The sequence below is a fragment of the Miscanthus floridulus genome, chromosome 17, assembly GCF_019320115.1.
Source record: "Miscanthus floridulus cultivar M001 chromosome 17, ASM1932011v1, whole genome shotgun sequence".
Lineage (NCBI taxonomy): Eukaryota > Viridiplantae > Streptophyta > Magnoliopsida > Poales > Poaceae > Miscanthus > Miscanthus floridulus.
In genome coordinates, this window is record NC_089596.1 from 19,563,506 (window position 1) to 19,635,594 (window position 72,089).

A 72,089-nucleotide genomic window follows, 5' to 3' on the forward strand; every position below is an offset into this window, starting at 1 on the left:
TAATAGAAGAAAAATCAATAGAATATTTGATTCATTATAGAAGAATAGACGATGAAACAAAGTATTGCACGTGATAAAGATGACGTAGACATTTTTTAATTAATAAGGGATGATATAGATTTAGTGATGAATGATGTAGACACTTTTGAAAGCCCTAGTTTGGTTTTGGATAATTGATGAAATCCTAGGACTAACCTTTGATCTAAGTGTGTGAATTAGATAAGGTAGTCCAATCCAAGTGGTGGAGCTAGATGATGGTCATGGCGAAGGTGATGGCCACAAAAGAGATGATCAAATACTCCAATTTTAAAAAGAAGAAAGAGAAAAACAAAAAACCTATAGAGATCAAAGCAAAGGTATAAATAAACATTTTATTTTGGTGATCAAGACACTATATACAGTTTGATAACATTTAGGATCGATAGCCGTACTATCAAGAGGGAAATCTTTGGCTAAGCGGTTATCGAGTGCCACTAGGTGACATGATTCTTGCATATACATTTAGGAAACTAGTATGCTAACCTTGACCCTTGTAAAATGCTTTGAAAAATGCTAACACACGAGCACACAAGTTCTACACTTTGTGGTTAGCAAATTGAAAACAAGGGTGAAGAGTTTGAGGAGATAGACAAAGAAAAGGAGATGTAAGTCAGTGACCGGACTCTGACGCTACGCGTCCGGTCAGTGCCAGGGCTATGGCCGAGAGGGCCAAGCTATGATCGGACCCTGCGTGTTATCGCGGTCGGACCCGGGGTGGAGCGTCCGGTCATCACGCGCACAGAGGGCGAGGCTCGGCCTCGCGATCGGACCCTGGAAGGAGTCAGAGACCAGACGCGCAGGGGGCGCGTCAGGTCGATGATGACGTAGGCTAACGTAGGCACGTTGAGCACGCGAAAGAGAAGACCAAACTCACTGGCGCATCCGGTCACCTAGGACCTGACGCGTTCGGTCGGGAATTCATGCTCTGGACCCTTACTGGACTTGATCTAACACTAGGGCGCTCTAGGTCAGATCAGGCAGAGAGGTGCGTCCTATCGTTGACTGGCTCACGCGCGCAGAGGCGGTAACGGTCCGAATTTGAATGGAGACGACGTGGCAGGCGCGAAGTGGCTCGGGGGTGCGATCGACTTAGCCGACCGGACACAGGGCAGTGTCCGGTCAGTGCGTTCGGTGCCCCTTCGACAGCCCAATAGCTCTTTGAGCCAAGGGGTCTATAAATAGATTATGGCCGACTTGGGGCTGTCTCTCTTGGCACTTTGACATACTTGACATCCTTGTGAGCCTAAGCAAACACCTCCCACTCATCTTCATCATTGATTCATCATCATAGTGAGATTATGAGTGATTCCAAGTGCATTTGCTTGAGTGATTGCATCTAGTGGCACTTGGGAATCGTTGTGGCTGCGGATTTCTTGTTTTCTCTTGGTGGTTGCTGCCACCTAGACTATTTGGAGCAATGGAGGAGCATCAGCTCGAGTTGGTGATTGTTCATGGCCGTCTCCTGGTGATTGTGAGGGGTCTTGTGCCTTCCCCGGTGGAGTGCCAAAAGCAACTCTAGTAAATTGCTCGTGTCATTGAGTTATCTCACTTGTGGGTAGGTTCTTGCGGTGTCATTTGTTGGCTAAGTGTGTGGTACCTATTAGCCGACGAATCACCAAGTGTTGGTCGACACAACGGGGACTAGCATACCGACAAGCACATGAACCTCAGGAGAAAAATTGTGGTGTCATCTTGTGATTGGATTTCTTCCGGTGATTGGTTGGCACTAATATTGTGATTGGTTCATTCCTCGATATGGCGGTATAATCACCTTACTCATTCCTTTACATTCTTTGTAAACTAGTTGTGTAGTAAGCTCTTTAGTGTAGCTAGTTTTGAGAGCTTGCTTGCTAGTTTAGTTTCATCTAGTGGAGCTCTTTAGTGTAGCCTTGTTGAGAGCTCTTAATGAGTAGTGACTTAGCTTTTGTTGTGTGTCTAGTGATTATAGCAACTAGAATTGGTTGGATAGGTGGCTTGCAACCCTTTAGAGCTAGAGCAAGTTTGCATTTAGTCATTTAGTTTACTAATAAATTGCTCTTGTGGATTTATAGAGATTTTTATAGGCTACTCACCCCCTCAAACCATATTAAGACCTTTCAACCTTTCACGAATAGATAGAACATCTCGTGGGTCACTTTATTGAGAAATGACGTGGACACCTTACATGAAGATAAAAATCATTTAGGGATGATATGGACTTAGTGGAGAATGATGTGGACAGCTTACGTGATGAGATAGAACATCTAGTGGGTCACTTAGTGGGAAATAATGTTGACACCTTGCATGAAGAAAAAAATCATCTAATAGGGTTTAGCTTCATAAGAGTATATAGATATAGATCGTGACCCTTTCATAAAAAAATAGTCAATAAATAAAATTGCATCTATAAGAAAGTTTTGATTTCTTAGTGTTATACAAATTCACAAGGGCTATGCTAGAGCTCGGATGTCCAAACAGACCCGCGCGTCCGGACACCCACGCATGCTGTTGCGCCTACCCGTGTGGAGCTACGCCTGATGCGCCCTACGCCTCCTCTTCCTTTTCTTGGGGAACAGTGCCTCCTCTCCTCCAGCTGTTGCCGCGCCCCCACGCCTCCTGCTCGCCCAACTACATACGAGAGAGGGAACACAGCGCGCATACCCTAATGCGAGTGAGAGGGAACACATCGCGCGTACCCCCATGTGAGGGAGAGAGAGCACAACACGCATGCCCTAATGTGAGAGACTCCAACTGCATGCGAGAGAGAGAGGGATCACAACGTGCATACCCAATACGAGAGAGAACACAGCGTGCGTGCCCCAATGCGAGAGAGGGGGAGCGAGCACAACACACATGCATATGTGTTGAGTCGGCTACATGTTCAACAGTGGGGGACCTTGCCTGGTGGTGCAGGGGCGCCTGGTGCAGCGCGTGCTTGCTCACAAGTCGGAGCATGTGGGGAGCAACACCTATTGCAACACTCAAAACAAGGTGAAAACAACTGAAATATACGTTTGCAACATATGTGTATAACTACTGCAACATATGCAACATTTAGATTGAAAGCATCTAGGCCCCTAGTTGGGTTTCGGTGATTAATGACAATACGTGATTACTGTGACTAACGTGTGTTTTGCAGAAACAATTGAGTTAGGTCATGGTAACAGAGATCGAATGGGCAATCATGGTTGTCATGCCCCTACGATAGAAATTGCTTTGGTTTTCAAAGGATGGACGACAAGGTTAAGGATGGACTAGTTCTAAGTGTCGATTGGAGTTAGAGAGACACTTAGAGTAGTTTAGGACTTGTTTTTCCTTGGTCGTACTATTAAGGGGGTATGAACGGGTAGCTTGACCTAGGTGAGACTAGGTGAGTTAGGTGTGGTGCACACTTGTTAAAACTAGCACTAGGTAGCTTTCATAACAGCCCTTTGACTCCAATGGAGCAAACTTCATTCATATATGGTTGAGAGTTGGAAGTGAAGGGAGTGTCAAATACTGACCGGAGCTTGGCTCGGTTGTGACCCGGACCGCTGGGCCAAGAGTCCGATCAGTTCATTTGACCAAGGTCAAAGCATCTGTAAGTGACCGGACGCTGCGAGGTCATGTCACCGGATGCTGAGGCCAGCGTCCGGTCGACTCCCAGTAGGTTCCAAAGAGAGAAAATCATGACCGGACACGTTCGGTCAGTGCTAACCTGACGCTGGTCAGCGTCCGGTCACACTGTAACACTAGAGTTTAGAGTATACTGACCGAGGCGTCCGGTCAACATGACCGGAGCATCTAGTCACCCCGCAGAGGCACTTAACGGTTCATTTTTTAGCCGGTGTTATAAATATAACCTCCACTCGTGTGTGGGGGTACTTTTGCTCATTCCAACAGCCGAGAAACACCTTAGAGAGTGCTAAGAAGAGCAAGGTCCTAGTGAGGTGATTGAGATTTGAGAATCCAAAAGAGAGCTCTCATTAGTGAAGATCAAGAGTAGCAAAGTGTGCATCCACCTTCTCATTAGGCTTGTCGTGGTCAAGTGAGAGTTCGTGCTTGTTACTCTTGGTGATCGCCATCACCTAGACGGCTTGGGTGGTGATTGGGAGTGTGGTGATCACCCGACGGAGCTTGTGGGTGACCCAACTCACGTTGTGAGCGGTTGTGGGTGATTCACCACGACGGAGTTGTGAAGAATCAACCTGTAGAGAGCACTTGATCCTTGCAAGGATCAAGGGGGAGCTACACCCTTGCGCGGGTGCTCCAATGAGGACTCTCTGATACCTCGGCAAAATATCGTCGCGTTCCTTCCTCTCTATTTACTTTGAGCATTTACTTTGAGCATTTACTTTGTGCAATTCAATTCATGTCTTTACATTCATAGAATTGTCATGCTAGAGTAGGATTGGAACTTAGGTTGTAAGTCTTTTGTGTGGTAGAACAATTAGAAACACTTTCTAGGCACAATGGGTTAATTGGGCTAATAATAGAATTTAATTATTGCAAAGAAATTTAGAATTAGCCTAATTTACCCCCCTCTTGGGCATCTTGATCCTTTCAATTGGTATTAGAGCCTCATGCTCACATATTTAGGCTTAACTGCCTAGAGCAAGATGTCTCACGAGGATGGACCTCCTCCTATCTTTGAGGGAGATGACTTTCCTTATTGGGAAATTCACATGGAGGCGTATCTAGAGGCTCTAGATGTTGGTATACTTAGAGCCGCCTCACAAGGCTTCCCAAAACCTCAGGATGCTACTAACCTACAAGGCGATGAGGTGAATTATGAGAAGTGGAATGCAAAGGCTCGAAACATCATCTTTAGAGGCCTTTGCAAAGATGTGTTCAATCGGGTGAGGAACTACAAAGACGCCCATGCACTATGGTCAGATTTATGCGCTCCATGAGGGAACTAAGAGTGAGCGTGAGGAATGCTATCATCTTGTCATAAAAAAGCTCAACTCTTTTGAAATGCTTCCTAAGGAATGTGCTAATGAAATGTATTCACATTTGAATGTTCTTATAGAGGAAGTCAATGGGCTTGGACTCACTCAAATGCAACCATCCGATGTTGTAAGAAAGATCTTGAGTGTCCTCCCCATTGACAAATATGAGCATATTGTGACCGTGCTACATCAAGGTGATCTTTCCACCGCTACACCGACACAAATCTTGGGGAAGATCAATACTCATGAGATGTACATGCACATCACGCCACAAGATGGCTCATCCTCTACCAAGAAGAAAGATAAGGACTTAGCATTCAAAGCTAGTCAAGAGAAGGGCAAAGCAAGACTTGAGTATGAAAGCTCAAGTGATGATGAAGTTGATGATGAAAGTCTTGCTCTCATGGTGAAGAAGACTGCTAAGATGCTAAAGAAGCTCAACAAGAGTGGCATCAAGTTTGATGGCAAGAAGAAGTTCTTCACTAGCTCTAGAAGGAAGCCAATCTCCGAGATAGATTGCTACAATTGTGAAGAACTTGGTCATCTAGCTCACCAATGCACAAAGCCCAAGAAAGACAAGTTCAAGAACAAATACAAGGGCAAGAAAGATGACTCAAGCAATGAAGATGAAGATGAGAAGAAAAAGAACAAGCCATACAAGAAGAGAGATGGCAAGAGAAAGGATTTCCATAAGAAGAAGAAGAGTGGAAAGGCTTACATCGTCGGTGATTGGCTCACAAACATTGATTCATCTAGTGGATCATCCGATGATGATAGTTACAACGAGAAGGTAGTCACCATTGCTATTGACTCATCATCTTCACCGCCACCACCGCCATCATCCTCTACACACATATGCCTTATGGCCAAAGGTGAATGAAAGGTATCACATGATGATGATAGTAGTGGTGATGATCATGCTCAATATGATGATAGTGATAGTGATAGCGATAATGATGAATATGAGTCACCTACTTATGATGATCTTGCTAAATTGCTAAAGAAATATACTAAGATCATTATAAAGACTAGAGCTAAAAATGAAAAGCTTGAGATTAAGAATGATTCTCTTTTAGCTAAATATGAGATAGCCGAAAAGGCTAATGTTGAGCTTAGAGAAGCAAATGATGCTATGTCATCCAAACTCAAGGAGCTCAAATCTTCTAAGAAAGAGCTTAAATATAAACATGATAAACTTGAGTGGGTGTACAAAGAGCTCATCACTAGCCATAACAAGCTAAAAGATGAATATACTACTCTCAAGATTAATCATGACAATCTTGTTATTGCTCAAGAATTTTTACCAAATGAGCCACATGATGCTACTAACGATGTTGTTAAGATTGATATAGCTACATCATGTGATGATTTAATTGATGAGAGCATTGAGCAAGGATCTAGTGGCAAAGGCAAGCAAGTGGTTGAGTGCAATGACTATGATGAGTATGTCAAGCTTAGCATGACAATGAAAAGCTAAAGGAGTTTGAAGAGTTTAAAATCAAACAACACCTATTATGCTAGAAACTCTTGATCATGATGGTGACTTAATTCTTGAGAATGAGAAGCTAAAAGAAGAAAACAAGAAACTTAAGGAAGAGAGAAACAATGTTGCACTCAAGGAAGATAAAGTAGTGATGCACTCAAGGAAGAGAACAAGAAGCTCAAGTTAGAAAAAGAGGCATCTCAAGATTGGATTGAGCAAGTTCACTAGAGGCAAGTATCTTCAAAGTGAGCTTCTAATGAACACCATCATAAGACGGATAGAAATGTCATTAGGTATATGGCAAACAAAGAGAAGAAGGCTCAAGCTCAACAACAACAATCAAAGCCAAAGCCAAAGCCAAAGAGATGCTTTGAGTGTGGACAAGAAGGCCACTTTGCTCATGAGTGCAAAACTCCACCACCACAACCCTTGCCCAAGCATGCTAAACCCTTTGCCTTCAATGCTCACTACATGCTTAGAAAGGATTCTAGTGGAAATGTGAAAGTGATATTCTTAGGACCTCCAAATAAGAATAGACCTAAGAAAATTTGGGTTGCAAAGTCACTTGTTGAGAAGGTGAAGGGTCCTTAACAAATTTGAGTTCCTAAAGCTTGATCTCTTATGTGTAGGTCAACTACAAGACCGATGGAAGTCATTGGGTTATTGATAGTGGTTGTACACAACATATGACCGGTGATCCTCGTATGTTCACCTCACTAGATGAAGAAGTAGATGGGCAAGAAAGAATCACATTTGGAGACAACTCAAAGGGCAAGGTCAAATGATTGGGCAAAGTAGCAATATCAAATGATCATTTCATCTCCAATGTGTTATATGTTGCTTCATTGAGTTTTAACTTGCTATCCGTTGGACAATTGTATGATCTTGGCTTCCAATGCTTGTTTACCGAGAATGTGGTTGTTGTATCCAAGAAGGATGATGATCATGTGATATTCAAGGAATTTAGATACAACAACCTATATCTAGTGGACTTCACCTCCAAAGATGCAAACTTGAAGACATGCCTATTCACCAAAACAACACTTGGGTGGCTATGGCAAAGAAGACTTGCGCATGTTGGGATGAGCTCACTCAAGAAGCTTATGAAGAATGATTTGGTGAGAGGGTTGAAGGATGTGAAGTTTGAAAAGGATAAGCTTTGTAGTGCATATCAAGCCTAGTGAGGTGATTTGTGTGTGGGGGTACTTTTGCTCATTCCAAAGAAGATGAAGAATCAACTCGTAGAGAGCACTTGATCCTTGCGAGGATCAAGGGGGAGCTACACCCTTGTGTGGGTGCTCCAACGAGGACTAGTGGGGAGTGGCGACTCTCTGATACCTTGGCAAAACATCGCCGTGTTCCTTCCTCTCTATTTACTTTGAGCATTTACTTTGAGCATGTACTTTGTGCAATTCAATTCATGTCTTTACATTCATAGAATTGTCATGCTAGAGTAGGATTAGAACTTAGGTTGCAAGTCTTTTGTGTGGTAGAACAATTAGAAACACTTTCTAGGCACAAGGGGTTAATTGGGCTAACCATATGATTTAATTATTCCAAAGAAATTTAGAATTAGCCCAATTCACCCCCCTCTTGGGCATCTTGATCCTTTCACAGATAAAAACAGTTGCAACATACGTCTGAAATAGGTGAACTTTGGAATATACACTTGCAACATACGTGTATAGCCACTACAACATACGTAACATCCTGATGAGAAACATGCAACATCTAGATGAAACATCTAAAACATTTGAAAAACACAATTGCAATATACGTGTATAGCTATTGCAACATATGCAACATCCAGATAAAACATATGAAACATACACCTAAAACACATACGCAGCGTGCGAAGCTCGATGCCCACGGTCACTCATCACGAGAGCAGCAAATAGCGCATATAGATCCGGGCCCGTGCTCCTCTCACAAACTCCTAGGGCTAGTCGTTCTCTCTCTGGTCACTGCACACTCTCTGGTCACACCGCGCATGCATGGGCCCATACACCACGTGCATCCCACGCCGAGCGAGTGGGCACAAGCACTGACCAGCAGAAAAGGACAGGTGCGGTCCCCATCTAACTGCAACTCCAAGCATTACCAAATTCACAATGGACATTTTTGCATTACTCTGACAGACTTTCCTTATTTCCACATGAATTTATATTTTGATGTAACACCTCCCCAAGAAAATTGTTTTTTATTGGAAAGAGAGCAATTTGCGTCCAATTTTCACACATTTTGCATAGTTGTTGGCTGAAGCTACATCGAATCACAATGAGTTTGTTTTGGCTTTCCAATAAACATATACATCAAGCACAAATCTGACTATAAATTTCTAGTATAATATCTACACCCTTCATTCCAAATTATAAGACATTTTGGACGTTTAAGGTACATAGATTATATTATATATAGACAACATATACTCCCTCTGAAGAGACCGTGATGCCTAAGAGGGGGGGGGGTGAATTAGGCAACTTAAAAATTCTAACTCTAAACTATGGCCTCTTTTTCTAACCCTAGCAAAACCTATGCAATTGATAAACTATCTAGATGTGCAACTATGGTTTTACTAGTGTATTGGTATCTCTACCGTAAACATAGTAAAGTAATCAATGTAAATGCGGAAGCTAAAGAGCAAGGTAGAGATATGCAAACTCCCATCGACGACTCTGGTATTTTTACCGAGGTATCGAGAAGCGCGTAAGCTTCCCCTAGTCCTCGTTGGAGCCCCTCGCAAGGAATCCCTCGCAAGGGCCAAGCTCCTGGTCGGGTAACTCTATGGATAGCCTCGGGCCTTCCCCATGCGCAAGTGGGTCTTCGACGTGCCTTTCGACAAGCCTCTCCCGGATGCTCCCCGCTATCTTCACTATCAAGCTTCCGGCCGAAACGCCACAGGCCTTGTTCCCTCCGGTACATGGTGGCGTCCACACCACAAATGTGGTTGGTGTGATCTCGCAAGACTTCAAGCCCCTCTGATGTACAACAATGGTGCTCGCAAGCACCGAGTGGTAAGAGGTATGCAAACCTTACTAAACACTAGGCCTAAACCTAGAGCAAGCGCATAAGCGGTGGTCTAATCAACCTAAGCACTTCGCAAAGCACCTACGCTAATCACCTGATGAATCACTAAGCACTATGCAAGTGGAGATCACTAAAATGGTGTATCAACACCCTTGGTATGTTTCCTCAGCTCCACACAACTCAAATGGCCGGTTGGGGGTTGTATTTATAAGCCCCACTGAGAAAGTAGCCGTTTGGTCAATTCCCACGAAACTGCTACTAACCGGACGCTGAATCATCCTGACCGGACATGTCGGTCGTCCCGACCGTTGAGCCAGCAATATACTGATCGGACGCTGGAAGCGGATGGTCGCCTACCACCGGACGCATCCGGTCATAGATTTGCCGCTCTGGAACCTTACTATACTCGATCGGACGCTGCTGTCCTATGTTCGGTCGGTTGCCGCCAGCGCCGGTCCAGTGTCTAGTCGCGTGTCTGCCGAGTCCTCTACCCAGCGTCCGGTCACCTCAGTGAGCTTTTTCTTCGTGATCTTACGTACGGCTTGGTTCCAATCTTCGTGCTTAGACTTTGCTTGATATCTTGGGTCTTCTCTTGTGCTTCTAAGGTCTTTCTTAAGGTGTTGATCATCGGATCACCACGTCACCTTCATCCAAGTCATGTCTTGCACCCTATTGAACTACAAAATAAACACTTGCAAATTTATTAGTCCAATTTGGTTGTGTTGGTTATCAAACACCAAAATCCAAAGTAAATAGGCCAAGGGTCCATTTTCCTTACAATCCCCCTTTTAGTGATTGATGACAACACGACCAAAACAAGCAAATGATAAGAATTTGGAGATTAAAAACTACCTACTTGCTAGGATGCAATGCACAGGGCAAGGTTATATGATACTAATTGACAGATACCAATTAAAACTTTACTTAAAAGCTTGTCTTGTCCTTACAAATGTCCCCATGTGATACTATGGATTAAAGCCTAGCTTTCTAAAAAATTCTCCCATTACTTAGACTAATCCATAATTCACTTTTCTCCATTTCTCGGACCATTACTACTTGTAACTTATTAATGCTTGCTTTTGGTCCTCTAAATTCTCCCCCTTTGGAATCAAACACCGAAAAGGAAGACATTAGTAGCACAAGAGAGGGTCAAACTTTGTGAGCCTTTATGTGTGTGGAGTGGAATAGGTCACAAATTTGACTCTCACATTTATATAGACTAAGCTCCCCCTAAATATATGCATACATATGGTAGAAGACAAAGCATATGCATAATTGGCAAATTATTGCTCAAGGGAATTTAATCTATATAATGCATGGAGAAAACATATAAATATCAAAATGAAATCAACATGATGATATCGGTTTAGAAATACCACATGTGGAACCCAATTTGATTTCTACCACTTGCAATAGGTGGTGGATATTTGAAGTATGATGCTTTCCTCCGGGGACTCCATTTTCCTTGCAATAAGACTATTACACATAAGATAAGCTTGAAAAGGTGTTAGTCTCAAAGCATCTAACTTGTAGATTAAGCTCCCCCTAAATTTGTGCACACAAGTGTTGAATACTTGTAAAATTTGTGCACATTGATTTAAGTATCAAAATACCACTTGAAAGATGATATTCGAGAGAGATTATCTACAATTTAGATTTTGGCACATATTAGATAACTAATTGTAAAACAAGCTATGTGTCGTGCTCCTAAATAATTTTAAACCATGTAGGTTTGCTCCAAGGGTTGATAATGAAACTGAGCAAGCCTACCATATGATATACCTATTGAATGCATGACAAAAGATTTAAGCATGTAAATGCAAACATAGGCATGAAAGATAACTAGATGCTTTAAGAGTATATCAATTGAAAAACAATACCAATTGAAATGAATACTAATTGAAAGAAATGACATCTAGTTACCTAACATGGGAAGAGAAATTTGGGTCCATAGTATTCACTAACCTACTTGGCAATTACTTTATCTATCATAATGCACCCCGTGAAATGCACTCAAACTTTGCCAAGTCTCCAAATTCCCCGTAGTCCGACAGACTTCTCACTTCCCTTTCGGGATCCAAACCTTCTTGGTGCTCTTCATGTTTGAAATGATTTTCTTTGGCACCCAAAAGCGTTTGACCCCATTGTTGGTTTGTTCACCTTGATGGCCACCACCTTATCATTTTTCTTCTTCTTCAAGAGATAAGGTGTGGAGGCCTTCTTGTCCACCTTGTTGGTGTAGGTGTTAGAGAGCTTGCTTGTTTGCTTTTTCTCCTTCTTTGCTCCTCCCCCATTCTTCACTTGCACTCATAGGACTTGTGGCCTTCCTTATGGCACACGTAGCAAACCATGGTTTGTCCTTCATTAAGCTTCTTCACTCCTTGACGGTGTTATCTTAATGAAGTTGGGTTTGCTTCGCCTTGCTTTTCACTTGAGTCAAGTCCTTGGTGAGGCGAGCTACTTCTTGCTTGAGTTGCTCATTCCCCTTTGCAACCACTTGTGTGCATGTATTTACAACAACTTTCTCAACACAAACTTGGTTGCACAAAGGTGAGTCTAAACACAAATCATTACAAGAAGTAGAGGCATCCTTTTAGACATGTTAAAGATAAACTTTTCTTTTTAGATGCCTTGGTGGGGGTTGTGCTAACGGCTTCAAGATTAGCAACTTTATTAGTTAGCTCATCATAATGTTTGCACATGGTTTCCATTTTAGCAAGCAAACTATTATATGCTTCTTGTGAGCTAGCTAACTTTTCTTTTAATTTTTTATTTTTCTTTAAGAGTTGCTCATCATTGATTGTGCATGCATTTGTTGTTGCACTAGTCTCAAATATCTCGATTTTAGTAGATAGTTCAACATTGAGATTAACAAAGTTCTCATTGTTCAAGCAAGGTTTTGTATGCGTTTTGTGAACTATCTAGCTTTTCTTTTAAACTTTTGAGCTTCTTTTGTTGACTAGTGCAAGTTTTAGCATAATTAAAATTTTCTTGCACAAGTTCATGATAAGAAGGCATATCATCATCACTATCACTCTCACTAGAGGAAGAGTTTTCGTTACCTCGTGCCATAAGGCACACACGAGAAGAGCTTGATGATGAGTGTTTGTGGCCTCGCCTCTTGTGATGGGGTTCTTCTTCACTTGAAGATCATCCATGATCTTATTGATGTGAGGGCTTGGTTCTTGCATGCCTTCTTCTTTATCTTGGGTGGGGCTTGTTTGGACAAACTTCCACAAAGTTGTAACACCCCGGTGTTACATTGTAATGTTTTGCTAAAACATCGCAGGAGCATCATGTATATGTGCATATGTGTGTAAATTGGAGTATAAATCAATATTGACATTTGAAACGTTTATCCGAAACGGGAAATAAATGTTAAGTTTCATGTCTTTATATTGTTTAGTATTCTAAACGGATTTTTATTAAATAAAAATGATGTAGATCGTGTATGTGAACTTTAATAAAATTTGTAGTACGAACTCAGTAGTCGACAATGAAACAGGTAGCTCGGAATTGGAATTCGACGCGAAACCGTTCGAAGTTTAAGTCATTTCGCGTAAGCTATAAATGGGTCGACGAAGCCACTTTGGTAATTTGTAGAAAACCCGTGCACGTCATCTGCTTCGGACAAGCCATCACTGACCATGGTCACCACTGTGCCTTGGTTGCCTGCCACCGCACGCAAGCACACTGCGCACGAGTCCTATCAGCTCTGCACTCGCGTGGGTCGACCGCGCGGACAGTCGCCTGGGCACGTCTCACTGTCTTCCGTTGTCATGTGCACGCGTACCTTGTGTTAATGACCGTGGATGTGCCAACGCCTCTGTCTCCGTTGAAGCCATGGCCAACGGTACCTCTTGCTTTCAATTCGACGTGACCGTAGAGCGTTAATGAAATTCGTCGCGTTCGTGGCTCCGCGAGACAGCCAGCAGCTTGATTGACACCACCTTGCCCATTGTAGCACCTCATTGTGCTTCAATTTTGGAAGCACAGCTCCGCCTGCTCCATAAGAACGAGGTGAACTGCGCCGTCGTCCATCCACTGAACCAGAGCATACCAGTTCAATTCACTGCACTGCTAGCTTCTCCTCCAGCTGCTCATCGCACTGCCCACTTCTTTCAAGGCTCCACCGCCGTTTTACGTCTTCTTCGTGGCCGGCGGAAGATCGCCCGAGCAGAGCAAGCTTACAGCAGCCGGCGATGCGTTACTGTTCATCTTAGCTTGCTGAATCATCATGACATCACCCCTACGTCACACGTGTTTGTGGCCGCTTTTCATGAAGGAAAATAAAGCCGTAATACGTTGAAATACGCCTCAGGGCCAGTTTCCCACGCTTGCAGCCGCGCTGGGCCGGCCTGCCTGCCGCTGCGCTGGCTGGGCCGCGTGCTTGCGCCCGCGGCCTGCTTGCGTCCGGCCTGGCCCGCTGCCGAGCTGCTGCCGCGCGTCGCTGGGCCGTGCTGGCCGCTGGGCCACGCCCGATGCTGCCGCCCGCTGCCGCTGCCGCTGGCTAGGCCACGCCACGCCGCGCGCGCCCGCTGCCGCTGCCGCTGGCTGGGCCACGCCGCGCGCGCCGCTATCGCTGCCGCGCTGGGCCACGCTACCGCGCGCCTGCGCTGGGCCGTGCCGTGCTCGCTGCTGGGTTGCGCGCCGCGCTGGGCCGCGCGCTTGCACGCCCGTCGCTGCCGCGCGCCTGCGCCCTGCCGCGCTGGCCCACTGCCGCTGCCGCGCTCGCCCGCCCTGCTGCGTTGGGCCGCGCCCGCTGCTGCGCGCTGCTGGGCTGTGGAACGCCGTGTTCCCTTCCTAGTAGAATCGGAGCTCTTCCGTGGTCAAGTATGGTGCCGTCCGGTGGAGAAATGCTCGCCGAGATGATCACGTAAGCAAGGTCAACTAGTACGGATGGTTATTTATTCACACGTCTCAATATCGTCGTAGTAGTCTGTCAATTACCGTACCCAAACGTAGTATATATATAAATATAAACGATAATCGATTGTTATGTATGTACACTCCCATTCTTCTGTTAATTTGCGAAAATATTATGTGAATTACTTACCTGTCGCAGTAAAAGACGAGAACAAAATGACCATTAAAAATATCATTGTTTAGAGATATAGATAATTTTATAGTTTCTTAATTTTATTTGTTTATAAAATGAGAAATTTATAGTGTATTAAAAACGAGTATAGAGAGTAGATGGAATTGCTTCCGGGTCCTCGGCCTCTCATGGGTTTCCAAAGCGACTTAGGCCGGGCCTCCCTCTCATTCCATGCGGCAAGTGTCGTGATGAGACGAAGATTGTGATGGAGTACCGAGTGAAGAAGGAGGGTCCCAACAAGGATCGTATCTTCTACAAGTGTTCGGATCGTAATGTGAGTTATTTTATCGTATTTAATGATTATGGTTAGTTTATACCTATTTTCATGATGGTTGTGATTAAAGTTCTAATTTTTTGTTTTAATTTCAGTGGGATGACAGTGGACTATGTTCAGGCTTCTACTGGGAGGAAGAGTATGTTGAACTCGTACAAAAATATCTTGCACAACAGGCAGATACGGCGGCTAATGAGGCAGTGATCCAGCCGAAGAAGCCCAAAGATGTTGCACAATCGGAGGATCTATCTGTTTTAGTTGAGATTGGTCGCGAAATTCTTGTGCTCCTGAAATGTATTTTAGCTTTAGTTCTTTTAGTGGTAGTTGGGATTGTCTACATTGTAGCGATGCTTTCATAAATTTGTACCTTTTGTAGTGGCATGTATGTTGTATAAATAATTAATTATGATTTAGGTTTTAATATGGTATTTATGTCATGTAATGCAGATGAGCCGGCATTGGATGTACAATGCTGATCGCCGCTCCCAAGAGTTCATTGACGGCGTGCATTCTTTGTTACGTGCGGCCGAGGCAAACAAACGCGACGGTTTCATGTGCTGTCCATGTGCCATATGTAAGAATACGGTGGAATATCCTTGCTCAAGGACTCTTTATTCACACTTGTTCAAGTCGGGTTTTATGCCAAACTATATTTGTTGGACGAAGCACAGAGAAATCGGCGTTATAATGGAAGAAGGTGAAGAAGAACAATGGAACGACAATGATATTATTCCCGATGGTGCGTGCTTCAATGATACTGTAATGGGAGAAGCTGAAGAAGAGGTAGCCGCAGAAGATAAGCCGGCTGATGATCTTTGTCAGGTCATTCGTGACGCACAAAGAGAATGTGAAAGTGAAAAGGAGAAGATCAAGTTCGAGCGGATGCTAGAAGATCATAAGAAATTGTTGTACCCAACTTGTGATGCAGGGCAGAAAAAGTTGGGAACCACACTATAATTGCTGCAATAGAAGACAAAGAATGGTGTATCTGACAAGGGATTTGGAGAGTTACTAAAAATCCAAAAGAAGATGCTTCCGAAGGACAATGAATTGCCCGCCACTACATACGAAGCAAAACAAGTTGTCTATCCTATGGGGCTAGAAATCGAGAAGATACATGCATGTCCTAATGACTGCATCCTGTACCGTGGCAAAGAGTATGAGAAATTGTATGCATGCCCGGTATGCCATGCATCGCGGTATAAGATCAAGCGAGATGACCCTGGTGATGTTGAGGGCGAACGTCCGCGGAAGAAAATCCCTGCCAAGGTTATGTGATATGCTCCTATAATACCACGCTTGAAACGTCTATTCAGAAACAAAGAACATGCAAAATTGTTGCAATGGCACAAAGAAGACCGTAAGGTAGACAATATGTTGAGACACCCTGCTAATGGGTCCCAGTGGAGAGCAATCGATAGAGAATTCCCGGAGTTTGCAAATGACGCAAGAAACTTAAGATTTGCTTTAAGTATAGATGGTATCAATCCTTTTGGAGAGCAGAACAGTAGTCATAGCACTTGGCCTGTTACTCTAAGTATCTACAACCTTCCTCCTTGGTTATGCATGAAGCGGAAGTTTATTATGATGCCTGTGCTCATCCAAGGCCCGAAGCAATCTGGCAATGACATCGATGTGTACCTGAGACCACTTATTGATGAACTTCTCATTTTGTGGAATAAAGAAGGTGTACGTATGTGGGATGAGTACAAATAGGAACACTTTGATCTGCGAGCATTGTTGTTCGTAATAATCAATGATTGACCTGCTCTAACTAATCTTTCAGGACAGTCAAACAAGGGATATAATGCATGCACGCACTACTTCGGTGATATTAGAGGTGTATTCTTGAAAAAATGTCGAAAGGTCATGTACCTTGGCCATCGTCGATTTCTTCCTGCAAATCACCCCGTAAGAAAGAAAGGCAAGCATTTTAAAGGGAAGGCAGACCACCTGACCAAGCCTCGCAACCGAACCAGTGAGGATGTACTCGATATGATCAATGATGTGAAAGTCGTCTTTGGAAAAGGACATGGCAGCCAACCTATTCCGAACGACGCTAACGGTCACGCACCCATATGAAAGAAAAAGTCCATATTTTGGGACCTACCCTATTGGCAAGTCCTAGAAGTCCGCAGCTCGATTGACGTGATGCACCTGATGAAGAATCTTTGTGTGAACCTGCTAGGCTTCATGGGTGTGTATGAAAAGCCTAAGGACACATTTGAAGCACGACAGGACCTGCGTTGTTTGAGAGAAAGAGACAATCTGCATCCAGAGAAGACAGATGATGGACGCCATTACTTACGTCCTGCCAGCTACACTCTAAGCAAAGAGGAGAAGGAAATCATGTTTGAATGCTTAAACAACATCAATGTACCATCTGGATTCTCCTCGAATATAAAGGGTATTATAAATGTGCTAGAGAAGAAATTTTGTAACTTAAAGTCCCATGACTGTCATGTTCTCATAACACAATTACTTCCAGTTGCATTAAGAGGAATTCTACCTTCAAATGTACGTCTAGCCACCGTGAAGTTATGTGCATTCCTCAATGCAATTTCTCAGAAGGCAATTGATCCAACTGATCTAGCTAAACTACAGAATAATGTGATTCAATATCTCGTCAGCTTTGAGTTGGTGTTCCCTCCTTCCTTCTTTGATATCATGGCACACCTCCTAGTTCACCTAGTCAAGAAGATTTTCATTCTCGGTCCTGTGTTCCTACACAACATGTTCCCCTTAGAGAGATTCATGGGAGTCCTAAAGAAATATGTTCACAACCATGCTCGCCCAGAAGGCAGCATCGCTAAGGGCTATAGAACAGAAGAGGTCATTGAGTTCTGTGTTGACTTTATTCTCGACCTTGACTCGATTGGTGTTCCTGAATCGAGACATGAGGGGAGACTAAGCGAAAAGGGGACACTAGGGAGAAAAACATATATTGGTACGGATGATGATTATTTCAATAAAGCGCACTACACAGTTCTATAGAACTCCTCTTTGGTAGATCCGTATATTGAGACACACAAGGATCTCTTACGATCCGAGTTTCCAGAGAAGACTGAAGCTTGGATTACGCGTAAGCACATGAAAACTTTCGGCGGTTGGTTACGAAAAAAATGTCAAGGTGATGAGAGCATCCATGAGCAACTGTATTTATTGGCTATGCAACCATCATGGCATATCGTCACATACAAAGGGTATGAGATAAATGGGAACATATTCTACACAGTAACCCAAGATAAAAGGAGTACCAACCAAAATAGTGGTGTCCGCATAGATGCCATAGACCCGAATGGAAATAAGCAGACATATTATGGACGCATAGATGAAATATGGGAACTAGAATATGCACCTACTTTGAAGATCCCATTGTTCAAGTGCCAATGGGTCAAGGTGACCGAAGGTGGGGTAACAGTAGACAACGAGTATAAAATGACAACAGTAGACCTTAGTAATATTAGGTACAAAGACGAACCATTCGTCCTTGCCAAGGATGTGAATCAGGTGTTCTATGTCAATGATATGTCTACCAAACCAAAAAGAGGGAAAACGATAATGACTCAACCAAAGAGCCAAAGCGCCACATAGTTCTTTCAAGGAAAAGAGTCATCGTGGGAATTGAGGACAAGTCGGACATGTCAGAAGATTATAAAAAGGATGACCGAATTCCGCCCTTCAAAGTGAACAAAGACCCTAGCATCTTGGTAAATGATGAGGACACTCCATGGTTACGACGCAATCATAACCAAGGGACATACGTAAAGAAGAAGTTCACTGCTGTGCACACTTGATGATATAGTGATTTAATGTAGTGTGTGTTTGAGATATTATGTAATAATTGTGAATTCAGATATTTATTATGTCGTGTTTCAAATTAAATCAATGTTTGATTTGGTGGGATTTCTCTCTCGAAAAGTTAAATTAGGATATTGAGTGATGAAAAATTAAAATATTAACGTTAAAATGATGTGAAAACAAATTTCCTGTCCAAAACCAATAGTTTTAATAATTTTAATTAAACACTACATTTTTGCATTAACGAAATAATAAATATTAGTTACATTATGTTTTATAATTATAACAAAAAATAAAAAAGTTAGGTTATAGATTTTTCCTATGTGCAATAAAGAAAAAGAAAATCCATATTTTTAACAAAATAATTTTATGCCTTTTATTTAATTTACTATGTATTTAACAAGACTATTGCATTTCTATTAAAAAAATTTGCTTAAAACAGGCAGGAAATGAAACTGCAACCCACCTTTACTCTCAGGTGGGAAGCCCACCCGGGAGTAAAGGTGGGCTGCAGTTTCATGGCCCGCCAAAAAAACCTTTACTCCCGGTGCGTATTACCAACCGGGAGTAAAGGTAAACCTTTGCTCCCGGTGCGTGTTACCAACCGGGAGTAAAGGTATACCTTTACTCCCGGTTGGTAACACTCACCGGGAGTAAAGGACCTTTACTCCCGGTGGGGGGATGGCACCGGGAGTAAAGGGGCGTGGCATATATATACCAGTGCCATCTTCTTCCTTGCGTTCTTCGCCGATTCCTCTCCCCCTGTGCCCACGCCACCCGGCCCACCACACCGAGGACGACGCCGCCACCCCGCCCGACGCCGGTCATCGCCACCGCCTCATGCGCGTCTATGGTCCCCACGCCACCCCGCGCACCGACGACCTCGCGGCGCCAGCTGCTGCTCGGCCGCCCCGGCCAGACGCGCGGGCCACACCGTACCCTCCAGCGTGTTGACACGGCGCGACGACGAGGCCACCAACGCGCGCGGCTTCCTCTCCTCCATTCCTGAGGTACGCTGCTTGCTCCATTCCATCTCTAGGCTACACCGTGATCGCAACAGATCGATGATGAGGAGCACGCTGCTTGCTCCTTCCATCTCCATGCATGAAACACATGTTTTAGGCAAGTTCACTCATGGTAACCGTACTGTTGTTCAGGTTTTCTTTTCCTACGTGCATGCTCCTCTATTGATACAGTAGCTACTGAAATAAATATACATATAGAAAAAGGGATTTTATTTCAAAGGATACCAGCTCCAACGAACGAAAGAATAATTAGGCCAAACTATAAGCATGTATGTTGAGTCGAATCAGAATTTTAAATCCAAATAGTCATGTTCTATTATATGGAACCTTATCAATCAATGACCAACGTTCTTAGCTTGCAATACTAATACCGGTGGCAGCGCCAGCGTAGTTGAACGAGGAGCCTTTGCGAGTACAGTATGTACCTCCTTTAGTTCATTAATTATTATGTACCAAATTAATAATTGTGGTAATAAACAAAACTTTCATCAATCAACGGGTGGTCCTCAAATTCGCATACGTACGTACGTCAACAAATGTGTGTATCGATCACAAACCCAAACGTACTGATCACTTCACTGGATATACTTAACTAATTTTCATGGCACGTCGCACACGGCGTTCAGACGGGCATTATTCTCTATCGCGCTAACTATTATAAGAAAGAAAGCGCCAAAGGAACAGAAAAAATTCTAGTGTATACGCGCCATCTATAAGCGCCATGCGTTTCTATGTATAAGCGCCATGCGTTTCTATGTATACGGCGGAGCACCGCCGCCCTCGTTCGCCCTAGGGTTTAGGGTTTATACGGCATAGCACCACCGCCCTCGTTCACCCATGTGTACAAACATATATACGGCGGAGTGGAGCACCGCCACTGTCGTCACACCGCCCTCTCTCGCGGCCTAGTCGATCAACATTCGTATTATCGTTATCGTTAACGCTAAACAATCACACTAGGGCGAATTGCGTCGGTGACTAGGGCGAATCGTGTTGTTGATGTCACCAACGTGGTTCGCCCTAGTCACCGACGCAATTCGCCCTCGGCCGTTTATGTATAGCCCTAATTCGCCCTAGTACCGACGCAGTTCGCCCTAGTGTGGCGAATTGCGTCCGTGACCGAGGGGCAAGATTTAATAATGCATATTGTTCATAGATTTTACGCATGTAAGCAAAGATTTGACGTACTATATATTGGTTTTGTTTTTTGAAGCTAGATGGCCGACCCGAGAAACATGGATGAGGAGTTGATGATGAATTTGATCAACACTGGCACTCAAGTTGTCGGCGATGATGGTGCTAAAAATAACGTGCAAGAGTATGCAGATGACGGGAGTCAGTACTTAGCTCTTGAACAAAATGAGCAACAACATATTGGCCAAGTATATATTTTTTATTATTAGCTATATATATTATCATATGTCTTATGTGTGCTCATGACATTAAAAATAATGTTTATGTTTTGTAGCCCTCTGGATCGACATCAACAACTACAACGAAGAGTAAAAATGTTCGAGGTCCCAAAAAGCCATTGGAGGGCCGCTTCATCATCTCGGAGTTTAATGTGGATACAGGTGAACCGGGGCGCCAAATAAAACAAAATTCGTACACCACTGTGGTTACCTTGTACGGGACCGGCTCCCGATTAGTTCCCGCGAATGGAAGAAGAAGACCAATGCTCCTCATATCAGTTTTGTCTCCGATCGTGACAAGACGTTAATTTGGAATGATGTCTTGGAACATTTCATGCTCCAAACAGATGGTTATGATGATATAATAGATGGTGATGAATTGAAGGAGCGAGTTAGGGATTGGGCAATGAAGAAGATGGCCACCCAGTTTCAGACTTGGAAGAAACACCTATACACGATGTATGTCAAGAAGAACATAGCACCAGATTTTACTGTCCCAGGCCTGATCTCAAAGCAGAGGCCCTATTGGGATGAGTTTGTACAGTACAAGACGTCAGAAGAGGGTGTGAGTCGGGTGATAAAGAACCAACGTAATGCCCAACAGAAAACATACCACCATAACTTGGGATCAGGTGGCTACCCGACTGCCATTAAGAAGTGGAACAAAATAGAAGCAGACCTTCTTGCCAAGGGTATCACACCAGAATCACTCGAGTGGGGAGAGCGTGCAAAGAATTGGTTTTTCGCTCATGGGGGAACACTGGACCAGGAGACAGGGAAGTGCGTTTATGGCGTAAGACTGCAAGAAGCAGCAGAAAGATTGTTTTATGCTCAGGGAGCTACTGCTAGTGGTGCGTTTAGGCCCAATAGAGAGAAGGATGAACTGACATATGCTATCGGGACTATTGAACATGTTGGCCGAACTAGAGGCAAAGGAAGTGTCTCGTGGGAGCATGGATTCCATCAGGACAGACCTTCCTATAGAAGCCGCTAGAAAAAGAAGGAAGAAGAGGCACAACGGCTCTAGAGGTTGGAGGAAGCGGTGCGTGAAGCACAGGAGCGAGAAAAAAACCTTGAAGCGAGAATGCAGCAGAAAATCAGAAGGCAAGTGCAAATAGCAGTGAGTGCAAGCAAGCAGGCATCAGAGCCAGGAATCAACATTAGCCAATCTATTCAGTTGAAAAGCAGCTGCGCTTCCACAGAGATACCAAATCAAGGGGACACAGGACTGCGCTTCCCTGTGGATGACGTCACTGAACCTTGTACATCGTGTGAGCTACACATTCCGAAGGGGAATTCCACAATCAAGGTGGCTATCGGTCTTGTTAATCCTATCGACCGAACCAAGACACCAAGGATTCATGGGAATATAATCCAAGAAGGATATGCTACCATCTCGGTAGATAAAGCTGAAAAAGGTTCTAGTGATTTGTCTCTTGACATTCCTAGAGGTGATGGCGAGAAGACTCTAGGAGAAGCAGAGAAGACATTCATTCTATGGCGCAAGCGCTACATCATCATTCCCGGGATGTCGCCTCCACCTCCTCCTAAACTACCTCACCATAGGTGCGGATGAAAACACTACATCATTAATTTATATTGGCTTAAATAATTAACAATCTGCTCATAATAATATGTCATTCCTTTTTTTGTAGCAGATCCTCCCCCAACCTAAATCCAATTGTTCAATCGCTAGATCATCACAGTGCTCTGTATGATGACAATGTGTTGGAAGGCGAGGCTGCATCCACACCATCTCCAAGGAGGTCTCCAACGCCGTAGCCGCCACCTCCAAGGAGGTCTCCAACGCCGCTGCCACCACCTCCAAGGAGGTCTCCAACGCATCCCCCGCCCCCGCCTACCAAGAAGCCAAGTACTAGCAAGAGGCCAGCCCCGCAAACGAAGAACCAGTCCCTGCCGACAAAGAAAGCCACCGTGAAACCAAGAGCTATTCCCAAAATAATATCTGAAGAGAAGGAAGAAGTAACCGATGCATATAAAAAAGATATGTCCAGATTCTATGACAAAATTAAAAAGGATCAAGAAGCAAGGAGAAACCCAGAGAAACCGTACTTCTTCGTAGCTCTAGATATTCTAAGAAAAAAGGTGGCTTCTTACCAGTAACAACAGTGGGAATCTCATAAGCCGTCCAAATCAACGTTAACGGACTATGACCGCACTCTCACCAAGTCAATTGAGGCGGCACAGAAAAAGAAGCGGGCAGGGAAAGAAGTTGCACAACTCGGACAACAATCGCACCAACCAGTCCCCCCGCTAGTTGTTGGTAATGAATATGGTTCGAATTTAGGATTAATGCATCAGGCAAACATACCTCCAGATGTCGATTTGGATCACCTTGGTGAATTTATTGAAGAGACTGGTCTCGACCTTTACTAGATGTTTGGTGATGGAAACATTGAGAGTGCGGCGGAGGTTGATATTTGGAAGAAAAAATTTGTACTAGGCCAGAGTCTATACAACCCTTAAGCCTTATGTGATCTAGAGACGCAAATGTACCTGCTAAACAAGTGGTACATGCAGGCGTCTACCGGTGGAGACTTCTGCGTTGGTGTCAGAATTAGAGACGAACATTGGTTCCGTGGCGATGATGTTATGTATGTTGACTTTGCAGAATTTCATCAACTATGCCACCTGACCTCTCTGGACAAAGTTATTATTAGCTACTATTGCCTATATTGCCTATAAGTAATAATTTTTTTGATCTATTATTAAACTCATCATATGTGTGTATATGCATATAAATTATCCTAACAAGTACTATATATATACAGATTTACAATGACAGAGCTCAGAAAGGAAGGCTGCAATGAAATTGGTTTTGTTGATCCCCATATAGTATTCAAAGACCCAGTTACTCCAAAGCCTAATTGGAAGTCTGAGTCAGAGAGTAACCTCATGAACTTCTTAGTAAACCAATGCCACAAGAAGGATATACTCTTTCCCCTACAACTTCAAGTGAGTGTTAATAATGTCGATCATCCTTAATGGCTCATATGTTGATTCTAGTTAATTAATGAGTGTTATGCGTTATATCCTATAAACACATGCAGCAATCACTAGATATTGATGGACATCGATCTGGTGAAAAGTCACTTGATAATCTATGACTCGATGAGAAAACCACAATAAGACTATCAAGATATGATAGATATTATCCAGAGGTAATTTCGATATCTCTAGCAACTATATATACACACAAACATGATGATTAACTATATCTGATGACGTGGTAAATTTTTTATTGGACAGTGTTTGAAAAACCTTTATTGAGAAGCAACACATGGGAAAATGTAAAGCGCCACTGAATGTAATCCCTTTGAAAGTAAGTCCCCTAAATCGCATCATCTTTATTAATTAAACATATAGCTTTCACCAGATCACCAGATTGGATGACAAATCTTTTTCTCGTAAAGTGGTGTCTAAGGCAGGAACAGGGGAACAACTACTGTGGTTACTATATTTGCAAGTTTATCAAGGTGGTCTCCCAAAGAACTCCTACAGAGAGACTCAAAGTACGTTAAAAATACACTATATATTCATTTAATTATTATTATTGATTGTGTTACTATGTCTTTATATATATATATATATATATATATATATATATATATGTATGTACATATATTAATTTATTTTCCTTTAATTCAAACCTGTAGGCTCGATGGTTGGAGGAAAAGGTCATACGACAAGACCAAATCAAAGCAATTCAAGAGTCTATAGCCGGATTTTTTAATGAGCAGGTCATCGATTCCAAGGGCGAGTTCTACTTTGACCCAACACTGCCATGGAAGTCAAGCTAGAGGATGAGAGGAAACTTGTTATATCACAATAACTGTAATGCAATCTTTTGTAATATATGCGCATGAAATAATATAATGTAAAATACACATATGCATGCATGCATGTAAATATATATATGATGCATGCATGCATGTATATATATATTTCTATGCTTGAATTGTGTGATTTAATACGTTCATTGTGCTTGAACCGAAACATACTATACGCGCATATAAATGTATAATTAGCAGCGTACAATACGACTTCGAAAACCTATTTTGAAAAGAAAACAAAAAAATGAAAAGAAAAGAAAAAAGAAAAAAAAATAACATTTAGTCCCGGTTGGTATTACCAACCGGGACTAAAGGGTGCTGGCCTCGTGGCATATCAGGAGGCACCTTTAGTCCCGGTTGGTGTTACCCACCGGGACTAAAGGTTCTTCTTTCGTCCCGGTTTCTGATCCGGGACTAAAGGACCCCCCTTTAGTCCCGGATGCTTGCTCCCGGGTGCGGAACCAGGACTAGAGGGGGTTCCCCACCGGGAGTAAAGCTCTGTTCTCTACCAGTGGATGATGAAACAAAGTATTGCACATGATAGAGATGATGTGGACATTTTTTTAATTAATAAGGGATGACATAGATTTAGTGGGAAATGATGTGGACACTTTTGAAAGTCCTATTTTGTTTTTGGATAATTGATGAAACCATAGGACTAACCTTTGATCTAAGTGTGTGAATTAGATAAGGTAGTCCAATCTAAGTGGTGGAGCTAGATAATGGTCATAGTGAAGGTGATGGCCATAAAAGAGATGATCAAATGCTCCAATTTGGAAAAGAAGAAAGAGAAAAACAAAAACATATGGAGATCAAAGCAAAGGTATAAATAGAGATTTTGTTTTGGTGATCAAGACACTATAGAGAATTTGATAACATTTATGATCGATAGTCGTAAGCGGTTATCGCCTCTGTTCGGCTTACCTTATAATCCGTACTATTTAGCTTGTTTTTTTAGCCGGAACAGTGTTTTTCTCTCACAACAATTCATCCAGGACAGTGTTTTCAGCCAATTCAGCCAAGTTTCAGCAAGCCGAACGGGGCCATCGAGTGCCACTAGGTGACATGATTCTTGCATATGCATTTAGGAACCTAGTATGCTAACTTTGACCCTTGTAAAATGCTTTAAAAATGCTAACACACGATCACACAAAGTTCTACACTTTATGGTTAGCAAATTAGAAACAAAGGTGAAGAGTTTGAGGAGATAGAAAAAGAAAAAGAGATGTAAGTCAGTGACCGGACTCTGATGCTGCGCGTCCGGTTAGTGCTAGGGCTATGGCCGAGAGAGCCAAGCTATGATCGGACCCTATGCATTGTCGCGGTCGGACCCAGGGTGGAGCGTCCGGTCATCACGCACATAGATGGCGAGGCTCGGCCTCGCGATCGGACCCTAGAAGGAGTTAGAGACCGGACACGCAGGGGGCGTGTCAGGTCGATGATGACGTACGCTGATGTAGACACGTTGAGCGTGTGAAGTGAAAACCTATGAGGAAAATGGACCCTAGGCCCATTTACTTTGGATTTTGATGTTTGATGACCAACACAACTAAATTGAACTAATGAATTTGTAAGTGATTGTTTTGTAGTTCAATAGGGTGTAAGACGTTACTTGGACGAAGATGACACGATAATCCGATGATCAACACCTTAAGATAGACCCTAGAAGCACAAGAGAAGACCCAAGATATCAAGCAAAGTCCAAGCACGAAGATAGGAACGAAGTCAGACGCAAGATCGTGAAGAAATGAGCTTCACAGAAGTGACCGGACGCTAGAAGGTGATCGTCCGGACGTGTCCGATCAGTTGCTCGCAAACTGCAGGAGTCAACAGCAACGACCGAACGCTGAGGACTGAAAGTGACCGGACGCGATGATGACACTATTCACTGTCGCGACAATAGCTCAGCACTGATCGGACGCTGGAAGGTGATCGACCGGACACAGGAACCGCAGCGTCCGATCGAGTCCAGAGAGGTTCCAGAGCGGCGAATTTGCTACCGGACGTGTCCGATCAACAGTGATCGGACTCACAGTGCGTCCGAACAACGCGCACGCTCTAACGGTCGGTACGACCGGACGCGTCTGGTCAGGACAAAAGCAGCGCCCGGTCAGTAGCAGAAAAGTAGGTTTCGTCCCCAACGGCTACTTTTCTCAGTGGGGCTTATAAATAGACCCCAACCGACCATTTAAGGAGTGTGGAGCTGAGAAAACATACCAAGGGTGTTCATACACCATTTTAGTGATCTCCACTTGTATAGTGCTTAGTGATTCATTAGGTGATTAGCGTAGGTACTTTGCAAAGTGCTTAGGTTGATTAGACCACCGCTTATGTGCTTGCTCTAGGTTTAGGCCTAGTGTTTAATAAGGTTTGTATACCTCTTATCACTCGGTGATTGCGCGCACCATTGTTGTACTTCAGATGGGCTTGTAGTCTTGCGAGATCACACCAACCACGTTTGTGGTGTGACCGCCACCATGTACCGGAGGGGACAAGGCCTGCGACATTTTGGCCGAAAGCTTGATAGTGAAGACGTCGGGGAGCGGTTCGAGAGAGACTTGCCGGAAGACACACCGGAGACCCACTCGCGCGTGGGGAAGGCCCGGAGCTATCCACGGAGTTACCCGACTGGGAGCTTGACCCTTGTGAGGGATTCCTTGCGAGGGGCTCCAACAAGGACTAGGGGAAAGCTTGCGCGTTTCTTGATACCTCGATAAATATACCAGAGTCATCGATGGGAGTTTGCATATCTCTACCTTACTCTTTAGCTTCCGCATTTATATTGTTTGCGATAACTCTTTTTGTGTTAGAGATAACAACACACTAGCAAAATCGTAGTTGCATATTTAGATAGTTTATCTTTTGTATAGGTTTTGCTAAGAATAGAAAAAGAGGCTATAGTTTAGAGTTAGAATTTTAAGTTGCCTAATTCACCCCCCCCTCTTAGGCGTCACGGTCCCCTACAAGACCGAACTCATCGGCGTATTCGATCACCTAGGACCTAACGCGTCCGGTCGGGAATTCGTGCTCTGGACCCTTACTTGACTTGATCTAACACTGGGGCGCTCTAGGTTAGGTCAGGCAGAGAGGCGTGTCCGGTCGTTGACTGGCTCGCACGTAGAGGCGGTAATGGTCGAATTTGAATGGAGATGACATGGCGAGCGCAGAGTGGCTCGAGGGTGCGATCGGACTCAGCCGACCAAACACAGGGCAGTGTCCGGTCAGTGCGTCCGGTGCCCCTTCGACAGCCCAACGGCTCTTTGAGCCAAGGGGTCTATAAAATAGATTGTGGCCAACTTGGGGCTGTCTCTCTTGGCACTTTGACATACTTGACATCCTTGTGAGCCTAAGCAAACACCTCCCACTCATCTCCATCATTAATTCGTCATTATAGTAAGATTGTGAGTGATTCTAAGTGCATTTGCTTAAGTGATTGCATCTAGTGGCACTTGGGGATCGTTGTGGCTGCGGATTTCTTATTTCTCTTGGTGGTTGCTGCCACCTAGATGGCTTGGAGCATCGGAGGAGCAGCGGCTCGAGTTGGTGATTGTTCGTAGCCGTCTCCCGGTGATTGTGAGGAGTCTTGTGCCTTCTCCGGTGGAGCGCCAAAGGTAACTCTAGTAAATTGCTCGTGTCATTAAGTTACCTCACTTGTGGGTAGGTTCTTGCGGTGCCATTTGTTGGCTAAGTGTGTGATACCTATTAGCCACCGAACCACCAAGTGTTGGTCGACACAATGGAGACTAGCGTGTCGGCAAGCACAGAAACCTTGGGAGAAAATTGTGTGTCATCTTGTGATTAGATTTCTTCAGGTGATTGGTTGGCACTCATATTGTGATTGGTTCATTCCTCGACACGACGGTATAATCACCCTACTCACTCCTTTACATTCATTGCAAACTAGTTGTGTAGTAAGCTCTTTAGTGAAGCTAGTTTTGAGAGCTTGCTTGCTAGTTTAGTTTCACCTAGTGGAGCTCTTTAGTGTAGCCTTGTTGAGAGCTCTTAGTGAGTAGTGTCTTAGCTTTTGTTGTGTGTCTAGTGATTATAGTAACTAGAATTGGTTGGATAGGTGGCTTGCAACCCTTTAGAGCTAGAGCAAGTTTACATTTAGCCGTTTAGTTTACTAACAAATTGTTCTAGTGGATTTGTAGAGATTTTTATAGGCTACTCATCCCCTCAAACCAAATTAGGACCTTTCAGCCTTTCACGAATAGATAGAACATCTCGCGGGTCACTTATTGGGAAATGGCGTGGACACCTTACATGATGAGAAAAATCATTTAGGGATGATATGGACTTAGTGGAGAATGATGTGGACACCTTACATGATGAGATAGAACATCTAGTGGGTCACTTAGTGGGAAATGACGTTGACACCTTGCATGAAAAGAAAAATCATCTAGTAGGGTTTAGCTTCATAAGAGTATATAGATATAGATTGTGACCCTCTCATCAAAAGGTAGTCAATAAATAAAATTGCATCTATAAGAAAGTTTTGATTTTTTTAGTGTTATACAAATTCACAAGGGCTATGCTAGCGCTCGGACATCCGAACGGACCCGCGCGTCTGGACACCCACACATGCTGCTGCGCCTACCCATGTGGAGCTACGCCTGATGCGCCCTACGCCTCCTCTTGCTTTCCTTGGGGAACAGTGCCTCCTCTCCTCCAGCTGTTGCCGCGCCCCACGCCTCCTCTTGCCCGCCCAGCTGCATACAAGAGAGAGGGAACACAACGCGCATACCCTAATGCAAGTGAGAGGGAACACAACGTGCGTACCCCAATGCGAGGGAGAGAGCACAACGCATGTGCCCCAATGCGAGACTCCAGCTGCATGCGAGAGAGAGAGGGATCACAGCGCACATACCCAATGCGAGAGAGAGCACAACACGCGTGCCCTAATGCGAGAGAGGGGGAGGGAGCACTGAAAGGATCAAGATGTCCAAGAGGGGGGGGGTGAATTGGGCTAATTCTAAATTTTCTTGCAATAATCAAATCCTACGGTTAGCCCAATTAACCCCTTGTGCCTAGAAAAGTGTTTCTATTAATCTAACGCACAACGGACTTGCAACCTATGTTCCAAACTTACTCTAGCATGGCAATTCTATGAATGTAAGAACAAGTATTGAATTGCTCAAAGTAAATGCTCAAAGTAAATAGAGAGAGAGTAACGCGGCGATGTTTTGCTGAGGTATCGGAGAGTCACCACTCCCCACTAGTCATCATTGGAGCACCCGTGCAAGGGTGTAGCTCTCCCTTGATCCGCGCAAGGATCAAGTGCTCTCTACGGGTTGATTCTTCGACGCTCCGTCGCGGCGAATCACCCAAAGCCGCTCACAACTTGAGTTGGGTCACCCACAAGCTCCGTCAGGTGATCACCAAGCTCCCAATCACCACCAAGCTGTCTAGGTGATGGCGATCACCAAGAGTAACAAGCACGAACTCTCACTTGACCACGCGAAGCCTAATGAGAAGATGGATACACACTTGGCAACTCTTGATTCACTAATGAGGCTACTCTCTTGGATTCACAAATCTCAATCACCTCACTAGGACCTTGCTCTTCTTGGCACTCACAAATGTGTTTCTCAGCTGTTGGAATGAGCAAAAGTAACTCCACACACGAGTGGAGCTTCTATTTATAAGGCAGCCTGAAAAACGAACCGTTATGAGCTTCTACGGAGTGACCGGACGCTCCGGTCGTGTTGACCGGACGCTCCGGTCAGTTCAACCCACGAACTAGTGAAAATGTGTTGACCGAACGCTGGCAGGGTCCGGTCACCACTGACCGGACGCGTCCGGTCGCATTAAACCCTTACTGGAACCTTACTGTACTCGACCGGACGCTGAACCCCTAGGGTCCGGTCAATACTGATCGAACGCGTCCGGTCGCAGATTCCCTTCTCTAGAACCTTACTGGAGTCGACCGGACGCTGCCTCTCAGCGTCCGGTCACTTGACCTCTCCAGCGTCCGGTCGCACCGAACGCAGTCTGTTGATCAAATGAACTGACCAGACCCTGCGGCCAGCGTCCGGTCAGCATTTGACCCTCCATTCACTTCCAACTCTCGATCATATGTGAATGAAGTTTGCTCCAAAGGATCTTAGACATTCGTAGGAGCTACCTAGAGCTAGTTTTAACAAGTGTGCACCACACCTAACTCACTAGACTCACCTAGGTCAAGCTACCCGTCCATACCCCCCTTAATAGTACGGCTAAAGGAAAAACAAAGTCCTAAACTACTCTAAGTGTCTCTCCAACTCCAATCGACACTTAGAACTAGTCATCCTTAACCTTGTCGTCCATCCTTTGAAAACCAAAACGATTTCCATCGTAGGGGCATGACAACTTTGATTGCCCAATTGATCTCCATTACCATGACCTAACTTAATTGTATCTGCAAAACACACGTTAGTCATAGTAATCTTGTATTGTCATTAATCACCGAAACCCAACTAGGGGTCTAGATGCTTTCAAGCACAACACGCATGCATATGTGTTGAGCCGGCTGCATGCTCAACCGTGAGGGACCACGCCTGGTGGTGCAGGGGCGCCTGGTGCAGCGCGTGCTTGCTCACGAGTCGAAGCATGTGGGGAGCAGCACATGTTGCAACACTCAAAACAAGGTGAAACAACTGAAACATACGTTTGCAACATATGTGTATAACTACTGCAACTTATGCAACATCCAGATAAAAATACTTGCAGCTTACGTCTGAAATAGGTGAACTTTGGAATACACACTTGCAACATACGTGTGTATAGCCACTACAACATATACAACATCCTGATGAGAACATGCAATATCTAGATGAAACAGCTGGAACATTGGAAAAACACAATTGTAAATTTGCAATATACGTGTATAGCTATTGCAACATATGCAACATCTAGATAAAACATATGAAACATACACCTGAAACACATACGCAGCGCGCGGAGCTCGATGCCCACGGTCACTCAGTCACGAGAGCAGCAAATGGCGCAAACAGATCCGGGCACGTGCTCCTCTCACAAACTCCCAGGGCTAGTCATTCTCTCTCTGGTCATTGCACACTCTGGTCACACCGCGCATGCATGGGCCCATGCGCCGCGTGCATCCCACGCCGAGCGAGTGGACGCACACGCTCCCCAGCGCTGACCAGTGGAAAAGGACAGGTGCGGTCCCCATCTAACTGCAACTCCAAGCATTACCAAATTCACAATGGACATTTTTGCATTACTCTGACAGACTTTCCTTATTTCCACATGAATTTATATTTTGATGTAACACCTCCCCAAGAAAATTGTTTTTTATTGGAAAGAGAGCAATTTGCGTCCAATTTTCACACATTTTGCATAGTTGTTGGCTGAAGCTACATCGAATCACAATGAGTTTGTTTTGGCTTTCCAATAAACATATACATCAAGCACAAATCTGACTATAAATTTCTAGTATAATATCTACTCCCTTCATTCCAAATTATAAGATATTTTGGATGTTTAAGGTACATAGATTTTATTATATATAGACAACATATACTCCATCCATTTCAAATTATAAGTCGCTTAGATTTTTTTGGTTCATCCATTTTACTATGTATGTAAACATATTGTTATATCTAGAGATATAGTAAAATAGATGTATCAAAAAAATCAAAGTGACTTATAATTTGAAACGAAGAGAGTACGTGGGTGCATATAGCAAAACTTATATATATATATATATATATATATATATATATATATATATATATATATATATATATATATATATATAGAAAACCAGAATATCTTACGATTTACAACGGAGAGTACTTGTTTTACTCTTCCATTTTGAGGACCTGACACCAAAAAGTACCAACGGTTTTGTTCGCCAATACACCAATAAAACCTATTCACCAAATACACCAATAAAACCTGGCCACAAAGTCTTTGATTGAACCCAAAAAAAAAGTAGGCACGGCATGATAGCAGAATTGAAGTAACCAACCAACCACCACCGGTTATTTACCAACAAATAAGCAACCCCCAATTTCGGTTTGATGTGTAACGAAATTAATATTTAAAGGAGTTACAAATTCATGCCAACAAGTCCATACAGTATACTATAGTAATAGTAATGATCCTAATAAAGTTCATAAGCTTGAAGGTACTTCTCAGTTGTAGTAGACCTGCTACCTAGTCTACAGGGGCACTACGATGTTGAAGGACTCCATCAAACAAACAGGTCGAGGCCATAACATTCATGTATACTGACATTAGAATGATGGGCGCCCTTTCGAGTCCGACGACGAACTGAAGTGGCTTGACCTTCTTCTTCCAAGGGTATTCCATGTGAAACTGTTTCCCTTCTGTAAGCCGCTAGTAATGACTTCGTCTTCGCCATCATCTTCAGTCTCGTCCTTGCTGTATGATGAAACTCCAGCCCTACCTTTGTCAGGTGTCCACGTTGGGTTGCTCGCACCATCTGCGCTGTTTTCTACAGACCTAGGCCTTTTCCTCCTTTCACTAAACTCAACTTGGATGTCAGAGGAGTAGGCAGTCCTCTTTGGCCTTGGAGTCGCCTTTTGAATGTCTTCAAATCCCTCATCAGATTTCATCCACTGATCACCAAAAGAGTCCGAATAGACAACCTCCTTTCTACGTCGCTTCGCACCAACCATTATATTCTGGAATTCATCTGCCACGGTTCTCTTGGGTAAATCATTATTGTTGGCAAACACCCAATCTGGAACCTCATTCCCATCCATAAGTCTAGATTTGTAGTTTTCTCTAAGCCTCCTCTCTTCATCCATCTTCTCAAACAACCAGAATTCTTCATCGGTTCGTGCAGCCAAACGATTTATCTCACGCTCACTGGGGATATCTGTTCCTAGCGAGCTTGTCCCCCTCCTGAGGATCTCCTGCAGCAATGCTCGTCTGTCCTGTGCTGTAGCGGGAATGAACATGAAAATATGTCATGCGAGTTCCAGTTCAAAGTCTACAGGTAGTAGGCAAAAATTAAATAAATAGGAATTAGAGTATTCAAACTCACCTGTGGAAGTTGTGTTAAACAACCCAGCCTGGATAACTTTTGCATCAATACCCATCTTTTGTTTTGCACGGTCCAGGATCTCTTCTTCAATTGAGCCAACACTAACCAGAACAAATACACGCACTTCATTCTTCTGCCCTATACGATGGGCACGGTCTTCAGCTTGTTGGTCCATTTGAGGGTTCCAGTCACTATCAAAGATAATGACAGTGTCCGCTGTCTGCAAGTTCAACCCAAGGCCTCCAGCACGTGTGCTGAGGAGAAACATGAAATATTCTGAATCCTTCTTATTAAAATCTGCCAGTAACCTCCCTCGTTCTTCAGTCTTCGTGGATCCATCAAGCCTCATATACTTGAAATTGTACATTTGCAAGTATACTTCTAAAACATCAAGCAGTTTCGTCATTTGAGAGAAAAGTAGAACCCTGTGACCAGCTCTCTGCAGTTTCGGAAGTAGACGATCAAGCAATTCAAACTTCCCTGATGCTCTAACAATTTCCTCCCGCTGGTACATGTTATAGTGCTCTACAAATAGGTAGGGGTGGTTGCAACATTTCCTAAGTTGCATTGACAGATTTTGCAGAGCCTTTGATCTGAGCCCTGCACACACACACAAATATAACAATATAAGCACATTACTAACACAAACACAAGGAAAACTGGAAGTGCAAGACTAACACAACAATAAGATAATGTACTAAATAAACTAGCAATACAGATAAATCCAAATTGCAGTAACATTAAAGTAGCTTTATACTCCATCAAGGTCTGGAAAAGAATTACAAATTTTATTTCACTCAGAAATTAATTCTCTAGAGAGGAAAGGATTAGTAATACTAGAAGGACATACCAGATCCTAGCGCAACCTTTTCCCTGCTTGTGACTTGTTCGTAGTATGCTTTTTGCCAAGCAGACATGTCACACTTGAGAATTACTTGTGTTTTCACAGGGAGATATTTTTCCACTTCATCTTTCTTCCTCCTCAGCAAAAATGGACGCAAAACCTGGGCAAAAAGAAAGGGAGCAACGAATAAATCTAGATGTTCCCAAATATAAAATTGACTGTCAGCTTTCTTTGCATCCGTTATGTGCTACCAACTCATATTCTCACTACATGGTTGCAGTCAACCAAAAGTATGAGGATGCAAGTGGAGGATCATGTGGCAACATCTGAGGGGGTTAAAAGAATTGAATAACTCGAGGGCATATATCAGAGGCAGCATTACTCACTTGATGCAAACGATGTATGATTAGTAGCTGTTCCTCATCATTAAGACTAACATCACATGCAAATGGTGCATTAAACCATTCCTCAAAATTCTGAGATGAATTAAAAATATTGGGCAGAATAAAGTTAAGCAAAGACCACAGTTCTTGTAGGCTATTTTGGATTGGAGTGCCAGTTAAAAGTAGTCTGCGGCGGATCTGATATCTGTAAATCAAGTATCAGCAATCTGTAAGTATTGTTGCCAAATGGCCCAAATAAACTAATTTGCTGTCTTTAAAGAAAAAAAAATAAGTAGGTTAATAGCAATCACTAAATCAATGAAGAATGAACAAGGTAAAATGGAAAAATGAGAGTAAGCAACTAGCGAGGACAAGAGAATAGTAATGAAAAATGAATAAAAAAATAGTCTCAATCATATCAGTTACACTCCCGCAAAAACTTTGTTGTATATATTTGGTAAATTTGGTATATAATACCTAAAAGAATGATTACCATTAAAGGTGGTAATTAATCCCAGCATTTATATAATATACAATATCATGGCAATTCAATACTAACCAATTATGAGCCAGCACCAAACACTACTTGATCAATATAAAGACTTGTTTACTATGTTCCCATTATTTTTTATTATCAAGGATAACCTTCTTCAGAAAAGGCAAAAGGTATGTCAATGTGATAACCTGCCAAGACAAGGCATTTAAGATCCATCTGTGAATCCGTGAAATGCTACAAGGTCTAGACCCATTGTCACCACATATGAACAAAAGTTATGTGGAAGCTGTCTGACAAAACTAGTTTAATGATTGATCAAGAAGATTCACAAGGTTCTGCGGCCTAGTTCTAAATATGAAACTTGAAGCTGTTCAGTTGCTGGTATTTCAAGTGTCAATGTGTCAACTATCAAAAAGCCATTACTGGCAATCAGAGCCTCATACAATATTATTAAGTGCATCCATGTCATCCAAAGCCTTAAGACAGTAAAAAGGATTATGAATAAAGTGTATACCCCGAAACTAGTGTGCGAGCAAGAGCGCATTCATGATTTTTCAGACGATGGCCTTCATCAACAATCAAATAATGCCAGTGAACTTTCTTTAGGAACTTCTTATCTTTCAGTATCAAGTCATAATGCGTGAGCAAAACATTAAATTGCAATCCATCAAAATTCTTTTCCCTTAAGAGCTTCCTCTCTTCTGGACGACCATCATACAGAATTGTCCCAATGCTGCAACAAACAAAACCATGTTGACTTAGGGACTTAGGGTGGCTCTGGTATATAGTGCAATGGAATGTACTCACAAAATTTTGATCATACACACTCCAGTGAAACATTACCTGGGAGCCCATGTTTTGAATTCATTAGACCAATTTGGTAATACTGCTTTTGGAGCAATTATCAAGTATGGTCCTGCAACCTCCTTCTTTTCCAACAGATAAGCGATCAAAGCTATGGTCTGAATTGTTTTACCCAGACCCATTTCATCAGCCAGAATGCCATTCAAATTGTTGTTAAACAAAGAAAGCATCCATTGGAGACCCTCCAGTTGATATGGCCTCAATTCCCCACCTTCGAGAGCTGATGGTTGTTCTGTTACCTGTAGTGCAAAGAACACAAGAGAAACATTAGAGTTGCTACCTCACCAGAAGTACACAGGATCACAGATTACACTATGATTTTGCAAAAAAAGGGCAAAGGTCAAATTAATGAACAAAGGAGCATAAATTCAACTGAGGAAGACAAATGGAATCAATTAGCACTTGAAGTTTTCTATTGTTAAGCAATAATTCACATAAATCAGCACATTATCTACTAGTAGCAATGCTCCCCCTGCTGTATTCCCTAACATTACCTACTATCATAAGGGATACAACTGAAGCAAGCACCAGTGCATCGCAAGAGAACACAAAAGCTGTTTGATAATTACGGATATGGTCACAAAACTGCATTCATTCTAAAAACTGTCGAAGCCAACACAACCAACAATCTGTCAGACTGTCACGCAATAAGTTCCATATATAGCTAGTGAAATTTTGCTATACCTTTTCTTCAATGGAATGGACAGTAAAATCAAGTCTACGACCTGCATTGAATTTACTTTCATCTGCAGGGCCAGCAAAGTCTGCATCATCATCTGAAGGAGACTCCTCAGGTGATTCACTCTTGACACCTGAGATTTGAGAACAATCCTCAGACTCTGACCCTTTTGGCACTTCACTCCCTTCTGGCTGACTAACATGCTCAGCATCTTTTTGTCGCTGTACAGCTTTTCCAATTCCTTCAAGAAGCTCATTTGTTTTGTCGAGGAGCATTTTCAGACGTTCGTTCTTGCTCTCCTCGACCATCTTCATATATGCTTCTTGATCACCAATTTTCAGAAGATTCAACCTATTTTTCTCTTGCCGTGAGATACGTTGACGTGCCCGAACATGCCATGCCTACAATTGGCAAGTGAAAAAGGCTCTCAGGCACTAAAGTGGCACATCCAGAACATGAGTATCTATAGGATAAAATCATATTACACAGGAATGTGGTTTACTGTGGAAAAAATGCAACGATGTGCTAACAAAGTAGAAATTTGAAAACAAGATGGTGCACATACTTTCTAAATATTTCAATTTTGTTCTCAGGATTAAAATATTAATTATGTTGAAATTTGCACCTTCCATAATCACAAGTGGCAAGCTATAGTCTACTGATGAGGTTAGACAGAGAGCTGGTTTAGACTGTGGGCCTTAGCCTTGTGGATGTGAAGGACATAGGACCATGCCGCATCTATAGATTGATTTGGTGTTAGGCAAGGATCTCTGTGATTGGTGCTATTTCTATAAACCAAAACCCTAGAGCATCCTTGCCTATATAATCCTGTACTCTATTCCCTCAATCAATCTATTATTTGCCGCCTATTATCCTAGCTACAACATTTCAGATAGATAAACAGATACAGTAAAAAACAGCTACGTGATGCCTACAGAATATTGTTTGAATTTAAAAAATAGACGGTTTTAACAAACCATACCTGAACTCCATCATTCCGCTGCTTTCTTTGCTTGAATGTAGTAGCTAATTGCACCTGGTGTTCCCTAGAAGCATTTAGAATTTCTGTAAAGAACTTCCTCTTCCTGATATCTGCCTGATTTTTTTCTTCCTCTTCGAGTCTTGACATCCTCTAAAGTTCGAAAGCACCAATATTGGGATCATGGTTTCAACTAAATATAAACTGCCAAAAATATATGAAGATATATTGCACAAACCTCTGTAAATCTCTTCTTGCGGTGAACATCATCAGCATCCATTGAAAGGATATCTCCTATTCCATACATGGATAAAGGATACCGTATCCGCATCAGCCCCCAATCAAAAAGTTGCCTCTCCGGATATGCACATTTCTTGTGTAGCCAATATTCTGCACTGATATCGGATCGCACTTTCTTCTGCAAATCTAACAACTGCACAATATATGAATAATCAGCAAGAATTGATGTCGCATGTCACCGCTTATGGGCATGTAAAAATCATGTGGCAAATGAATAATGCAAGCATAGCGATAAATAACCCATATATTTCAGATTGTATCATTTGTTGGTAGTAATCTATACATTCAGGGTTAAAAATAAATATCGAATGAACAGCCAGTAAGAACAAAGTAATCTCTGATTCTATATACTGCATTACTGATTTTACCTTTAGCCCATACAATTCAAGCAAACACTTCATTTGCAAGTCTTCACCCCTAGTAGAAGGTAATCCTGGCAACAAAAAAGAAATGAGGGATGATGTAGCAGCAGAGAGACAATACCGATATCCAACAACTAAAGTTCTTTAAATTAAAGAAGGCAAGAAATAAAGAAGCTTTAAAGGCAGCTACAAGGAAAATAAATGCAAACACGTGTGAAACTGTATTTTCCATATGATTGACATTCAATAACAAGTGGATAACATCTATTGTACAATCAAATAAGAAAATGTAATCCTAAATTGCAGTTCTTAGCAGAACAGTGGTTCACTAGGTTCAAGGTATGGGGTTCATGATTTGTGGTTCACCACTTCATAAAAGTAAGGTTCATAGCGCCTCATAGGGGCATGCCTCTTTGGGTTCATGATTCATAACTATTTGTGGTATGGCCATAGAAATATTTAACCCGTGCGTTGCGCGGGAGAAAAAAAAAACAAAAAAAACTGGCCTGTTATCTGGTAGGCAAGAAAAAGTAATGCACGCGTAAACAGTATCGGGTGAACAGTGCACATGAGCAGTATTCAGCTATTTGCTGCAGCACACGCGGAAAGTATTTGTTATAGTGCATGTGAATAGTATTCGCTACAGGACACGTGAGCAGTATCTATCGATGTGGGCTTTTGAGGGATTAGGAAATGGTGTACAAAAACATAGGTAATAATGGCAGATAAGTAAGCAGAGCCACAAAGATCTCCCCAAGACACCAAAAATTGGAAAACTTATTTAGAGGAATCAATTAAAGAGTTTGGAGAATATAAACTGGAAAAAAGATGTGCGCCAGCAGATGTTGGCTGGTCCAGCCCAACCGAGCCACCATGCATTCTCCTAATCTGCCCTAGCATGCTCTATTCGCTCCCCCCACAGCACACAGCCATCTCCGAGGAATGGCGACACCAAAAAAAATTCCAGCGCAATGGGGACACGTCTTTGACTCTGAAGGCATGAAGCAGCACCATGGCAACCAGTGGCGAAGCTAGGTACACTGTTGTGGGACCTAGAAAAAACTGAATACCAGTGAATAGGGTGAAATTTTCACCATGGTAGCGGATCGAGTTCACACATCTACAAGGTAAGCGCACCCCCCCCCCCCCGTTTACTGTAGCTTCGCCACTGATGGCAACCTCAATCTATTGGAGAAAGGCAGTGGAGGTGCAAGCATCTCTCTCTCATCCATGATCTACCCCAAAACCTTAGTGCGAAGCAGCGGGAATCAGATCTTGGCATCTGTCTTAAATTTTGGTTTGGCAAGGGGCATGCACAACCTGCCAACTCAGGGCGAATCAGAATGGATCGGACATCACGATTTGGTCCACGCAACCTGAATTGCAGCACGTGGCCTCTTTAAATGATTCCTATAACTATGGTTTTCACCTTCCTAAAGTTCCATTATGCATTCTTTTTTACCAAAGTCAAACTTAGCAACTGAGCTGGGACCAAGGTGGTCACAAGACCAAAAGAAGGCTTAGAACCGATGCCAAACCAAGAACCTTCATAGACATTAGACTTGGTTCAGTTGACATGGAAGGCTAAAAACAAAAATACCCAGCCAACACAACCATGTTTTATAAGACCATAAAAACGAATTTGGGAAATGAAAGCTCAGAAATGTGTTTCTTAAAACTAATGTGACCTGGAGAATTACACAGCTAACAGAGTATCAAAATAAAGACCTTCAAGTTCAGCTAGCCGATGCTGGATGGATGCATTGAATCGCCCTTCTTTAGAGCTGCCAACTCTGAGTAGGATATTGGTGCTTTTTTATTCTTATATATTGCATCTCAAGCTCTTCGATCAAGGAGCCCCCTCTGTAAGGGTAACAGCCTTTACTCTCAGTGAAAAAAAAAATAAGAGGATAAGATCATTTAGAAGGGCTATTTCAGAGAAAGCACTTCACGTCAACAAACCAAAAGGAGGTAGTACCCAATTATTTTTTTTGAGCGAAAATACAGAGGGAGGCCCCCACTGTAAATTTTTATTTAAACAAAAGGAGCAGCAACTCTATACAAGAGATAAAACAAAAAAAGGGATAGCAATCCGAGTGGGCCAGCAGAGCTAAACTAGAGCAGCTGTACAAGAAATGAAGACAGAGCGCTTGAGCAGAACTATCTATGGGCCTTAGCTAACTTCGTCATAGAAGGAGCTTTTCCAAGAATCAAAGGATGGCCGGCCTCTGTCAAATATAGAGTTGTTTCTCTGCTTCCAAATCTGCCAGGTGGCAATGATGAAGGTCTCCATAAAAAAGGGGTTGTTATGTTGAGCCTTGGCTTGCTGCATCATCCGGAAGAAATCCATTGTGAAGTCCCAATTTATACCAAGGTGTTGCCAACAGGCTTGGGTAAAGGGGCAGGTGAAGAACAAATGAAATGCGGTTTCTTCAATGTTGTTGCTGCATAGGACACAATTGTAGTTGTTTCCCTGAAGCTTGTGCTTTTTCCTTCTCAGAATGTTCCTTGTGTTCAGTCTGTCCATCAAGAGGAGCCACGAAAAAACTCGAAGTTTGTTACAGCATTTGGAGTTCCAAATCCAGAGAAAAGGGGATGGGGGCTGTATATTCTTGTAAGGAAAGTTGTAGCACTTTGATGAGGAGTAGTTCTTGCTTCCCCAAATGTATTCCCAGGAGTCCTTTGAATTCTGATCGACCTGCAGATCTTGAATTAATTCCTGGAGACTTTGGAATTCTTGGAAGGCCTGCTCTGATAAGGGCAAGTGAAATTGGGCCTCCAGAGTGTTATTAGACAAAAACCTGGCCACTGAAATGTTCTTATTCCGGGCAAAGGAATAGAGCCTTGGGAATTTGGATTCTAAGATGTTGTCATTCCAAAGGTCAGACCAAAAAAGCACAGTGGAACCATCTCCAAAAGTGCACTTTGCAATTCCTCTGAACATGTCACATAATTTTAGGACATCCTTCCACCAAAATGAACCCCTATCTGTCGAAGCATGTGGCACTTGACCCTGGGAATAATGCGCATTCCAGATCAGCTTCACCCATGGGATATCCTTCCTATTATAAAATTTGTCCAGATGCTTCAAAAGAAGGGTCTTGTTTTGACTCCTAAGATTAATAATTCCTAATCCTCCTTTTCTTTTTGGCTTTGAACATTTTCTCCAGGCCACCAGTGGTTTCATCTTTGCATTGGAATCTGAACCTCTCCAAAGGCAGTGACGTCTTGCTCTATCAATATACTCAATGACCGCAACCGGCACCTCTAAGGTACACATGGCATATGTGGGCAGCGAAGAGAGGACTGAATTGACTAGCTGAAGCCTTCCAGCATGGGTCAGGAAGGTAGAAGTTGCCGTGAGCCTTCTCTCAACTTTAGTCATAATGGGACCATAGTGTTCAACTCGAGGTTTTGTTGTTCCCAACGGCAGTCCAAGGTAGTTAAAAGGGAGAGATTCCAAATTGCAGCCGAAGACACCAGCAAGGAGTTGAGCTTTTTCAAGAGAGAGATTTAAGGGAACAAGGCAAGACTTCCTGTAGTTGACTCTCAGCCCTGTCGATTGCGAGAAGGATTCGAGAAGGCCTTTTAGGGCGAATAACTCCCTCTGAGAAGCTTTCATGACTAGAATAGTGTCGTCAGCGTACTGAACAATGGGGAACTGATCCAGCTCAAAAGAAGGAATAGGCAACTCAAACAAACCTTGCTGGTAGGCTTTGTTGACAATGCATTGAAGGAGATCCGCAGCAAGCACAAAGAGGAGAGGTGACAGGGGGTCACCTTGTCTAACCCCACGACGACAGTGAAAGTGATTGCCTGGCACACCATTCAGAAGGACCGAAGAGGAGCCAGAAGCAAGAATCCTCTCAATCCAAATTTCAGCAAACCCCAAGTGCTTCATCATCAGCAAGATTGTGTTGTGCTCAATTGTATCAAAAGCTTTTGTAAAGTCTAATTTCAGAATAATAAGCTCTTTTTTGGAATGTTGGCATTGATGGATGTACTCATAAGCCCAGGCCAAAGAATCCTGTATTGTTCTATTTTTTATGAAGCCATACTGGTTGGTATGAATTAAAGGAATTATTTTAGCCTGCAGCCGATTGGCAAGGAGCTTTGTGATGATTTTGATGACACCATTCAGAAGGGAAATGGGCCTGTAGTCATTGACACTTGTAGGATTGTGCACTTTCGGGATTAGAGTGATGAATGAGCTGTTGATGGCTTCCAGATTCAAGTTACCATTGAAGAAATCAAAGCATAATTTGTAGACATCTTCTTTTATAAGATCCCAACATTTTTTCAGAAATATGATATTTAAGGTTACATCAGAAACAATATGGCAAATACCGCAACACGTAATGAAGATCGTCACTTGTTATCATTGTTTCAGTGAGTAATCAAATTCTAAACCAGAATACATTTTTAAGAAAAGGAAAACTGGATAAGTCAAGCCATCCACCAAGGGCAAACGGGAACTGATAATTTACCCCTAGTCAAACTTCATCTGATGTATAGATTAGTTATTACTAAAACAACACCCTATTCATCCATTCACAACAGATCAAACTTCAGAGAGCACAAACTCCAGTCACCACAAATTCTTCAAATAGCGGCTGCAATCTCAGACATCTCTAAAGATTCCAGAGCTACATGTATGTTGATCAGATGACACTTTTTCCACTCTTGGTAACAAAAGGGGAATGAATATGCCCATCACAGTTCCCAGCTAACTAAACAGTGATGGTTTCGAATACAACCTAGGTGAGATCTAACAAATGTAACTTGAACAGTAAATCAACCACGCACAGCAACTGTATATTGGTGTTGGAGAAAAAAAAATAGTGCAACACAAAATCCAATGCCCAGAGAAGTAAAGCAACCCGCATTCCCAACAATTTGTCTTATCAATAGCTAAGGTTAGAAAGTTGTACAGACATGTCATTAATTAGTTATAAATTCAAGAATATGTGCCTAATAAAAAACAAGAACCAAAAGGAAAACCTGGCCTACCCGAGCACAGATGACACCCAAGAGAACAAAAAAAATAGCATGCCATGCTTATTTCAGCATATATATAAATAAACCATACCACATTAGCAAAGAATAAAATACAAATTTACGACAAAAGGATATACAGAATCATGTATTTTCTAAAGTAACCAATATATTGCTGGTTCCAACACAGCACCAGAAGAAGTGGGTAGAATTTCAAACAACTGGGAAATATAAATGCTCGATCCTACATTATCCAACAGAGTCACTTTATCTGGATCTCAAACAGACAAATGTATTAGAAACCTTGTCCCTTGCATCATAATCAGGCAATTGTGTCCAAATAAAATTATTTCACCTAATGAATATGAAGACCCACAACAGAGAAATTTGCACAACCTCATACAAACACATCAGCCGCCAAATACTAACAATCAAAGCTACTAATGCAAGGGAGCAACCGATTGCAAGCAAAAACAACGCTCAGGTGCAGTCCACAATCCCCAGCACGGAGCTCGCTCGAATCTAGAACTACTAGCGAAATAACAAGCCAAATCACGTCGAATTCCACAACCCGTAACAAGCAGGGCCCCAACAGCCCGACACCAATCCAACACACAGCCCCGGGAGCACCCGAACCGAAGGGGGGAAATCCCCACACAAACAAGAAGAACCTCCCGCACGCACCTTGGTCGTCGCACCGTCAGCGGGGTCCTCTTTGGCCTCCGCGATCCCATCCGATGCCGCCATCTCCTTATCCCCTTCCTTCTCGGCCTCCCGCTCCTCCCCCTCTTCCTCCTCCTCCTCGTCCCCGGCACCCCCATCGTGATAGATGGACGAGACCACGCGCAGGACGTCGGGGGGCAGCGGCAGGTTGCGGGAGAGCAGGTTGAGCGCGCCGATGAGCGTCCTGGCCTGCTCAACCGCACCGCCCGCCTCCTCCACGGCGGTGGGGGGCGCCACCGCCGCCGCAGCGTCCACGGACGCCGCCATCGCTAGGGTTTCGCCCCGCGCCGCCTCCGCGGGGCGAGACGGCGTCGGCGTCGGCGCTTTCCCCGGCGGGTTCGAACCGGAGCGCGGCAAACGGTCCGCGGGGTTTTGAGCGGGGTTTGATCGATGGGGCTGGGCGTTTTCGCGCCGGCCTTGTGTCAGGGGAAGCCGAAGCTTCGATCGATCGGGGGAGAGACGGGCGCCGCGGATGCCTGTGGCCTGCGCAGCGGATGGGGAAATTTGGTGATTTCTTTTTTATTGTTTTTTTAACAGCGTTCGGGCCTTGGGGTATATATATTGGGTCGGGTTGGGCGTGGACGGGTGGGATCTGATTCGGCGGTTGGGTGTGTGCAGTTGGTATGGGCTGGGCCTCAGCCGGGGAGGCCGGCCTGTATACGAACCTGACCAAACTCAGGCCATTTACGACATGGCGGGCAATAATAAACCGGCGCTGCTAGCGCCCGCCCGCCAGCGGCTGCAGTCCGCAGCAGGGTTCGGCTGCACTAAATTTGTTACTGTTTATATTGAAAAATACTGTTTATGCTGAAATGTTTTGAGAGAAAAATACTGTTTCGGCTGAAAAAAAAAGCCAACCAGCCAGCTGAAGACAGTCAGCCGAACACTGCCCACGCGTGAGCCCGCATCGTCCGGACATCGCTCGTCCGCACCTGCGTCTCGCCGCGTCCACGGGGCCTGCGCCCCTGGAATGTCACCCGCGCCACATGTCCGCGGGGACCGCTAGCGCCCCTCCCGCTTTATCTTATAGGAAACATCCGATCTACTTTTGAAACATTCAGATACAACACTTGCAATATACGAAAAAGACAGATTAAACACTTGAAACATACGTCTGAAACACTTGCAAAAATACTTACGTAACATCCAAATAAAACACTTACCACATACAACATCAAAATAAACACACTTGCAACATACTGTCTAAAAAATAAATGAACATTGGGGACATACGCTTGCAATATATGCAACATCTCAATCTAGTTTTGCAACATCCGTATGAAACTAATTATAACATACCTCTAAAACATCTGAAATATTTAAAAATGTGCACTTGCAACATGCATCGTATACTGGTGCAGCATCCTCTATCGTTTGCATCGGGGCACTGCAGCCGTAGCAGGAAGCGAGGCCGAAGGGCTTCCGCGCCAGGTCCTGGTGCTTCTCCTTGTGACGGCAGCGGCTGTCGGTGTCGTCGAGCGGGTGAAAGCCCTAATTTGGTTTTGAATAATTGATGAAACCTAGGGACTAATCCTTGTATTAAGTGTATAGACATGAAAGGATGGTCCCATGCCAAGTGGTGGAGCAAAAGGATGATCCTGGTAGATGGTGATTACCAACAGATGATCAAGTGCTTCACATTTGGAAAAGAAGACAAAGAAAAACAAAAACCAAAGAGATCAAAGCAAATGTATAAAATAGGTTTTTGTTTTGGCACTTAAGACACCAGAGGGTGTAAGTAGTGTTTAGGATCGATAGCCGTACTATAAAGAGGAGAAATCTTTGGCTAAACGGTTATTGAGTGCCACTAGGTGATTGTTCTTGCATATGCATTTAGGAACCTAGCGTGCTAACTTTATCCCTCGTAAAATGCTTTAAAAAATACTAACACACGTGCACACAAGTTCTACACTTTGTGGTTAGCAAGTTAAAAGCAAGAGCGAAGTGGTGGACTTAGAAAATAAAAGGAAGCAAAGACTGGCGATCGGACGCTGGATCTGTCCTGACTGGACGTTGGCCAGCTGAGTCCGATCATTTATAGCGAGGACACGCCGTTGGCCTGAGAAGGGACGAGGAAGGACCGAACGCTGGACCTGACTCCAGCGTTGTGTCCGGTCACATTTTTAGAGGTGGCGAGTTGGTGCTATCGGACGCGCAGGGGCCGCGTCAGGTCAAGTGCTGACGTACGCTAGGCATCAGCACTCCAGGGAGCGCGCAGCAGAGTAGAGTGAGGACCGACGCTGGGGCGCGTCAGGTCATCGTTGACCTTGACATGTTCGGTCGGTGATTTCCAGCTCTGGAACCTTTTATGTTGTTGATCAGAACGCAGGGTGGCTAGGGTTAGGTCATTCCTAGCGTCGCGTCTAGTCGCAACTTAACGAAGCGCAGCAGTCTTTTGACCAGTTGGGATCGCACGGCTATGCTTGAACACTGAGGGGACACGTGGTTGCATCCGCTTCACCGGACACTGGCGCGGCGTGTCCGGTCAGTTCGATCCGGCGCGTCTGGTCAGCACGCAGGAAAGCTCCTCTTTGTCCCTAACGGCTCTATTCGTTTGGGGAGCTCTATAAATAGTGTTTGGCCAGGCTTGAGGCTCACTCTCTTGTCACTTTGACATACTTGACATCCTCGTGAGCCTAGGCAAACATCTTCCACTCATCTTCATCATTAATTCATCATCATAGTGAGATTATGGAGTGATTCTAAGTGTATTTGCTTAAGTGATTGCATCTAGTGGCACTTGGAGAGCGTTGTGGTTGCTGGATTTCTTATTTCTCTTGGTGGTTGCCGCCATCTAGACTGGCTTGGAGCAGCGAAGGAGCTTCGACACGTGTTGGTGATTGTTCATGGCCGGCTCTGGTGATTGTGAGGGGTCTTGCACCTTCCTCGGCGAAGAGCCGTAAGGTAGCTCTAGTAAATTGCTCAGTGTCATTGAGTTACCTCACTTGTGGATAGGTTCTTTGTGGTGTCCATTTGTTGTACTGAGGTTCAGTGCAACACCTCTTGGCTGCCAAACCATCAAGTGTTGGTCGACACAATGGGGACTAGCGTGCCGGCAAGTACGTGAACCTCGGAAGAAAAATCTTGTGTCTCTTGTGTGATTGGATTTCTCCTGGTGATTGAATTAGTAATCATCTTGATAATTGGTTCACTCCTCAACTCGGCGGTATAATCACCCTACTCAATCTATTACTTTTTTATAAACTAGTTGTAGCAAGCTCTTTAGTGTAGCTAGTTTTGAGAGCTTGCTTGTATAGCTTAGTTTCATCTAGTAGATCTCTTTAGTGTAGCATTGTTGAGAGCTCTTAGTGAGTAGTGACTTAGTCATTAGTATGTACCTAGTGATTATAGCAACTAGAATTGTTAGGATATGTGGCTTGCAACCCTTGTAGAGTTAGAGCAAAATTGCATTACACCATTTGTTGTACTAATCAATTGCTCTAGTTGATTTGTAGATTTTTAAATAGGCTATTCACCTCCTGTAGGGCCAAGATGGCATGGTGAAAAGAGTACTAATCCTTTGGAAAAATGTTTGTGAAAAGCTAACACACGTGCACAAGGTGGTGTTCACTTAGTGGTGTTAGCATATTTGCAAAGGTGGTGAAACAGGGAAAGAGGAGGAGGCGAAATCGGGCTCAGAGTGCTGCCTGGGTGGCACCGCCACCCCTAGGTCAGTGCCCACCAGACCTAGGCCAAGAGCAGCAGAGGGTGACTTGGTCACCGCCGTGTCCGGTGTGCACCATCGTGTGGAGGACGGTGGCACCGCCTAGGGCTATCCGATGCACCGCCTGGGGCTATCCGGTGCACCACCCCTTTTCAGTAGAGAGCAAGGGAAGGCGAGGGGGTCACCACCATGGTGACAGTGGTGCACCGCCCTAAATTTCCAGAGACATGGTGTTTTGGGTGGTTGGCTAGGTGGTCACCGCCATCCCTAGGGCGGTGCCACCGCCACCCTTGTCCGGTGACCAACGCGTTGGAATTCGACTGTTGAGCAGGGGCACCGCTTTGTCTGGTGCTAGGCATCCGACCTGTCCGGTGCCCTCAGCAGAGAAGGGAATCTTTAGAGTAGCGGCTCTATTTCGTGTGGGGGCTTATAATACCCCTTGGCCGGCCTTGGGCTAGTTGCCTGAGCACCCTTAAACCTTAGGTGGCGTGTGTAGGTGTGCTTGGATGCCCTCTAACTCACTTGTACTTGCAAGAGTGTGATCCGATTATGAGTGAGTGTGATTCTAGTGCGTTGCATTATGAAGTTGCATCGAGTGGCACTAGATATCGAGTTGCAAGCTGGTGGTGCTTGTTACTCTTGGAGGTTGCCACCTTCTAGACTAGCTTGGTGGCTTATGACTCCATTGAAGCACGCGAGAAGATTATGCGATGCTCTGGAGGAGGATTTGTGAGGGGGGATTGTGCTCACCCCGCGGAGATCATGAAGAGCAACTCTAGTTGAGCTTATCATTGAGCTACCCTCACTTTTAGGGTAAGTTCTTGTGATGCTCGACTGTGGGCTTGGCAGGGTGATACCAAATAGCCGCCAAACCACTAAGTGAGCGGTCGACACAACGGGGACATAGCTTGGTGACAAACAAGTGAACCTCGAGAGAAAATCACTGTGTCAATATTGTCTTCATCATCTTCTCTGTGGTTTGCATCCCACGCAACACAAGCTTGTATTACTTTCATTTACATTGTGCTTGTGTAGTTGCTCTTAGGGACTAGTTTAGCTTTAGTAGCTTGCTAGTTACCTTCTTGCTTGTGTAGCATAGAAGGTAGCTCCCATGCGTGGTTAATTTGGTTTTAGTAACCTTGTTAGTCACATTGCTTAGTTTGTGTAGCTAAGTGATTTGTGCTCTCTAATTTGGCTTGTGTAGCCTTGTTTATCAAGTATTGCTAGTGAGCTTAGGAGCTTTGTGCTTTTGCTTACTAGATTGTGTAGGAGCTCCCCCGGTTGGCAAAGTACTAGTGCATGGGTTTGTGTGACCTTGCTCTAGAATTAATTAGGTGAGCACTAGCTAGCCTGGCACCTTTGTTGTCTAATTATGATCTTTATATGGTGCTCGTGAACTTAGATAGAGGGGTGTAGTCTTAGGCTAGACCAATAGCTTTAATTTCAGTATTTGTTTCTGTTAGCCAGGTGCAATTACGTTTTAGAAAGGACTATTCACCCTCCTCTAGTCTGCCATCTCGACCCTACACATGGTATCGGAGCTTGGTCTCTTATTTGTGGTCTTCACCGACCCGAGAGGATGACGTCTAGTGGGATAGATGAATGTGACACACACATCTTTGATGGCACACACTTTGCACGATGGAAACACCATATGCTTGATTTCAGTGCAAAGAGACCTAAGTTTTGGTGGGTTGTCACTAAGTAGAGTTACCCATGTCTTGGACCATAAAAATCTAACCAAAGCTCAAAAGGTCCTCTTTGAACTTAATTCTAATGCTTATTTATTTCTAATGAATGCTTTGAGCTTTGAGTTATTTTATAAGGTGAACCACAAAGGAACCACCCATGAGTTGTGGGAATCAATCAAGCACACCTTTGGTGACTCCTCCACATGGGATAATGGCAAGTTCAAGAAGGAGGATGAGCTCAAGGTGGAGGCGCATGAGTGTGTTGAATATGACCATAATTTGGTGATTGTGGAAGATTGCTCCATCTCATGGTCAAGTGATGCAGATGATGATGATCGATCCACTACAAGTTCACTTGACAAGATTGATGATGATGATGTCTCAAGTGATGCCAATAATGATGCTACTCTATGCACACTTGATGGTGATGATGATGGATAATGCTCGAATGACATTGCTACCACAAGCTCTCCAATATCACCACATTGCTTCATGTCACAAGGTGACACAAAGGTATCAAATGATAATGTGGTTGATCATGTTGATTCATATGATGAGCTTGTTAGTAGACTTGCTAGCATGACCATGTCTTTAGAAAATGAGAAAGCTAAAACAATGAAATTGAAAAAAGAAAACTCATTTCTAAAGAACTCATGTGAAGAACATAAGCACTTACTCAATATTCTTAAATCTTCACATGGTGAGCTAAAATTTACTCATGAGACACTACTTGCATCTCAAGAAGAATTATTAGAATAATATGCTTCTATCATTAAAGTATTTACAAAGAAAATTAAAAAAGAATGAGAGCTCATCGCATGAGTCAAGTGATCAATTGCAATATGCGACTAACTCTAGTGATGTAGGGAAGAAGCATGTATCCACCTTTTGTGATGATTTATTAGATATGCCATGCTCTTCACATATAGATGCTCGTTCTACTTCTATGTCTTGTGAGACTAACCTTTTGAAGGAAAACAATGAGCTCAAAAGAGAAGTGAAGAATTTGAGCAACAAGTTAGAAATGTGCTACAACTAAAAAGTCACCTTTGAGCATATGTTGAAGACTCAAAGAAACTTCAGTGATAAGAGTGGTCTTGGCTTCAAAAGGAATATGACAAAGGGCGAAAGAAAAAGGGCAAAGAAGATGAAGAAGCAACTACATTTGAAGTTGTCTTACTCCATGTGCTACCGGTGTCATGAAGCGGGACACCTTGCAAATGATTTCCCAAACATTGAGAAGCTCAAGAAGATGAAGGAAGAAGAGAAGCTCAAGCATGTGAAGTGCTTCAAGTGCCACACTTGAGGTCACCTTACCTCAATATGCCCAACCAAGCAATTGGTGAAGCAATAAGAAGAGCCTCAACTAAAGCCACAAGTTGAGCAAGAGAAGACACCCTAAGAGCAAATCAAGATCAACCATAAAGATGGTGGTGACTTGATTATGATGAACAAGAAGACAAGAAGGGGTGGAAAGGAAAGGCACCCAATGCAAATTCAAGATGCCAAGATGATGAGCAAGAATGAAGAAGAGAAGAAGATGTATGCTCATATCAAGTGCTTCAAGTGTGGAGATATAAGACACTTTGCCTCAAGGTGTCCTACCAAGCTTGAGAAGAAGGCTCAAGCAACTCATGAGAGGCAAGGCAATAAGAAGCACCACATGAGCAATGAAGAGAAGGCTCAAACTAAAGAGAAAGTGCTACTCGTGCTGGGAAAGAGGACACATGGCACATTCATGTCCCCTAGGTAACTCTTCTAAGCCTATTTCAATTGTTGATAATAATATGCTTAGAAAGGATGGCAATGGATACCTCATTGGTTGCAATTGCAAAATATCCTGCTACTTATACGAAGGCTATGCTTAAGTATATTGCTTTCTAACTTGAGAGGACCCAAACTCGTTTGGGTACCATCAAAAAATGGATGAATGTTTGTAGCTACTATGGGCATTGGAGGCTTGGTTCAAGTGGTCTTCATTGTGTTGATCATGTGATTGAGCCAAGTATTGACAAATGATGGTTACTTATCCTAATGCCTTGATAAGATAGTGAAGTCCAAGAGCTATCAACATACAAGTGCATTATGTCAAGTTGTTGGTGATTTATTGGAATATTTGAGGGCTTGCAAAGAATTGAGTTAAAGCTTGCTAATTGGGTGAGCATGAGCTAACCTAAGGTATATTTCTAGTTGATCATTTCATTTGAGTTCATATGAGTTGATTGAATTGGATAAATATGCAATGTTGCTTGCTATAAGATGATTGAATGAATAAATGCTTAGTAATCAAGTTTGGATTGATTTGTGTTGGATAAATTCATAATATAACCTTTAGTAAGTGGATTGAATGGATATATGTGTTGTGAAAGTATTCAAACATGTTGATTTCAAGTTTGATTCAATTTGATGAAGTAGAGCTCAAGTGATTGAAATCTATCCATTATTTAAAATCTGAGTGAGTTGTGATCAAGTCTGAGTTTTAGTGATCAAATCTATTTGGATCAGCTTAAAATTTGCCACTGCATGCTCTAGACTTATGGTATTAGATGCTGTAGAAATTTCATGAGAATTGGATAAAAGATGCTCTAGTTTTGGAGTAAATCTTGTCAGCTATAGTGTAGCAGTTTTTAGTATGTAGCAGTGGTGGAAGAATTGAAATCTGGTAGCAATATAGAAGTCAAATGAAGCCTAAATTTTTACAGCTGCTAGATAACTTAGTGAAGCGCGTCTCCACCAAATTTCGTGGTATTTGGGTCTGTATATTGGGAGATATGTATTTTTAAGGCTATAGAATATGCCAGAAAAGTCACAATTATTGAATTGATCAAGAGTCACTTTGATTGAAATGTCCTCAAGTTGGAAACATGTTTATAAGTAATTGAGGCACCTAAATTTGGTTTTGAGATAATCTAGAAGCATGACAAGCAAAGGGTACAAGGCCATTTGATTATGGAGTGTATTTGGCACACATTTGGTACTCAAATAAAGATCAAGATCAAACTCAAGATAAAGACAATGTTTAAGTTCTAGTAAAAATTGGAAATCATTTGGTAGAAAGAAAATAACTTAAAGAATGATTCAAGATTATTCATAAAGATAAATCCATCATTTGGATCAATCAATAAATTCATTTCAAATGAGTATCAAGAATGGTTCTTGGAGAGAGGTCACTTCTCCCTAGTGTAGGGGCTTGCCACCTATGTATAGTTAAACCAAGTGTGTTGCTTGGAAGGCTAATATAGAAGTGGTGATCCGAGAGACATTTGAGATGCTTAGTTGAAGAAATCAAAAGAGTTGATCAAGAAAAGCAAACAACACCCAAAAGAGAGCTAGTCATGGCAATTCAAGTGGTATTCTAAATAGTTCTCTTATGCAAGCATTGATTAAAGAATAAAGCAAGTCAACCACATCATGATAGTGCACTTGATCATATTAGTGATTCTCAATTCATATGGGTGAAGAATAGACTCTATCTATGATGATTGGTCTTCACCAAGCTTATAATTGGACTTCACATTGCTATTGGAGTAATGAATTGGAATCTATATGACTATCCTCTACTCCAATATAGCAAATGTATCATTGTAATGTACATGATCATCTCATCCCTTACTAGTATGTGGTTAGTGCATATAGTACATGTTTATTAGGATCATGCATGACAAATGAAAATCTTTGAAATTAATAGCCTACCACTATTGCTTGAATGAATTAATTGATCTAGTGGTTAGTATATGAATTTGTTCATGAGCTAGTGAACCTAAGTACTTGATTTAATTTGGATTGCTAACAAGTGATAAGTACAACATTAGGTAAGATAACCCTTGTAAGAGGTGTGAAGAAGCTTGTCATTGGTTCAAACTAGACTTGGAAGCTTAGACAAATCAATTTAGTTCAAGTCAACTTAGAAGCTCATAATAAGTAACAAGAGTACAAGCACAAGACAACAATGCAAATGGATATCTAGTTTGGATTGTTTTAAGTGGCATCTAGACTCAAGTATTTCATCAAGAATTCACAAGTGGTGTCTAGATCAACTTACAAGTGATATCCTATAAGTGGTACTCATGAAGATAGCAAATGTTCAAGAAATGATTTTTATTGACAAATCAATCATACACATGGTATCACATCTCTACACATGGTATCATTCATACAAAATGATGGTTCTACAAGTGATCCTCAACTTTAAGTGATCATCAAATGAAGAATGTTTTCCTCATCTAGAAGAGCTCAAGATTATCAAGAGAATGACCTATGCTTGGACATAGGGGGAGAAGCCCCACTACAATTGGTATCAAGGTCACAAGATCCTACACATAGTGTCTAAAGAGCTATACAAGTGGTGTCCATAAAAAATGAAGATTCAAGTGTCAACCATCTACCCCAATACAACCCTTTATATCAATAGATGCACACCTTTTATGAAAATTGATGACAAAGGAGGAGAGATTAGTACAAACTACAAAGATATCATGGGAAGTTGGATTTGGACATGGATATGGACAAAGAGGGAGCAACATTGAAGAATGGAGAATGATCAAAATTCTTGGACAAGAGAAGCACACAAGTAGGGGGAGCAAGCTTATAACTTATTTGTTTGCATTTGATATGTGCATAGTCATGTGCTTGCTTGCATTGCATAAGTTTCTAAATTTGACATGCATGCTTGTGTGGTGTATGCTAGTTGTAGAACTTGATTGATGATTTGATAACTAGCATACATAGGATGGTAGCTAGACTTGCATTTCTCGTGAACTTATTTGTTTACATTTGATATGTGCATAGTCATGTGCTTGCTTGCATTGCATAAGTTTTTAAATTTGACATGCATGCTTGTGTGGTGTATGCTAGTTGTAGAACTTGATTGATGATTTGATAACTAGCATGCATAGGATGGTAGCTAGACTTGCATTTCTACACATGGTACTAGAACCTTGCTTATAATGTTGATCTCACAGGGTTTCTAGTATTTTTGTTGTCTAGCTACTCATGGTGCTAAGGATTGAGTTAAAAGTGCAACTCCAATTGGTATCACACTTCAAAGGTTTATTCTATACACCTTAGCATCATTAGTAGTAATTACTCTCCCACACTTCCAATCTATGTATATGTGCGAGCTTCAAACCAAACACTCTAGCACATATGTAGGAGCATCTAATACTACCAATTCGAGTTTGTGGTACTTGTCCAAAATCATTTACACATAGTAAAATTGCTTGGGCAAGCAACATGAATCCAAAAGTGCTTAATTTTCATATCTTTATAAAGTTGTCATCAATTACCAAAAAGGGGAAGATTGAAAGGTCCTTGTTTAGTTTTGGTAATTGAGTGACAACCTAGGTGGACTAATTGTGTTTAATGTGAGATACACAGGTGATTAGTCTACAGGTATATGTATGTGAGTAACATATGCCATAGAGGTGAAATGACTTGGAGATGTTGCAAAGCTCACACATGTGATGAAGGAGCTTATTGCATATGAGACATGACATGAAGTCATGTGATCAAGGTGGAGAAGATCAAGACAAGACTTGGATCGACAAACTGGTTGTAAGTGTGAAGAGCAAGTTGAGTGATGACTTGGCGCCGATGGACCGAAGCAACAGTAAAGTGCAAGTGAAGTCAAGATCGATGAACCAATATGGTCACGTGATGATATGAAGTGGATCATATCAATTGGTGATTGGTTGGTGCATGTGTTGCATCAACATTGGAGAAGATGGAATGGAATGCGCAAGACAAAGGTATAACCTAGGGCATTTCATTTCACCGGTCATAGGTGTGTAGAGAAGTTGATGACTAGATTTAGGTTAGATGGCAGTACTATTAAGAGGGGCAAACTTATTTGCATATCGGTTATCTAGTGCCACTTGAGCGATCTAACTTTGCATACGTGTTAGGATCAAGTGGCATGGTGAAAAAAGTGCTAATCCTTTAGAAAATGTTTGTGAAAAGATTACACACGTGCACAAGGTGGTGTTCACTTGGTGGTGTTAGCATATTTGCAAAGGTGGTGAAAAAGGCGAAGAAGAGGAGGCAAAACCGAGCTTGGAGTGCTGCCTGGGTGGCACTACCACCCCTAGTCCGGTGGCACCGCCACCGCTAGGGCGGTGCCCACTAGACCTAGGCCGAGAGCAGTAGTGGGTGACTTGGTCACCACTGTGTCTAGCGGGAACCACTGTTTGGAGGGCGGTGGCATCGCCTAGGGCTGTCTAGTGTACTGCCCCTTTTCAGCAGAGAGCAAGGGAAGGCGAGGGGGTCACCGCCATGGTGACGGTGGTGCATCGCCCTAAATTTCTAGAGAGGTGGTGTTTCGGGCGGCTGGGTGGGTGGTCACCGTAGAATTTTCCTAATGGCTAGGGGGGTGAATAGCCTATTAAAAATTTCTACAACAACACTTAGCAAAGATGTTAGACAAATAACCGACGAAGCGAGTGTTGCGCTAGCCTACTAAAAATGCAAACCAGCTACCACAATTCTAGTAACTATGATCTCTAAGCACACAATTTGCTAAGTCACTACACTAAGTTTGTGAGCTCTCAAAGACTAACTAAAGAGCCTCACTAACCACTAGACCCGACACAAGCTTGCTCTCAAAACTAATTAGACTAAAGAGTAAATCAATAATTGAAATGTAAATGCACAAGACAAGGTGATGATGATTATACCGATGTGTTGAGGAGTGAGCCAATCACAAGATGATCACAATCAATCACAAGATAACCAATGAAATCCTCAGACAAAGATGACACAAGATTTTTACCGAGGTTCACTTGCTTGTAGGCAAGCTAGTTCTCATTGTGGCGATTCACTCACTTGGAGGTTCATGCGCTAATTGGCATCACACGCCAAACCAACAACCAGATGCCACACAACCAACACAAGATGAGGATCACACAAGCCATGAGCAATTCACTAGAGTACCTTTTGGCTCTCCGCCGGGGAAAGGTCAAGAACCCCTCACAATCAACATGATTAGAGCCGGAGATAAGCATCTTCCTCTGCTCGATGATCCTTGTTGCACCAAGCCATCTAGGTGGCGGCAACCACCAAGAGTAACATGCAAATCCTACAGCGAAACACGAACACCAAGTGCCTCTAGATGCAATCACTCACACAATGTACTTGGATTCACTCCCAATCTCACAAAGATTATGAATCAATGATGGAGATGAGTGGGAGGACTTTGACTAAGCTCACAAGGTTGCTATGTTAATGCAAATGGCCAAGAGTGTAAGCTTGAGCCGGCCATGGGGCTTAAATAGAAGCCCCCACAAAATAGAACCATTGGGCTCTCACTACAACCTATTACGGGGTGACCAAACACGCCGGTCAGATCGACCAGACACACTAGCCCTAGTGTCCGGTCATCGATCGTCGTCCACATGTCCCCTGTGTTCAACATCGCGTGTACGATTCTAATGGTCAACTCGCTTCCTCATGTGTTAAAGAATGACCGGATGCAGCGCACTAAGACCGGATGCACCACGACCGTATCCTCTCACCTGCTTGCCCACGCGCCCAACACCGTGACCTGATGCACCATCACGTGACCTGACTCTGTGCCACATCGCGTGATTGGATCTAGTAAGGGTCTAGAGATGATTTTCGTTGATCGTACGCATCCGCTCAACCTTGACCTGATGCTATCCAGCGTCCGGTCCATACTCCCACCACACACCAATAGAAACACCGCCATGTCACCATATGTCAGCATCGATCGGACTCAACCATTGCGCGTCCAATCGCTTTCTTCCCTCAGCGTCCGGTCACGAGACCGAAGCCAAGCCACTTCTCCACTACTGACCGGACGTGCAGGTCCAACATCCGATCAGCTTTAGTGACTTCCTCAACTTTCCAAACTTCACCACCCTTGCTCAAATGTGCCAACCACCAAGTGTAACACTTTGCGCATGTGTGTTAACATATTTTCACAAACATTTTCAAGGGTGTTAGCACTCCACTAGATCTAAATGCATATGTATGATTTAGAACATCTAGTGGCACTTTGATAATCACATTTCAATTTGAGTTTCACCCCTCTTAATAGTATAACTATCGATCCTAAATGTGATCACACTAGCTAAGTGTCTCGATCACCAAACCAAAAAGCTCCTGTCAAGTTTCACCTTTGCCTTGAGCTTTTTATTTTTCTCTTTCTTCTTTTCAAGTCCAAGCACTTGATCACCATGGTCACCACACCATCATCATGATCTTCACCATTGCTCCACCACTTGGAATAGTGCTACCTATCTCATGATCACTTTCATAAACTAGGTTAGCACTTAGGGTTTCATCAATTCACCAAAACCAAACTAGAGCTTTTAATCTCTCCCTTTTTGGTAATTGATGACAACCCTTTCACAAAGATATCAATTGAAATTCATTTGAATCCATGTTGCTTGCCCAATCATATTTATCATGTGTAAAAGGATATGGAAAAGTTTCATGAACCCCATTGGTAGCATTTGCTCCTCCTACATATATGCTAAGAGTTTGGATTGAAGCTTGCACATATGTTTAGATAGGAAATTTAGGAGGGCAATGTCTACCAAATGATGCTAAGGTATAAGATATGGACCTTTGAAGTGTGATACCAATCAGGAGTGCACCATTATATCATCCTTAGTACCATTAGTAACTAGACATACACAAAAACTAGAATACCCGGTAAGATCAACATTAGGAGCAAGTGTCTAGTTTTCACAATTTAAAGACAAGTCTAGTTACTCAACCTATGCATGCTTGTTTTTTATTTCATCAATCAATCCTACAAGTAGCATACACCACATAAGCATGGAATTTTAAATTAAAACTTGTGCTATGCAAGCAAACATATGAAATGCATATTCAAATGCATCAATCTAGTTTATGTCAGTCAAGTTTATGAGCTTGCTCCCCTTACTTGTGTGCTCAAAATTTTAATTGATCCCCTTACTTTCATATTTCTCCCCCTATGTCAAAGTTATCCCCCTTAGTGATTACTTCTCCCCCTATCACTTTATATCTTTGTTTCTCTCCTCCTTTGTCATCAATGACCACAAAGGTTTAATTTTGGATAGGTTAAGATTATCAATGTAAATCAATGGGGGTGATGATCATTTTCTCAAATTTGGTTCAATCTAGAACACTTGCCAAAGATATTTAACTCAGTTTGATCTAAGGACAAGCTTCTTCACACCTCAATTCAAGGGTTATCTTGTACCATGTTGAGTTAAACACTTATAGCTTATTTTTTAGATTAAACACTATGTTCACAAGCCCACAAATATGTCATATGCTACCACTAGATCAAGTCAAGCATAGAAGCAATAGTGGTACCATACAATCATCAAATTCATTTGATTTTCATGAATGAGCTTATAAGACATGAGGAATGACTAGATGCACTAAACAAGTCCTTAGCAAAGAATGTATGACATGCCAATCAACTTTTACCTTGGTTGCTCGAAGGAGAGGCATGTCATATAAGTGGGGGGGGGTGCATCAACACATATTTGAGAAATCCAATATGTTCAACTCATTTCTTAGCTTGCAAAACCCTTTTATCATCCAATGGCTTGGTGAATATGTCAGCAAGTTAATATTCGATGCTCACACTCTCAATGCAAATGTCCCCTTTTTGTTGATGATCTCTTATGAAATAGTGGCGGACATCAATGTGCTTTGTTTTTGCATGTTGAACTAGATTATTGGTTAGCTTGATTGCACTCTCATTGTCACATAGCAATGACACTTTCTTGAACTTGATTTCAAAGTCATTCAAGGTGGCCTTCATCTAAAGAATTTGTGCACAACTACTGGTGGATATGTATTCGGCTTCGATGGTTGATAATGCAACACTATTTTGCTTTTTGATGACCATGAAATAAGTGATCTTCCTAACAATTGACATGTGCCCCGAGGTGCTCTTCCTTTCAACCTTGCATTCCGTATAGTCGGAGTCCAAATATCCAACAAGTTCAAACTTTGCTCCTTTGGGGTACCATAAACCAATATTTTGTGTATGCTTCAAGTATATCAATATTCTCTTTGTAGCCTTCAAATGACTTTCTCTTGGTGAGACTTAAAATCTTGCACACATGCACACACTAAACATGACATCCGGCCTTGATATAATCACATAGAGTAGGCTTCCAATCATAGGCTGATACAACTTTTGATCCACCATGTTGCCACTTGCATCACTATCCAAATTATTATTTGTTCCCATTGGTGTACTTATGGCTTTAGCTTCATTCATGCCAAATTTCTTGAGTATGTCTTTGATGTACTTGCCTTGACTTACAAATATATCATTCTTTAATTGCTTAATTTGAAGACTAAGGAAGTAACTTAACTCTTCAATCATAGACATCTCAAACTTATTAGACATCATCTTCCCAAATCCTTCACAAAAGTCTTGATTGGTTGATCCAAATATGATGTCATCAACATAGATTTGCAACACAAACAAGTCTTTGCCAATCTTATTGGTGAAAATAGTGGTGTCAACCTTGCCTATTATGAACCCTTTGGAGAGTAGGAAGTCCCTCAACCTATCATACCATGCTCTAGGTGCTTGCTTCAAGCCATACAATGCCTTCTTCAACTTGTACACATGGTTGGGCTTCTTGTCATCTTCAAAACTGGGAGGTTGCTCAACATATACTTCTTCATTGATGTAACCATTGAGAAATGCACTCTTGACATCTATTTGATAGAGCTTGATGTTATGTGCACAAGCATAGGCTAGCAAGATTCTAATCGCTTCCAATCTAGCAACCGGGGCATAGGTTTCTCCAAAGTCAAGACCTTCAACTTGAGTGTATCCTTGTGCTACCAATCTTTGTTTGTTCCTTACTACTATCCCATCTTAATCTTGCCTGTTTCTATAGACCCATTTGGTTCCAATCACATTTTGTCCCTTTGGTCTCTCCACTAATTCTGATACTTGATTTCTAGTGAAGTTGTTCAATTCTTCATGCATAGCATTTACCCAATCAACATATTGCAATGCTTCATCTACGCCCTTTGGTTCAATAGATGACACAAATAAGAAATGCTCACAAAATGAAGTCAATCTTAATTTTATTTGCACACCTCTAGAAATATTTCTAATTATAGTGTCCAATGGATGATCATGAACTTCCTCAAGAGTACCACTTTCTAAATTCCAAACTCTATATGGTTTGCTAGTAGTGGAGTATCCAAGTAAGTTCATGATATTTCTTGTCAAACTTGTCCAATCTAGTGCCTTTCTTCAAGATATAGCATTTACAACCAAAGATAAAAAAATATGCAATGTTGGGCTTTCTACCATTCAAGAGCTCATATGGTGTCTTCTCTTTCAATAGGTGATAATACAAGTGGTTGCTATAATAGCAAGCCGTGTTGATAGCTTTGGCCTAAAAAGATTGACTCACACTGTACTCACTAAGCATAGACCTTGCCATATCAATGAGTGTTATATTCTTCCTCTCAACAAGGCCATTTAATTGTGGAGTGTACTTGGCCAAGAATTGATGTCTAATTACAAATTCATCACATAACTCATCAATTCTTGTATTCTTGAACTCACTACCATTGTCACGTCTAACTCTCTTGATGGTTGTCTCAAACTCATTGTGAATGCCCTTGATAAATGACTTGTATGTTGCAAACACATCACTCTTGTCCACTAGAAAGAATACCCAAGTGTATCTTATATAGTCATCAACTATCACAAAGCCATATTTATTTCCACCGATGCTAGTGTATTGTGTTGGCTCAAACAAATCCATGTGCAACAACTCAAATGCTTTACTAGTGCTCATCATACTTTTTTAGGATAGGTGTTTCCAACTTGTTTGCTGACTTGACAAGAGCTACAAAGCTTATCTTTCTCAAACAGAACATCTTTCAAGCCTCTAAACAAGTCATGCTTAATCGATCTATTCAATTGTTTCATTCCAACATGACCAACCCTTCTATGCCATAACCAACCCATACTAGATTTAGTGAACAAGCATGTTGACAATTGAGCTTCACTAATATTGAAATCAACCAAGTATAGATTCTCATATCTAAAGTCTTTGAAGATCAAGTTAGAGCCATCTACACTTATGATCTCTATATCATCTACCCCAAATATGCATTTGAATCCAAGATCATACAATTGAGCCACGGATAGCAAATTGAAGTTCAAGCTCTCAACTAGCAACACATTAGAAATGCTCACGTCATTTGATATTGCAATCTTACCAAGCTCTTTGACCTTGCCTTTGCCATTATCATCAAATGTGATACTATCATAACCATCATTGCCATTGGTATTAATTTAGTTAAATATTCTTGCATCACCGGTCATGTGTTGAGTGCACCCACTATCAAGTACCTAATGCCTTCCTCTGACTTTATAACCGATCTACAAAAGAAGATCAATTCTTTTTAGGTACCCAAACTTGCTTGGATTCTTGAAGGTTAGTGACTAAGCTCTTTGGCACCCAAATTGCTTTCTTCTTTGAGCCCATCCATGGTGCACCAATGAACTTAGCCTTCACACCATTAGTACCCTTAATAAGCACATAGAAAGAATCAAGCTTAATTGAGGATACATTAGCATTCTTGTTCTTCTTCTTGTACTCATGTTCTTTAAGACCAACTTGCTTGCAACTAGTGCAAAACCGACCATTGTTCTTCACAAAACTAGTCTTGTGAGGAGCAAAGGCCACCTTGCCTTCCTTGGGGGTATAACCCAATCCCTCTTTGTAGAGAGAAGCTCTTTGGCTACCCAAGCACATAAGCAAGCGGTTCTCACCATCATAGGCTTTGTCTAAGGCGCTAGTGAGCTCATTAACCTCCTTCTTGAGGGTCTTATTCTCAACCATTAGTGAGGCATCATAAGTGAAACCATCACTACTAGATGAGGTAGAAGTGGAAGTGCTATAAGAAGGGTTAGTGGGAGAAACAATGATAGGCTTATAGAATGATTCATCAATTATATCACAAGTCAAGCCTTTGTCACATGTTACAATATGCTCCTTCTCATTTTGCTCATTAAGTAAAGAGGAATGAGCTTTTTAAGCTTCTTGTGAGCCTTGCTAAGCTTCTCATGGGCTTCCTCTAGCCTCTCATAAGATGCATTGAGCTCATCAAAGGCTTGCTTAAGGGCTTTTAGTTCCTTGCGCAAGTTTTTGCACTCCCTTCTCTTAATGTCAAAATGTTCTTTAGCATCTTCTAACATGTCAATTAGTTCATATTTAGTGGGTTCATCATCATTGTCACTTTCACTTTCACTTTCATTATTATGTTCCTCATCACATCCATCATCACAAGTTTGTACCTTAGTGGCCTTAGCCATGAAGCATGATGGGGTATCGAAGAGAGAAAGCTTCTCATTTATAGCAATGCTTGCAAGAGCCTTCTTCTTGGTGGTCTTGTCATCATTACTATCACATCATCACTTGAGGAAGCATCACTATTCCAAGTGACCACATATGAACCACCCTTCTTCTTCTTCTTCTTGATGGTCATCTTGTCCTTCTTTCTTTTCTTTCTTGTCCTTCTTCTTGCTCTTCTTGTCATCATCATCATTGTCGTTATTGTATGGGCATTAAGCAACAAGAATTGTGGCAGAACCATCCAATTTAACATAATCCCATGTATACTTGTCAGCCATTTGACACTAAGTACACCAGAGATTAAGTTAAACCCGGTAGTCTATCAAGTACACCCCACGAGGGGACTTGATAATCCACGTTTACATCAGGATCATAAACAAGTGAATAAAGCTTACATCATTTATTAACCATTTCATACATCACAACATTACATAAAATCAGAGTTAAAATAGATTTCATAAAAGCAGCGGAAATTAAACAGTTTTGAATATTGAAACAAAAGTAGAGATGTAAGAGATAAATTGCTATGACCACGACGATAAAGGAAGCCTCGCTGAGCCCACTAGGACGTATCCACACACAACAACAGTTAGCTCCTACATTCACCTATTGCCTGCAATAGAGGGAATAAAACCCCGAGTACACAATGTACTCCATAAGACTTACTCGACTAGGTGGGAGTAGCCTCCCGACTCTCAAGGATATGCAGGGGGACTATTTAGGTAGCTATATAATTGTTTTTGCATAGAAGCATTACTAATAGTGTATCCTTATATTCAAAGTTTTAGAAGTCATATCAAGTTTATTACTTAACAATTCTAGGTAAGCACCTAAACTACTTTCAAGCATGTGGTAAGCAATCAGAATATTTTTCATCATCCGACAGAAACCTCATTATCTCTGTGTTCTAATTGTATTAACTACGATGATAGTGAAATGACAAGTGATGTCCAAATCTGAGGAGGGCGGCGATTGCAATCGATGTACATTCAGCTGGACAATCCCAAACAGATGTCCATACTTCTCTTGATAGAGCATGTACAAGGCAACCATTCCAACAATATGACCAAGGCTCGAAATGACCCGACCACCTCGGGGAACCCACCCTATGAGGCCCGTCCCGCGAACTGGCGACGAGTTTCCCCCTTATAAGTTTGGTCCATGGACATTCCCCTCCCAAAAATAGCCGCTAGAATGGCCAGAGAAACACTCCGGTGAACGTTTTGCGCACCTTGGTCATAAGGAAGTACTAAGCTTCATGGTCAACTATAACTCAGGCCCCTGTTATGTGTTCGGTACCTTCAAACTTGTCAAATGGCCATCAACGATACGTTCCTTAATCGACAGAGGCGGGAAAATAAGTACCCAGAGCCCGACCCTACGGCACCCACCAACCATCCAGAAAATCCATTTTTCCTCTTCCCACCCGGTCTCCAATTATTATCCATATCCAAACCATGTGATAGCAGTAATAGTATAACCAGAACCTATTTTGTCACGAGTGACAACCCATCACTCAACTTCTACCATAAGTCCTATAGCATGGCATACTACATGATCCTATTAGACTAGTAGGACTTAGGATAATATATTTATGCAAGTGGGTTTCAAACAACTCCTAAAACTTAATGCACACACTTAGTAATAAGTGCTTCAAAAATAGGGGTTATGCACCGAGGCTTGCCTGGGTAACTTAAGTTAGTTGGCTCCATCTTCAGGACGTGATCCAGCCATCTTCATCTTCTGGACTTGGCCACTATTACACCGTCTTTTGGTTCGACTTCATAGTACATTGATTGATCCATCAACCATCATCGTACCTAAATGATATGCATGAATGCAATGCATGCTTCAGTCAAACAAGCATAGCAAGGACATTTACAAACATTAATAGATAAGCAACACGTCGTAAGGTGACTAATGGTATACAACGTTGTAGGTCGAACTCTCATCTTCTCTGCAACAATTTATTTATGAGTTCACTAATATCAACCTAGCACAAGTGAGCAAGACAATCATTTGCATTTAAACACACAAGTGCAAGCTACCACATCATGCTAAGCACTCAACCACTACTACTCAAAGTTAAGCAACACTACTCAGGTAACATCTAAACATGTAGCATAAAAAGCATTTATTAACCTTAATCTAAACATCTAGTATATATAAAAGCTTAAATAATTACAACCAATGAATAAAAAGGTGGCACACCAAACACCTCTTTTGGACATGAAAAAATTTATGGGTGATTCATCTTAACTAAACACAAATACTGCATAAATTTCATAATTTCTGTATAAGCAGATTATTTACTAACAGTTGATTAAGATTTAATGGTAATAAAAGCATGTGACACATGATAAATCAATAACTCAGTAAATAAGCATTCATTGGACATGAATTTTTTTACCAGAGCACACACACATCCATACTAGTTTGCCATAAAAATTTCACTGCATTTGCACTACCCAAACATCCTCTATTAATTATACACATAAAAACTTAGATTATCTATACAACAAAAACCTTACACTAAAGCATGCGATATTATTTGTCTAATGCATAGATCTAGTCATGTGGAGTGTAACAAAAGTGGTTTGACATTTTTATGATTTTTATGTGATTTACTATGAATTATAGAAGTTTCATCCTATTTACACAAGAAATAAAAAAATAGGAAAAGGAAAAGGAAAACACGCTTTGCATCGGGAACCCTGGATTTTCTCCAAATCTATATTTTCCCTTCCACCAAAACTTTGTCTCTGGTACCTTTACAACTGAAACCCTAGCCTTCTTTCCATTTCTCATCTCACGCCCTTCTTCTTCTTCTTCTTCTTCACAGAACAGAGCAGAGCACACGCTCGGAGCGGCCGATTTTGGTCGACACGAATTCAGCGGTGGCGGGAAAATGGGTGCTAGGGAGTCTCCATGGTGCCGCACCCAAGGAAGGTCGAATTGTGGCCACAGACAACCAAGGTGGGCTGGCCACATGCGCCACTAGCTGCGGCAACGGCTGCTTCGCCGACTTGGGGCAGCAGATGGCAGTGTTGCAGGGAGGCGCGGCGGCCGACGAGGATGGGTTGTGTGGCATCGGGTGAACATAGCGCACCTATGGCTAGCACCACCCGCATTAGGGTAGGGTGCAGCGGCCTGCGTACTGCCCCATGGTAGCCCAAGCAGGGCCCGTGGTGGCTCTCGACGATGCGGGCTCCAGCGAGCACGAGCGGGGCACAGAGGGGAGTGAGGAGGAGGCGGTGTGGGGGGTACGACCCCAGATACCCATGACAGACCACATGGGCTGCGCCCTCAGGGGTGGCCTAGCCCACAAGATGAAGCCTTGCGGGGCACAATCCTGGTCGGCGCCTTCCGCAAGACATCTGGAAGATATCCTGAAGATACTACGAGATCTATTAGGATATGTATGATCCAAAGATTCCTGTAATCAGTTATTACTTTTCGGTTATCTCTCAGATCTAACTGACTTGTAAGCCTGCTCCCTAGACTATATAAGGCAGGCAGTGACCCCCTCCAAACACACGCAATACCATACGATAGCTAATACAAACCAACAGACCACAGGAGTAGGGTATTACGTCATACTGATGGCCTAAACCTGTCTAACTCATGTGTCTCTGTTGCCTTCTTGTTCTTGATCTCACGCTCCCCTGCCGATCAATCTACCTTCATGGGATACCCTCGAAGGACTGCCGACGATATTCTATCGACAGTAGGCGCGCCAGGTAGGGGACGGCGTGCTGTTTCCTTGTTGGACAAGATGGCTTTTTCCGCAGGCTCTTCGTCCCTCCCATAGCCCGATCAGATCTTCATGGTCGGATCGATCTCATGAACCATCAACACTGATGGAGTCGGAGAGCTCCTTGAGCTAGTATAGATTGATTCTACTCTGATCATCCCCACACCTACGACTGCAGATCTGATCTCAGAACTGCTTCTGAGGCCTCCTTCATCAACAACTCGCCGCCCGCTTCCTCGTTACTAGAGGAGGCAGATCAACAACGATGATCTGATCGAATCCATCGATTGGGTCGGTCTGAAGCTTGCCGATTATCTCTCCATTACTAGATTGGCTTTGGACACTTTGGTTCAGCACCAACCACCCTTCGATCCAAATCTATCAGAGGCTACCCGAAAAACTCTAGGAGTTGCGGCTCTGCCCTTCGGGCTCACCAACATCGCTGCCATTTGCCAAGATGCCCTGAGGGGCAAATTCGCTGACCAGGTGGAATGCGCCCATCTACTTGCTGACCAGATCGTCATCCAGCCTCCGCTAGTCGTCAACATGCTACACTTAGGCCGGTGCCCCAGAGTGCCCCTCCAGACCATCCTAGAGGAAAATCCAGGCTCTGAGTCTCAGGGCTCTATGGAGACCCTTGCCGAAACCTTCTCCGAGCAACTCCTTTCCCACCCTTCCAGGGTTGTGCGATCTTCAATGTCAGTGTTGATAGCCCTCCTTGGAATGGCGAAACCGAGGAGGAGCGCGTTGTTCAAGAGAACCAGAATGTCAACCGCGTGTAGCGTCGAGAAAACGAGGCAGCCATTGCAAGGGCTGAGGCTGCTCGGAATAATCGGCTCGATTCACATGGAAGACAGCTCTCGCTCCACCGCAACCTCGATGAAGAATTTCTCCACGTTGACAGCCATGATGTCTTCAAGACTCCAAGCGCCAATCTAGCAGTGGCCGCCAATGAGCTCGCTCGCCTCCCGTAGACACCCGAGCTCGCCAAGGTCGCCGCCATACTTAAAGCGGCACACTGTCAGGTTAATGAGATTCACGAGGATCAGAGACCTTCATGCTCTATGAGCACGATTCGTGGATCAGCTATGCCGAGATCTAATTGCCACCCTGGCCAAAGCTGTTTCACCGACTAGTCGCTACCTCTCTAGGGGGGAGCCAGGGGCCACCGTGTCGAATACCATCGCCAAGACGACCAGGAGGTCGAACAGGACGCTCGAGTGCAGCTCAGCAACCTCCGGGATGCATGATGGCATATCGAGCAACATCGCTTCGGTCGCCATGAAGACAAAGTATGTCACCGCCAGGAGTACGAGCAGGAGTATGGCAACCCAGACTTAGCCCTCGAGCCTATCGCTGATGGCAACGCTGCAGACGATGGTGTCGATGACCCTGAGGGGCCTCCAAAACTTCGGTGGCCCCGTGGTTTTAAGATCACTAGGGTCGAGCCCTACGAAGGAAGGATGAATCCAACACAGTGGCTGTAGGCTTACGCCACTGCTGTCTGTGCTACCGGAGGAGACACTAGTGTCATGGCAAATTATCTCCCCATCATGCTCACGCCACCCGCCATGAGCTGGTTTACCAGCCTTGCACTGGACTCCATCGGATCCTAGGAAGAGCTAAAGAAAGTCTTCACCGACAACTATATGGCCACACATACTCAACCCGACACTAAGCATGATCTCAACCGCATCAACCAGAAGCTGTCCGAGCTCCTCCATAGCTACATTCGATGTTTCTCTGAGATGAGGAATTCTATTCCCAACATCACAGAAGCTGAGGTCATCATCGCCTTCATCCGAGGACTCCACCATCGCGAGCTTCGCTCCAAATTCAACCGCAAGCCGCCCACTGGCATCGGCGAGATGATCACTATGACCAACCAGTACGCTGACACCAAGGAAGCCGAGGTGCACTTCAATGAGGATGTGGGCACTCATCGCCCATCTCGCTGCTATGACGACCGCCCCGACGACTGACGCCATAGCGACCGCCGCCCCGACGACCGTAGCTACCATCGCGACAGCGGCCGTGATCAGACAGAAGGACCCAAGCCTAGCCAAAATCGCCGCTATTGGCTAGACCACATCGTCGCCGCCGTTAGTCAACCTCGCGCCAAGCGCAACTACGACGAACAGTACCAAAAGATCCTCAATGGCCCATGCCCTGTTCACAAGAACACCAAACACAAGATGAAGAACTGCCTCGGTTTGGCTAAGGAGTTCCAGGACAAGAAGTTGGACGACGATGCCAACGATGGAGCTGGAGGTCGCCGACCACCCGGGGGCAACAACAATGCCTTCCAGGACCACGACAAGGTGGTCGCCACCATCTTCGGGGGCCTCGCCTCCACTAAGAGCATAAGAGAATGGAAGCTCACCGCATGGCGGGTGCTCTCCGTCACTACGAAAGACTCCACCACCAACCCCAGCTATCGCCCATGGTCCGAGGTCCCCATCACTTTCAGCAGGGCCAACCAGTGGGCGGATATTCCCTACACAAGGCATTTTCCCCTCATCCTCGATGCAACCGTACAGAAGGTGCTCTTTAGAAAAGTGCTCATCGACGGTGGGAGCGCTCTAAATCTCCTCTTCACTGGAGCCCTAAAAGAGTTGGGCCTCAGTTTGTCAGATCTCACACCCTTCGACTCCTTCCTTTTAGGGTGTGGTACTTGGCAAGGCCTCCAAACCGCTTGGAGAGATTACCCTACCAGTACAGTTCGGCACGGCAAGCAACTACCACGTCGAACACATCAACTTCTACGTCACCGACTTTGACACCGCCTACCACGCCATACTTGGTCGGCCAGCTCTGGCCAAATTCATGGTCATGCCGCACTACGACTGTCTGGTGCTGAAGATGCCTTTGCCTGCTGGAGTCTTGGCCCCGCGGGCCAACCTCTCCATCGCCTATGCCTGTGAGACAGAGAGTCTCGCCCTCGCCGAAGCTACCGACCTCTCCATCCAGATGACTAGCGTGGTCACCGAAGCCAAGACGGTGCCTACCAAAGATATGGAGATCCTAGAGCTGGAGCCTCCTCGCGCCTCCGCCAAGTCAAAGGAAGTCAAGGAGGTCGGCCTCGGCCTCGACGACCCTTCCAAGACTGTGAAGATTGAGGCTCACCTTGACCCCAAATAGGAAAGTGCGCTTGTCTCCTTTCTACGTACCAACACCGATGTGTTTGCTTGGAAACCTACAGACATGTCGGGGGTACCATAGGAGAAGATCGAGCACTCCTTGAATGTCTCGCCGACCACCAAACCGATCAAGTAGAAACTCCGCCGATTTGCACCAGACAAGAAGGAGGCTATTAGGGTAGAAATAAAATGGCTCTTAGCTGCCGGATTCATAAAAGAAGTGTATCATCCAGATTGGTTAGCAAACCATATTCTCGTTCAAAAAAAGAATAAAGAATAGAGAATGTGTGTTGATTATACTGATCTTAACAAACACTGCCCTAAAGACCCCTTCGGCCTGCCTCAGATAGATGAGGTTGTAGACTCCACTACTGGCTACGAACTGCTCTCCTTCCTTGACTATTACTCTGGCTATCACTAGATTTCCCTGAAGGAAGAAGATCAGATCAAGACATCATTCATTATGCCTTTCGGCGCTTACTGCTACACAACTACGTCCTTCGGACTCTAGAACACCAGAGCAACCTATTAAAGGGCCATCCAGATGTGCTTCGACCAACAGATCAGCCGCAATGTCGAAGCCTACATCAATGATGTGGTCGTCAGGACCAAGGCAGCCGACAATCTTATCACCGACCTTGAGGAAACTTTCGCCAACTTGAACAAGTACCGATGGAAGTTAAACCCTTCAAAGTGCATCTTTGGAGTTCCATTCGGTATACTGCTGGGCTACATTATCAGTGCTCGAGGCATCGAACCTAACCCTGATAAGGTCTCCGCCATCACCAATATGAAACGGCTGACATGTGTTATGGATATACAGAAGCTTACAGGCTGCATGGCTGCCTTAAGCTGCTTCATATCATGCCTTAGCGAAAAAGGGCTACCTTTCTTCAAGCTCCTCAAGGCCTCTGAGCACTTCTCCTGGTTGGAGGAGGCAGACACAGCTTTCAAGCAGCTCAAGTTGTTCTAAACAAAGCCTCCGATCATGACAGCGCCATGACCAGATGAAACTCTGCTGATCTACATCGCCGCCACTTCTCACATCGTCAGCATAGCTATTGTCATCGAACACGAGGAAGCTGGGCACGCCTACAAGGTGCAACGTCTGGTATACTTCATAAGCGAGGTACTTAATGAGCCCAAAACTCATTATCCTCAGGTACAAAAGCTGTTATACACAATTCTGATTACGTCGCGCAAGCTTCGACACTACTTCGACTACTACAAGATTGCCGTGGTCACTAAGTTCCCTTTGGGGGACATTCTCCGCAACAAGGAGGCCAACGGCTGCATCATCAAGTGGGCTGTTGAGCTCGACACTTACTCCGTCGAATTTAGAAGCAGGCCTACCATCAAGTCACATGCGCTCACTGATTTCATCGCTGAGTGGACCGAGATCCAAGAGCCTATCGCTGCCACTTGCCCCAAGCACTAGGTGATGTACTTCGATGGTGCCCTTAACATCAATGGTGCTGGTGTGGGCATTCTATTCAATACGCCGACCAAGGATAAGCTCCGATATGTTTTCCAGATACACTTTCTGGCCTCCAACAACGCCGCCGAATATGAAGCATGTCTCCACGGACTCCGTATAGTCATTGAGCTTAGCGTCAAAAGCCTCATGGTGTATGGGGATTATGCACTGGTCATCAACCAGCTCAACAAAGACTGGTCTTACTCCAATGAGAAGATGGATGCATATTGCGCCGAAATCAGGAAGCTTGAAGGATAATTCTACGGCATCGAGTACCACCACGTGGTACACGACCAAAATTAGCTCGCCGACCACTTATCCAAGTTGGGCTCTTCTCGCACCGCGATCCTACTAGGGGTCTTCATTTAGGATCTCCTAGCACCATCCATCAAAGAAGATAAGGAAGTTTAGGAAGTTTCCCGCGCCGAGCAGCTG

General features: G+C 43.3%; 2 protein-coding genes across 2 annotated transcripts; both read right to left on the reverse strand.

Annotated features, from left to right (window-relative positions):
* Positions 1 to 32,908: 32,908 nt before the first annotated feature.
* On the reverse strand, positions 32,909 to 40,708 carry LOC136514831 (probable ATP-dependent DNA helicase CHR719). Its single transcript, XM_066508538.1, has 11 exons — positions 40,575 to 40,708; positions 38,853 to 38,917; positions 38,423 to 38,617; positions 38,188 to 38,337; positions 37,211 to 37,606; positions 36,506 to 36,765; positions 36,177 to 36,395; positions 35,170 to 35,371; positions 34,790 to 34,943; positions 33,940 to 34,539; positions 32,909 to 33,834 (listed from the first exon to the last, which is right to left on the reverse strand). Exons 2-11 carry the CDS (start codon positions 38,883 to 38,885, stop codon positions 33,164 to 33,166), a joined length of 2,880 nt encoding a protein of 959 aa, XP_066364635.1. The 5' UTR covers positions 38,886 to 38,917; positions 40,575 to 40,708; the 3' UTR covers positions 32,909 to 33,163.
* A 3,449-nt stretch (positions 40,709 to 44,157) lies between these two features.
* LOC136514832 (probable ATP-dependent DNA helicase CHR719) lies at positions 44,158 to 45,076 on the reverse strand. Its single transcript, XM_066508539.1, has one exon. The coding sequence runs from the start codon at positions 44,829 to 44,831 to the stop codon at positions 44,394 to 44,396; it is 438 nt and encodes a 145-aa protein (XP_066364636.1). The 5' UTR covers positions 44,832 to 45,076; the 3' UTR covers positions 44,158 to 44,393.
* Positions 45,077 to 72,089: the final 27,013 nt, after the last annotated feature.

Bases quoted from the DNA above. Each gene is read 5' to 3' on its own strand.
- LOC136514831 (XM_066508538.1), bottom strand. From the start codon at position 38,885: ATGAAGTGTTTGCTTGAATTGTATGGGCTAAAG. The intron at 38,618-38,852 runs GTAAAATCAGTA...TATATTGTGCAG, and splicing joins TTGAATTGTATGGGCTAAAG to TTGTTAGATTTGCAGAAGAA. The intron at 34,540-34,789 runs GTATGTCCTTCT...GTGTGTGTGCAG, and splicing joins AAAGGTTGCGCTAGGATCTG to GGCTCAGATCAAAGGCTCTG.
- LOC136514832 (XM_066508539.1), bottom strand. From the start codon at position 44,831: ATGGCGGCGTCCGTGGACGCTGCGGCGGCGGTGGCGCCCCCCACCGCC.